We start from the raw sequence: 72,089 nt of genomic DNA, 5'->3' as shown, positions 1-72,089 counted from the left end.
TTGATATGCACCAAATCCAATAAGCCCGACATCATTCTCCGACGAGTAAAAAGTGGGCAGTTGGCCCTGCAAGTTTCAGCAATGTGCACGAGTAGGGTAAGTGCAAAGCTCAGCGAAGTAGTCCTTCATGAGCATTTCATGGCAGGAAGCTCAGTTCCGGGGAATGCAAAGACAAACCACTGTGTATCCCTTCGAAAGCTTTTTCCTACTAGTGTGCCGCTCTCTCTTCTTTGTCTCCTCAATATTCTTCATGGCGAGCATCAAGATGATGTCCTCTTTCTCATCGTCAGCAATCAAATCTTCTATGTTCGAATCGTCCAACAATGACGAGTCCTCAGAAAAGAACCCCATGGACAAACTCATCTACAATGTTTGTGATTCATATGTTACAAACAATTTAATTGCAATTCTAACTACAAAAATAGACATGATAGATTAACAATATTGTGTCAATGTTGTGGTTTCTTTTCCATCGCCTTTTACTTTCCATGACCGTTTACACTACCATTTCGATGTTTGTATTACCATGTCGTGTCAAGGGTGCATTACATGATAAGGTATGTTCTCGTATGTCATGGCAGTGATGAAGTGGAAGCAACGGAGAAGGAGATGTGTCGTAGAAGAATGTATGCAAACATGAGAGGCATGATGACTTTGTTAAATAGGAAATAAAAAGAAGAAATGAAAGGCTCCTTTGTAGAATTAGAGCTGAAATATAAATGAGAGAAATGGAAAAGATACTTGTGTACATTCTTTAGAGTTGATCCTTTAAAAGTTATAATTAGACAATTTCTCCACTGTCCATATGCTAAAATATTATTTAGAGTGGATCGAACACATATATGTGAAATTTCAAAACACTGTATTGTAAATTTCAAAACAATATTTGGATATGTATGACATATCGGTTAACAATATTGTGTCCATGTGGTAGTTATGTTTGTGAATTTTCATTGTCCTTAACCATTTACACTACCATTTCTTTGTTGGCATGTATTGTGTAAAAAGTGGCATTTAATTATTAGGTATGTTCTTGTACGCCAAGGAAGTTATGAGGAGGCAACAAATAAGGAGAGACCTGAGGCACGGCGACTGCTAAGTGGGAAATGACAAGAGAAAGTTTAAAATTTCCTATATATATTAATTACGCAAGAGTATGTCTTTTTTCATATCTAGACATCATGGAGATTAGAGAAGACTGTCTTCTCTACACTTGTACTTACCTTCGAAAGAAAAATGAGAAATTGAATAATTTGAGCATGGGCCTCATCTATCATTAGTAGACATAGGATTGTAAAGCTCGTCCGGCCCAAAGTAATACTCCCCGAGTCAATTTATTTGGGCTGGAGGGAGTATGCGATTTTCTCCCTTGTAATGGTAGCCATTGATAAATGGGTCTCATGCATATAAAAGATCCCAATCTTAGTATATAGTGATTTGGCATGTTTTTAGACATGTTATGTTTCTGGGATTGAATTCTCCATTTGTTATTAATACGAGGGCCTTCATGGCACGGGTGTCCATGCATTAATCACTTGATATTTTTTCCTCCGCATTAGCTAAAATATCTACAACCTCCTGACCTCGCTCTCTCTCTCTCTCTGATCTCTCTCTTTCTCTCTCTCTCTCTCTCTCTCTCTCTCTCTCTCTCTCACTCACACACACACACACACACACACAAACACCGTAGTATCACTACGATTTTCACAAATGAAACCTTTAGAACACTTTATGGGATAGATGCTTCCTGGATCGAGTTGGTGACCTACCGGGCCATCACCCATGAAATGAAATAAAGAGGAGTGGTTGATACGTTGCAAACGTATCTATAATTTTTGATGCTCCATGCTTGTTTTACACCAATTTGTTTATGTTTTATTGACACTTCGTTGCACTTTTATACATTTTCCGGAACTAACCTATTGACAAGATGCCACAGTGCCAGTTTCTTGTTTTCTGCTGTTTTGTATTTCATAAAAGTTGTACAGGAAATATTCTCGGAATTGGACGAAACAAAAGCTGAAGTTCCTATTTTACTGTAACGAAGACGGAGTCCAGAGGAGAGACGGAGACGAGCCACGAGGCGACCACACCAGGCCATGGCGCGGCCCAAGCCCTGGCCGCGCCATGGGGTGGTGTGGGCCCCCCAGGCACCCACTGACCTCGTCCTTCCGCCTATTTATTCACCTGTTCGGGAAAAACCTAAATACCCGAGCCTACATCCATGAAAAGTTCCGTCGCGGCCGCCATCGCCGAACCTAGCTCAGGAGGGTTCTGAAGCTCTTCCCGGCACCCTGCCGGAGAGGAAGATCATCACCGGAGGCCTCTACATCGCCTTGCCCGCCTCCGAAGTGATGCGCGAGTAGTTCATCTCTGGAGTACGGGTCCATAGCAGTAGCTAGATGGTTGTCTTCTCCAATTTATGCTTCATGTTTAGATCTTGTGAGCTGCCTATCATGATCAAGATCATCTTTATGTAATGCTACATGTTGTGTTTGATGGGATCCGATGAATATTGAATACTATGTTGAGATCGATTATATACTTGTCATATGTTATTTGTGATCTTGCATGCTCTCTATTGCTAGTAGATGCTCTGGCCAAGTATATGCTTGTAACTCCAAGAGGGAGTATTTATGCTCGATAGTGGGTTCATGCCTCTAGTAATCTGGAAGAGTGACAATAACTTCTAAGATTGTAGATGTGCTGTTGCTACTAGGGAGAAAACAACAATGCTTTGTCTAAGGATAATTCTATTATTTACTTTACACATATTGCTTAATGCGATAATCTGTTGCTTGCAACTTAATACTGGAAGGAGTTCGGATGATAACCGGAAGGTGGATTATTAGTCATAGACGTAGTTGGATTACGGTCTATGTATTATGTTGTAATGCCCAAATGAATCTCATAGTAATCATCTTGTCATGTATGATCTTTATTCTGTCAATTACCCAGCTGTAATTTGTTCACCCAGCATGTTATTTATCTTAATGGAGAGACACCTCTAGTGAACTGTGGACCCCGGTCCTTTCTTTTACACTGATAAAATCATCGTGTTATGTTTACTTACTGCAAGCACTGTTCTTTTTAATTCCACTGCAAACAAACATCACTTTCCACACTATACAGTTAATCCTTTGTTTTCAGCAAAACCGGTGAGATTGACAACCTCACTGTAAGTTGGGGCAAAGTATTTTGGTTGTGTTGTGTGCAGGTTCTACGTTGTTGCTGACGCCGGTAGTGCATCCTGCCACAAGTCAGCTAGCAACACCTTCAGAAGTCACTCCTTTCTCCTACTGGTCGATTAAATCTTGGTTTCTTACTGAGGAAAAACTTGCTACTGTGCTCATCATACCTTCCTCTTGGGGTTCCCCAACGGTGTGCGACTGCACTCATCAAGCTACTTTTCTGGCGCCGTTGCCGGGAAGAAAGAGGATTTCTGCAAGGGGAGTCTCTCATCTCCAATCTATTTACTTTGTTATTGTTTTGCTTAGTTTATTTTATTTTGTCTTGTTTGCTTCATTATATCAAAAACACAAAAAAATTAGTTTCTATTATAGTTTTTTTGCTCTGTTTTAATTTTGCTAAAATGGGTACTCCTCAAAACACTAAGTTGTGTGACTTTACTAGCACAAACAACAATGATTTTATTTGTACACCTATTGCTCCACCTGCTCCTGAAGCAGCTTTCTATGAAATTAAACCTGCTTTGTTAAATCTTGTTATGAAAGTGCAATTTTCTGGTGTTAGTACTGAAGATGTTGTTTCTCAACTTAATAATTTTGTTGAACTTTGTGAGATGCAAAAGTATAAGTATGTAGATGGTGACATTATAAAACTAAAATTGTTTCCTTTCTCTTTGAGAGGGAGAGCTAAAGATTGGTTGCTATCTTTGCCTAGAAATAGTATTGATTCTTGGGTTAAATGCAAAGATGCTTTCATTGGAAAATATTATCCTCCTGCTAAGATTATATCCTTGAGAAGTGACATAATGAAATTTAGACAATTTGATAATGGACATGTTGCTCAAGCTTGGGAAAGAATGAAATCTTTGGTAAAGAATTGTCCCACTCATGGACTGACTACTTAGATGATCATCCAAACTTTTTATGCAGGACTGAATTTTCCTTCAAGAAACCTTCTGGATTCAGCCGCTGGAGGTACCTTTATGTTCATTACTTTGGGGGCTGCAACAAAACTCCTTGATGATATGATGATAAATTATTCTGAATGGCACACTGAGAGAGCTCCACAAGGTAAGAAGGTAAATTCTGTTGAAGAAACCTCCTCCTTGAGTGATAAGATTGATATAATTATATCTATGCTTGTTAATGGTAAAGCTCATGTTGATCCAAATAATGTTCCTTTAGCTTCTTTGGTTGCTCAAGAAGAGCATGTTGATGTGAACTTCATTAAAAACAATAATTTTAACAACAATGCTTATAGGAATAATGTTGGTAGTAACAATTATAGGCCATATCCTTCTAATAATGGTAATGGTAATGGTAATTCCTACAACAACAATAGAAGTGCACCCTCTGATCTTGCAGTCATGCTTAAGGACTTTATTAGTAAACAAACTGCTTTTAATAAATATGTTGAGGAAAAGTTTGGCAAAATTGATGTTCTTGCTTCTAAAGTTGATAGCCTTGCTCTTGATGTTGAATGTCCTAAATTAAGGTTATGCCTCATGATGTTAAAGAAAGTAAAACTTTGAATTCCATTCAAGTTAGAATTGATGACAATGTTAGGATGTTGGCGAAATTGCATGCTAGGTGGGAAAGAGAAGATGAAATTGCTAGAAATAATAATATGCCTAAAATTTGTACCATTACCACCACTAGTAATACTGAAGTCTCAAATGCTAGCAATCCTCCTACTATTAATGGTAAAATAATTGGTGTAGAAAAAGTCCCCACTCCTTCTACAAAATTGCCTAGAACCACTGAAACTGTTTCTCATAAGAATGCTGAAATTTTTCGAAGTATGGGAGACAATAGTTCTTTTACCTTTGATAATGATGACTTTGATTGCAATGCTTTATGTGATCTTGGTGCGAGCATTTCTGTTATGCCTAGAAAAATCTATGATATGCTTGATTTGCCACCATTGGAACAATGTTATTTGGATGTTCATCTTGCTGATATTGCTAAGAAGAAACCTTTGGGGAGAGTTAATAATGTTCTTATTATGGTTAATAATAACTTTGTCCCCATTGATTTTGTTGTTTTGGACATTGAATGCAATGTTTCTTGTTCAATTATTTTGGGAAGACCGTTTCTTAGAACTGTTGGTGCTGCTATTGATATGAGAGATGGGATTATTAAATATCAATTCCCACTCAAGAAAGGTATGAAACACTTCCCTAGAAAGGGAAAGAAGTCACATTTTGATTCTATTATTATAACAAGCTATTATGTTGATGCTTCTTTACTTGAAAATATTTGATGCTACCTCTTTTTCTGCGCCTAGCTGAAAGGCATTAAAGAAAAGCACTCTTAGGAGATAACCCATGTTTTATTTCTGTAATTTTTCTTTTGTTGAGTCTTGGAAGTTATTAATTCTTTAATAACCTCTCCTTATCATTTTTATTTCGTTTTTGTGCCAAGAATAACCTCTAGTAGGAAGAGAGTATGAGAGATCGAGATAGGCAATCAGAGGGGGGTGAATGATTGCGCAGAAGCAAATTAAAACTTTTCCCAAAAGTTAAAACCCTGAAATCCTATTCTGTTCATGATACTAAAACAGATGTGTCTTTAGATCGGCTGAACCAAAATTTATGAATAAGTACTCCAATTAAAGCTATGGAAATTATCTAATCAACGCAACAAGAATCAGCTCAATCGGAGTTACGAAACTAAAGATACGATCAAAACAGTAACCGCTGACAGAAAAACTGCGAAAATCAATCTAGATCTGATTTTGAGAATTAACAAGAAAGATAGATTAATCGCATCACAAACTTCCCTTGATCTCGTAAAAAACCTGCAGCAAAGTATTAGATAGATCTAACACAAAGAATTTTCGAAGATCAGAGAAGCCTCGAGATGACACCGCCAAAGATCACTTTATTGCAACGATGTCGATCGGTTTACAGAAGATGCATGCCGCATCCAAGAACTCTCCAAATTAATCTAGGCTAGACCTAATCTGAGTTCCTCTCTGAGACGTACTCAAAAAATAGGCTATACCCCTCTATTTAAAGAGCTAGGCAAACCCTAAACAGAGTCCTGACCAAAACAAAAAACGAACGACTGAAACTGAAACTCTTTGTCTCGCCCGTCCGCCAAACAACAGACAATGTTTGTGCCCAAACGACATGCACCTGGTGCCTCTCGCACACTGCTGCCTGCTCCTTCTCTTCCCTCACGTTGACAGTACATACGTACACACTTTGCATGCACACACTAGCTGCTCCATGCATGAGACAAAATGCAGTCACTAATCAAATGCTCAGCTTAGCATTAGCACCATGACAGCCGGCCACTGAATTTCGTCTGCATATTTTTCCTCATGACGCCTCACTCCTCGTGACGTCTTTGGAACCTCGATCAACAATACCATACATCTCCGGTATAAACCATACGATAAAAACGGTGCCCTCCCGGATCATCGTAGCCTCCACTTCCATTGTTCCTTCGCACGAACGTTCCGCATGACCTTGATCCCTCGACCTCAGCTTCTCCCAAGCTTTGTCCCTCGATCCCGTCATCGACCACGTTCCTTCAGCTCCGGCAACACCTGAAAGTGATTATGACAAATAACCAGTTCGAGCACAAGTCCACGACTTGACTCAGGGTAAGTTCCACACAACTCACGCCATATTTTCCGTATCCATATTATCCAAAGTATCCATATCAATGTCTAACTTAGCACTTGCCAATGTTGCACATCACACATGATTTCACAATCTCCCCCTTGATGAAAACATTGGCAACATCACATAAACACAAAACATTGATTGGCATACACATTCACTTAACTTTCATATTTTCAAGGTTTTGAAAAGAAAAGGTGAAAAATTGAAGATCAACAAAAGATCCAAAAATATGTGTAAGTGTAAAATGTGGTAATGTGTTGTGTATATGTGTTGGAAATCTCTCCCCCTTTGACAATGAAATTCATCAAAACCACAAAACAAACTCTTCCCCTAAAAAAATTCTATAAGCTAGAAAGGGAAAATATTTTTGTATTTTGTCATATTTTATTATTTTGTTGTAATGAGCATTATAAGACATCATGAAAATGACAATTTTACGCCCAAGTCATGTAAAGAATAGTTGTACTTGACATGTATTCAAGTATAATGTAATCCACACATGACCAAGAATCAAGTATTGTTACGATTTATTATAAGGCATGGTATCCCTTTATCAATTATGTCAATACTTGAAAACACAATCACTTTGAGAAAATTGTATTTAACAAATCAATTTATAAAAAGCATAACATTTATTTTCAAGAAATTTATATGCCAAGTCAGTTCAACCTTGTCAAGCCTATGTTCATAGTACAATGATTAACAATCAGAAGCTTAAGACAAAGGTTTCCATAATAACAACAACTTTGAAGTTCATACCAAAGTGCAATGGTAAGCAGTCTCGTGAAGTTGCAGTGCGGTATTGGCATATTTATTTGTAAACTTTGCTTGACACCACGTGTCATTTGCACATTTTGGAACTTGATACCATTAGAGACTTATCATTGATAGTAATTGAGTAACCAAGACCAACACAACTAACAAAGTTTAACCATGACAAGATTTAGTTCAAGTTATCATTCGTATTAGAAAGTCATGTGATAAACTACCTTATGCGAGCATACATATAAAATGACAATTTCCTCAAAGCATAAACATGATTGCAAAATGTCATTCCAGGATAAACTACAATGCTCATTACTTTGTTTTTGTTTTTCATTTATCAAAGATAAAAAACTGAAAAAGAAGCAACATGAAAATACCTAGAAACACACAAGTGAAAAAGTGTTTTACATATGTTACAAAAGACTCAACTCCCCCTCAAACCATCCCGTATGGTTTGATTACCCCAAGTTCACTTCGAAGAAAAGCAAACCGAGAAGAATCCAAAGGTTTAGTGAAAATGTCTGCCAATTGACGTTCAGTATCTATAAAATGTAGCACAACATTTCCTCTTTCAACATGATCTCTAAGAAAATGATATCTGATGTCTATATGTTTAGTTCGAGAATGTTGCACAGGGTTTTTAGCAATACATATAGCACTAGTGTTATCACAATAAAGTGGTACACTTTCTAAATTAACCCCATAATCTTTCATTGTAGCTATTATCCATAAAACTTGTGAGCAACAACAAGCAGCAGCTACATATTCACTTTCAGCAGTAGATTGTGCAACAAAACTTTGTTTCTTAGAAGACCAAAGTACTAAAGAATCACCCAAAAATAAGCATGTACCAGAAGTACTCTTTCTATCAATTCTACAACCTCCAAAATCAGCATCCGAAAATGCACGCAATGAAATACTTGAGGAAGCAGAAAGCCAAATGCCAAAAGATTGGGTGCCATGTAGATACCTGAAGATCCGCTTGACAGCTTGTAGATGTGATGCACGTGGGGAAGCTTGAAACCGTGCACACAAGCATACAGAAAATTGTATATCCGGTCTAGAAGCGGCAAGATAAAGAAGTGAACCAATCATACTCCTGTACATCTTTTGGTCAACAGGTTCACCATCCTCATCAAGATCAAGTGACGCGGTAGATCCCATTGGTGTCATAATGGGGTTGCAGTTTTCCATCCCAAAGCGTCGCAGAAGATCCTTTGTATACTTACTTTGATGTACAAAGGTGCCATCCTTTGTCTGCTTGATTTGTAGTCCCAAAAAGTAAGTAAGTTCACCCATCATGCTCATTTCAAATTCCATACTCATAGTTTCTGAAAATTCTGACACCAAAGCATGAGAAGCACACCCAAAGATAATATCATCAACATAAACTTGTACGAAAAGTTGATCATTGCCATGTTTGAGTACAAAGAGTGTTTTATCAACGTTTCCCATGGTAAACCCCTTTTCAAGTAAAAATGTTTTCAACCTATCATACCATGCACGTGGGGCTTGTTTTAACCCATACAAGGCTTTTGAAAGTTTATAAACATGGTTGGGAAACTTAGGATTCTCGAAACCAGGTGGTTGCTTAACATAAACCTCCTCATCAATAAAGCCATTAAGAAAAGCACTTTTAACATCCATTTGATAAAGTTTAAAACCCTTTGACACAGCAAATGCCAATAAAATTCTTATAGCTTCCAATCTAGCAACAGGAGCAAAAGTTTCATCAAAATCAAGACCTTCAATTTGAGTAAAACCTTGAGCAACCAACCTAGCCTTGTTGCGAACAATAACACCATCCTCACTTTGTTTGTTTTTGAAAACCCAACGATTTCCAATAAGAGTATGACCAGAAGGAGGTGAAACAAGAGTCCAAACTTTATTACGCTCAAAATTCTCTAATTCCTCATGCATGGCATTGATCCACGATTCATCAGTTAATGCATGAGATATATCTTTGGGCTCAAAAGAAGCAACAAATGCAGAATGAGCGTGAGAGTCAGAATCGATAAACCTTGACCGTGTGACTCGCTCATTTATTCTTCCAATAATTTGCTCAAGAGGATGCCTTTTCTGAATGATTCGGGATGCCGAAATATTTGACTCAGCAGCTTGCTCATCCCCATCATGTGTAGTCGAAGTAGTCTCCTGAGGGTGTCCAGCTGTAGCAGTAGTAGTGGTAGGTGTAGGAACAACTACAGATGGCGCAGGGACAGCAGGGGGCTTGCCATCCTCCTCCTCATCTTCATCATCTACAAAAATCCCCTCCCCTTGAACATATGTTCCTGCATCAGAAACACGAGGACTAGAACCAGAACTAGCCTCATCAAAAGTAACTTCGCTGGTTTCCATTAGTCGGTTAGTCTCATAAACATAAACACGGTAACCACGTGAATGAGCAGGATATCTAAGGAAAATGCCATCATATGATCTAGACTCAAACTTATCTAGATTGCCAGATTTAAGCACAAAGCATTTACAACCAAAAACTCTTAGGTGAGATACAACAGGTTTACGCCCAAATCGAAGTTCATATGGTGTTTTACCAATTTTAGATCTCAAGAACACACGATTTGAAACATAACAAGCAGTAGATATAGCTTCAGCCCAAAACTTTCTAGGAGTAGAAAATTCATCAAGCATAGTACGGGCCATCTCAACTAGAGTTCGATTCTTACGCTCAACTACACCATTTTGTTGTGGTACATAAGGTGAAGAAAATTGATGTTCAATGACAAGCTCATCACAAAAGTGATTAAAATATGAATTCTTAAATTCAGTTCCATTATCACTTCTGATTGTTTTCAAAGATCCTGGGTGCTCAACATTTAATCTATGTACAAGACTCTTAAAGTGACTAAAAGCCTCATCCTTAGATGCCATAAAATAAACCCAAGAATATCTAGAATAATCATCAACAATCACCAAAACATACCACTTACCACCAAAAGATTGTACCCTTGATGGACCAACTGTATCAAGGTGTAGAAGTTGTCCTGGAGCATTAGTCATGACACTGGTAATGCGTGCATGTGAACCTGCAACCATCTTACCATGTCTGCAAGGGGAGCATACAATATCTTTTTCTCTCTTAAGTTTAGGCAAACCATTTATAAGATTCATACCACTTATACGAGTGAGATGATCAAAGCCAATATGCCCAAGTCTACGATGCCAAAAGAATAAATCTGTAGATGTATTGGCAACTAGACACCTAAACTTAATATTTGAAGAAGCATGAAAATCAGCCTTAAAAACTCTGCCAAAATGTGATATCTCAAAGACAAGATCACCTGAAGCATCTAAAACTTTGCAAGCATTTTTCTTAAAAGAAACTTCAAGATCCTCATCAATCATTTGTGAAACCGACAACAAGTTGTATTTCAGATTTTCAACCAAAGCAACATCTTTGAACATAAAATTGTCGGTTACCTTTACTGTACCTTTCGCCACAACAGTAGAGGTAGAAGCATCTCCATAAGTTACACTTTCAGCTCGAGATGCACGTGTGAGAGAGGAGAACCAATTTTTATCACCGGTCATGTGACGAGAACAACCGGAGTCCACTAGCCATATGTTCTCCTTCCTCACGCGAAGTGCCTACAAACAACAAACACATGCCGAGGCCTCAGTACTGGGGTTAGATAAAAAACTTTTAGGTATCCAGTACTGAGACATGCGACGAGTAGGCAAAACACGAGTTTCTTTATACATTGGGACATATTTTACATGTCTCGTGCAAATAGCAACAGAAGGTGAAACATTCACCCTAGGCACAAACTTAGGAGCAACAGAATTATGATGACCATAATGTGCCTTGAAGGAATTAGATCTAGCTTGCTTTCTTTGTTTCTTAATAAGTCTAGCTAGTCTAAAACAGGAACCTACAACATGCCCAGATTTATTACAATAAGTGCAAATGTACCTACTTTCAGGTTTAGCATGTACTGTAGGAGGCACATTTGTACTAGTTGAAGCTTCATTGGGCATGACGCTAGCAGATTTAAAAATCACATTGGTTGGCTTGTTAGATGTTTCAAAAATTCCATTGCCAAGTGTTTTAACTATAGTGGGTGGATTAGCCTTAAAATGAGCATGTGAATTAAAACCAAGTCCTGTCTTGTTTTTACTCACTTTAGACTTATCTAAGATCATATTCAGATTTTTGTGCCCACTAGAGAACTTTTGCAAAGAAGCTTGCGGATAATTAACTTGATGAGACAAAGCAAGAAAGTTATCACAAGCAACATCGATGATTTGTTTTCCAGTTTTACAATTAGTACATGACAAAACCTCATGGATATGTAAAGCATTTTCGACATGAGAAACCCTAGCATTTGCATCTTTCAACTTTAATTCAAGAATATGACAATTATTACAAGGAACTAAATCTGTCAAATCAGAAGTATCCATGCTAGCATCATTAATTTCTTTACGTTTATGCACACCAAGTTTCTCATTGTTTTCTACTGCAGTTCTAAGCTTATCAAGAGTATCATCATGAATAGAACGCAAAGATGTAAGCTCAGAATAGATCGAATTACAAGATTTGCAAGAATCATCATCAGGAATCATAGATTTAAGTCTAGTAATTTCAGAATTCAGAGATGCAATTTTCAAGTCATATTTCTTAATTCTTTTAGTGGCGTGATCTAGTAAGGAACTCAATTTGCTGGCACTTTCAAGTAATTCATCATAAGAAAGTTCTACCTCATTGTTGTTGTCGCTGTCGTAGTCGTCGCAGGAGGTAGCGCTCTTGCTGCCAGGCATAAGACACATCCCACTAAGGTCACGCTTGGCTTTTGTTGCATCATCTTCATCGGAGTCAATGTCCACATCACTCAAGCATGGTTCACCATATTCATTGATGACAGAGAAAATACTGTGAGCCACTGCTCGAGCAAAGTCACCCTTCTTCTTATTCTTGAGGAAGGAGCGCTTATTCTTCTTGTCCTCCTTGGCAGAACGATCCCCATACTCTTCTTTTGCCATCTTGGCTAAATACTTGGGGCAGCTTTGGCGAAAGTGATTGGGATCACCACATTCAAAACACCTTGGACCGCTGTTCCCACCTCTCTTCCTCGAGCGAACATTTTGTAGGGCACGTGTAAAACGAGAGGTGAGGAGTGCCAATTCTTCTTCTGGGCATTGCTCTAGCTGTTCATCAGTTAGTTGAGACAAAGAAGACAGAGCATAGCAATGTGAAGAAGCACCGTCATTAGTGTTGCTAGGATTAGTAACAAGTGCAATTGATTTGGAACCAGTTCTCCTAGCAAGAATGTCTAATTCATGAGTTTTCAATTTTGAATATAAGATATCAAGCGTAAGCGTGCTCATGACAGTAGACTCTCTAATAGATGTAACTTTCATCTCCCAGATACACATATCTAAAGCACTCAAAAGCTGCCTAGAAGTCTCAGCATCAGTATAGGTAACACCTAATGCACGTAAATTGCTGAGAATCTTATTAAAGCGGGCAAAGAATTCATCCAAAGATTCACCCGTTTTCATCTCAAACCTCATGTATTCCTTTTTGAACATGTCCTGACGCACTTCTTTAAGGGAATTTGATCCTTCATGATAGCTACAAAGTGCGTTCCATACCTCATGAGCAGATGCAAGATGAGAGACGCGATTGGATGATGAAGTTCCTTGCCTTGTAGTTGTTCTCCACGTGGACCAGATTTGTTTGCGTGATTGCATCATCCGCGGGGAGCGCGTAGGGCTTGGCAACTTTCTCCCAGATGGCGTAGCTTTGCGCCATGATGTAGGCCTTCATCTTTGCCTTCCAGAACTGAAAATCAACACCATCGAAAACACAGGGTTTGGTAGAATACCTATCCATGTCTAGCAAGTTCTAATCAACCGGTTAAGATGAATTAGAAGAGCCTTGCTCTGATACCAATTGAGAGATCGAGATAGGCAATCAGAGGGGGGGGGGGGGGGTGAATGATTGCGCAGAAGCAAATTAAAACTTTTCCCTAAAGTTAAAACCCTGAAATCCTATTCTGTTCGTGATACTAAAACAGATGTATCTTTAGATCGGCTGAACCAAAATTTATGAATAAGTACTCCAATTAAATCTATGGAAATTATCTAATCAACGCAACAAGAATCAGCTCAATCGGAGTTACGAAACTAAAGATACGATCAAAACAGTAACCGCTGACAGAAAAACTGCGAAAATCAATCTAGATCTGATTTCGAGAATTAACAAGAAAGATAGATTAATCGCATCACAAACTTCCCTTGATCTCGTAAAAAAACCTGCAGCAAAGTATTAGATAGATCTAACACAAAGAATTTTCGAAGATCAGAGAAGCCTCGAGATGACACCGCCAAAGATCACTTTATTGCAACGATGTCGATCGGTTTACAGAAGATGCATGCCACATCCAAGAACTCTCCAAATTAATCTAGGCTAGACCTAATCTGAGTTCCTCTCTGAGACGTACTCAAAAAAATAGGCTATACCCCTCTATTTAAAGAGCTAGGCAAACCCTAAACAGAGTCCTGACCAAAACAAAAAACGAACGACTGAAACTGAAACTCTTTGTCTCGCCCGTCCGCCAAACAACAGACAATGTATGTGCCCAAACGACATGCACCTGGTGCCTCTCGCACACTGCTGCCTGCTCCTTCTCTTCCCTCACGTTGACAGTACATACGTACACACTTTGCATGCACACACTAGCTGCTCCATGCATGAGACAAAATGCAGTCACTAATCAAATGCTCAGCTTAGCATTAGCACCATGACAGCCGGCCACTGAATTTCGTCTGCATATTTTTCCTCATGACGCCTCACTCCTCATGGCGTCTTTGGAACCTCGATCAACAATACCATACATCTCCGGTATAAACCATACGATAAAAACGGTGCCCTCCCGGATCATCGTAGCCTCCACTTCCATTGTTCCTTCGCACGAACGTTCCGCATGACCTTGATCCCTCGACCTCAGCTTCTCCCAAGCTTGTCCCTCGATCCCGTCATCGACCACGTTCCTTCAGCTCCGGCAACACCTGAAAGTGATTATGACAAATAACCAGTTCGAGCACAAGTCCACGACTTGACTCAGGGTAAGTTCCACACAACTCACGCCATATTTTCCGTATCCATATTATCCAAAGTATCCATATCAATGTCTAACTTAGCACTTGCCAATGTTGCACATCACACATGATTTCACAGAGTAAGATTTCGGGAAGTCGTTGTCCTGAAACAGATTCTGTACTGTCACCAAAAAAATTCGTATTCCCAGCCAGAACGAAATTTTGAGCTGCCAATTTTTGAGCATATGACCCAGGTTATTATATAACTTTCGTTAGTTGATCACTTTTCGATTTCAGCAACAGATTTTCGAAAAAATCGATCTTTACCTGCTGTTCTGTTTTGACAGATTTCTGCCACTATTTGCATTTGCCTCTTAATCTCTTTCTTTTTGAGTTCTTTTGAGAGAAAGAGATTTTTGAAGAAGTTGCTACAGTAGCTAATGTTTTAATGGATGTTTGATATATGTTAGAAATGAACCCAAGTGGATTTGTTATTTTAATTGCACTAATACTGCTAATAAGAATTGTGTGAAGTTTTGTATGAAGGAAATTTTCAAGTGTAGGGAGAGAAGAATGATGTAATAAGATGAAGTATGGACAAAAGCTCAAGCTTGGGGATGCCCATGCCACCCCAAGAAATATCCAAGAGGTACAAGTCATCCCCTCTTCATCAACAAAGCATCATGTCATCTTTCTAGACGCTATATTTTTATTGCTTCATATGCTATGTGCTGTTCTTGGAGCGTCTTTTTTTGTTTTTAGTTTTCTTTTGTCTTGTTTGCTGTAGAATATGGTTGGATCCCAGCATATTTGTTTTGGAGAATGACACACTCCGTTTTAATTGCATAGAATACTCTAGTTTTCACTCTTACTGATCTGCGAGTGTTCTCTTTTGCTAGTACTGCGTTTAGCTCTTGGTTTTCCACTCGTATTTTGTTCAGAGCTTGTTAGTTTTCTTTAGTTATGTATGATTAGCTCTCTGGTCTTTATTGATTTTTATCTATGAGAGTCGTTTCAAATAAGTTGATTGGTGTTGGAGACGAGTAAAATGTTTCATGTTTATAGTGATGCAAAAGGAAGCTTGTTTAGACTGTGGCATAAACTTTGGCATGTCATGTTGAATGTTATTTTAATCATATGCTTAGTATTTATTATTGTAGCATGACTTGTCTCAAATAGCCGAAAGTGCTTAATGTGCCATTGAAAGAATCATGTGGTGTTTCCATCATAAAAAGCATAATATTGTGGTATTCTCCTTTGATGCTTTATTGGGTTGACTTGGCACATGTTTACATCATGTTATGACTACAACCAGTCACCTAAAGCATCTATGATCATTTAGTTTTTGACTTGTAATATCACTTTATGCTTTGATTAATAATGTTTTGTTGCTATGCATGATTATGGCCATTATTGCTCTCTTAGTTGGTCGCTCCTAGTCTTTTGCTAGCCTTCGCTTGTACTGAGTATGAGCTCTACTCGTGCATCCAACCACCAAAAACCAAAGTTTGCCAATTGTGTCCACCATATCTACCTATATGTGGTATTTCACCGCCACTCCAAAGTGAATTGCTTGTGTGCTACCTTTAAACCTTCAAAGATTATTACATGTTTTGTGTTTTGTTTTAGCTCATGAGGAAGTGTTGAATGCTTTATCATCTTTTTCATGTTTATTATGGCTTCAAACTTTGACTAGCATTCACAATGTGCTAGTTCTTAATTTTGCAAAAGAGCAGGCGCGGGTGCCCACCCATTAAATATAAATTGAACAAATAATCTAAATCTCCTAACACTATGTACTTGAGAAATCATGAACCTAGCTTGTTCAAACAAAGGAGAAGAGGAACTTTATTGTTCTCTCTATGGGAGCCGCTCTTGAAGCCATTAAACATGAAAGGATGACAAATCATTTGATGCCATTCGTTGACATAGACATACATACCTCTCAAAATATATTTTCAACACCTCTATTGCATTCAAAATAAAAAGCTCTAGCACATGAGTAATCTTGCTTCCCTCTGCGCAGGGCCTTTCTTTTACATTTATGTTGAGTCTTCATCTTCTTGCTTTATGCACCAATTAAGAGAGCATAGTTGTCATTCTGAGTATAATGTGCATAGTCCCAAAATTTATTATTGATTGATTCATGATTATGTTATTGCTTGTTCTCAAATTACTTGTATCTAGTCACCCTTTGAACTTTAAAGGTATCCTAGCATTTATGTTTTGCTACTTCATAAAGGACAAGCTGAGTACCACTTTGCTATGTTTTCTCTATGCTAAAAAATAAACAGTTGCTTTCAGTGCACAATTATTCATGATCTTTTGTTTGAGTTACTTTTCATGTTGTAACATAGTTGCTAAGTTCTATTGTTAGAATTATGTCTATCATGCCTATGTTTAGAGTACTTTGATCCCAGCAGCTCACAATGCTTTTACAATAACTTGATCAAGATTGTGTTGGCTTCATGTCACCTCAAAAATTATTTTTGTTATCACTTACCTACTCGAGGACGAGCAGGAGTTAACCTTGGGGATGCTGATACGTTGCAAACATATCTATAATTGTTTATGCTCCATGCTTGTTTTACACCAATTTATTTATGTTTTATTTACACTTCGTTGCACTTTTATACACTTTCCGGAACTAACCTATTGACAAGATGCCACAGTGCCAGTTTCCTGTTTTCTGTTGTTTTGTATTTCAGAAAAGTTGTACAGGAAATATTCTCGGATTTGGACGAAACAAAAGCCGAAGTTCCTATTTTACTATAACGAAGAAGGAGTCCAGAGAAGAGACGGAGACGAGCCACGAGGCGGCCACACTAGGCCATGGCGCGGCCCAGGCCCTGGCCACGGCATGGGGTGGTGTGGGCCCCCTAGGCACCCACCGACCTCGCCCTTCCGCCTGTTTATTCACCTGTTCGAGAAAAACCTAAATACCCGAGCCTCCATCCACGAAAAGTTCCGTCGCGGCCGCCATCGTCGACCCTAGCTCGGGAGGGTTCTGAAGCTCTTCCCGGCACCCTGCCGGAGAGGGAGATCATCACCGGAGGCCTCTACATCGCCATGCCCGTCTCCGAAGTGATGCATGAGTAGTTCATCTCTGGAGTACGGGTCCATAGCAGTAGCTAGATGGTTGTTGATACGTCTCCAACGTATCTATAATTTCTGATGTTCCATGCTTGTTTTATGACAATACCTACATGTTTTGTTCACACTTTATATCGTTTTGATGCATTTTCCGGAACTAACCTATTAACGAGATGCCGAAGTGCCAGTTCCTGTTTTCTGTTGTTTTTGGTTCCAGAAAGGCTGTTCGGGCAATATTCTCGGAATTCGACGAAACAAATACCTAATATCTCATTATCCCCGGAAAGTTCCAGAACACCGAAGGAGAGTCGGAGGCGGGCAGCAGGGGGCCCACACCATAAGGCGGCGCGGGTGGCCCCCTGGTCGCGCCAGCCTATGGGGAGGGCGCCCTGGTGCCCTTCCGACTCCGACTCTTCGCCTATTTAACCCTTCGTGACCTAAAACTTCGACACGAATTGACGAAACTCCAGAAAGACTCCAGGGACGCCGCCGCCATCGCGAAACTCCGTTTCGGGGGACAGAAGTCTCTGTTCCGGCACGCCGCCGGGACGGGGAATTGCCCCCGGAGTCATCTCCATCGACACCACCGCCATCTTCATCGCCATTGCTGTCTCCCATGATGAGGAGGGAGTAGTTCTCCCCCGAGGCTGAGGGCTCTACCGTAGCTATGTGGTTCATCTCTCTCTTTGTGATCTAGTTGAATATCATCTATGTGCTACTCTAGTGATGTTATTAAAGTAGTCTATTCCTCCTCCATGATGTAATGTTGACAGTGTGTGCATCGTGTAGTACTTGGTGTAGGTTATGATTGTGATCTCTTGTAGATTATGAAGTTAACTATTACTATGATAGTGTTGATGCGATCTATTCCCCCTTTCATAGCCTGACGGTGACGGTGTGCATGCTATGTTAGTACTCGGTATAATTGCAATGGTCTATCATGCACTCTAAGGTTACTTAAATATGAACTCCGAATGTTGTGGAGCTTGTTAACTCCGGCTTGAGGGAGCTCTTGTAGCCCTACGCAATGAATGGTGTTTGTTATCCAACAAGAGAGTGTAGAGTAGTTTCAGTTATGTGATCAATGTTGAGAGTGTCCACTAGTGAAAGTAGGATCCCTAGGCCTTATTTCCGAACATCGAATCTCCGTTTATTTACTGTTCCACTGCATGTTTACTCGCTGCCATCTTTATTTCAGATTGCTATTACCACTCATATTCATCTATATTACTTGTATTTCACTATCTCTTCGCCGAACTAGTGCACCTATACATCTGACAAGTGTATTAGGTGTGTTGGGGACACAAGAGACTTCTTGTATCGTGATTGCAGGGTTGCTTGAGAGGGATATCTTTGACCTCTACCTCCCTGAGTTCGATAAACCTTGGGTGATTCACTTAAGGGAAACTTGCTGCTGTTCTACAAACCTCTGCTCTTGGAGGCCCAACACTGTCTACAGGAATAGAAGCGTGCGTAGACATCAAGCTATTTTCTGGCGCCGTTGCCGGGGAACGAAGAAAAGCTACACCACAGAGATTTCTACCTCCCACGTCAACCACGCGCCAGTTGTAGACAGCAAGCTATTTTCTGGCGCCGTTGCCGGGGAGGTAAGGTAAAAGGTATTCACATCCTCCGACTACTAAGCTATTTCCTAGCACTGTTGCCGGTGTGTGAGTGCTCGAAGCTATTTCCTTTAGATCCTGCAATTGCATCTTTTTGTTTCTTGTTTACACTAGTTAGGCATAATGGAAAACAACTGTGAGCTTTTTAATCTATTTCCTGAGTTAAGACATGGATTGTTTGATGCGAAAATTAAAAAACCTATGGAACCTTATTTGCATGCTAGTAGCAATGATATTAGTATGAACGCTTTGAACACCATTGTTGCTAATGCTATGGAAAATTCTAAGCTTGGGGAAGCTGGTTTTGATGAGCATGATATTTTTAGTCCCCCAAGCATGGAGGAGAAAATTTACTTTGATGATACTTTGCCTCCCATTTATGATGATTATAATGATAGTGGTATTTTGGTACCGCCTACTATGGAGGATAAAGTTTATTATGATTATACTATGCCTCCTATATTTGATGATGAGAATAATAATGATAGCTAATTTGTTGAATTTGCTCCCACTATTACTAATAAAATTGATTATGCTTATGTGGAGAGTAATGATACTTTTATGCATGTGAATAAGAATGCTTTATGTGATAGTTATATTGTTAAGTTTGTTCATGATGCCACTGAAAGTTATTATGAGAGAGGGAAACATGGTTATATGCATCTTAATAATATTAAGTTTCCCCTCTTTATGTTGAGAATCTTGAAGTTTCGCTTGTGTTACTTTTCTATGCTTGTTGCATTATGCCTACATGACTTGTTTATTTACAAGATTCCTTTTCATAGGAAGTGGGTTAGGCTTAAATTTGTTTCATACTTGCTTTTTGATGCTCTCTTTGCTTCAATTCTTATCTCTTATGAGTGCATCATTAAAACTACTGAGCCCATCTTAATGGCTATAAAGAAAGCACTTCTTGGGAGATAACCCATGTTTTTATTTTGCTACTGTTTTGTTGTGTCTTGGAAGTTGTTACTACTGTAGCAACCTCTCCTTATCTTTATTTTATTGCATTGTTGTGCCAAGTAAAGTCTTTGATAGTAAGGTTGATACTAGATTTGGATTACTGCGCAGAAACAGATTTCTGTCTGTCACGAAATTGAGTCGCCCCGTCTGTAGGTAACTCAGAAAAATATGCCAATTTACGTGCGTGATCCTCAGATATGTACGCAACTTTCATTCAATTTGAGCATTTTCATCAGAGCAAGTTTAGTGCCCCAGAAAAATTCGTCTTTACGGAATGTTCTGTTTTGACAGATTCTGCCTTTTATTTCGCATTGCCTGTTTTGCTATGTTTGATGGATTTCTTTGTTCCATTAACTTTCAGTAGCTTTGGGCAATGTCCAGAAGTGTTAAGAATGATTGTGTCACCTCTGAACATGTGAATTTTTGATTATGCACTAACCCTCTAATGAGTTTGTTTTGAGTTTGGTGTGGAGGAAGTTTTCAAGGATCAAGAGAGGAGGATGATACAATATGATCAAGAAGAGTGAAAACTCTAAGCTTGGGGATGCCCCCGTGGTTCATCCCTGCATATTTCAAGAAGACTCAAGCATCTAAGCTTGGGGATGCCCCCGTGGTTCATCCCTGCATATTTCAAGAAGACTCAAGCATCTAAGCTTGGGGATGCCCAAGGCATCCCCTTCTTCATCAACAACTTATCAGGTCACCTTTAGTGAAACTATATTTTTATTCCGTCACATCTTATGTGCTTTACTTGGAGCGTCTGTGTGCTTTTATTTTTGTTTTTGTTTGAATAAAATTGGATCCTAGCATTCTTTGTGTGGGAGAGAGACACGCTCCGCTGTTGCATATGAACACAGGTGTTCTTAGCTTTACTTTTAATGTTCTTGGCGAAGGTTGAAACTGCTTCGTTCATTGCTATTTGGTTGGAAACAGAAAATGCTTCATGTGGTAATTGGTATATTGTCTTGAATAATTTGATACTTGGCAATTGTTGTGCTCAAATAGATCATGTTTAAGCTCTCGCATCATGTACTTTGCACCCATTAATGAAGAACTACCATAGAGCTTGTTGAAATTTGGTTTGCATGATTGGTCTCTCTAAAGTCTAGATATTTTCTGGTTAAGGTGTTTGAACAACAAGGAAGACAGTGTAGAGTCTTATAATGCTTGCAATATGTTCTTATGTAAGTTTTGCTGTACCGGTTCATACTTGTGTTTGCTTCAAACAACCTTGCTAGCCAAAGCCTTGTACTGAGAGGGAATACTTCTCGTGCATCCAAATCCTTGAGCCAAAAACTATGCCATTTGTGTCCACCATAACTACCTACTATGTGGTATTTCTCTGCCATTCCAAAGTAAATTGCTTGCGTGCTACCTTTAAAAATTTCATTCCTTGTCCTTGCAATATATAGCTCATGGGAAAGTAGCTTAAAAACTATTGTGGTAAAGAATATGTCGCTTATGTATCTTATTTCTTATAAGTTGCTTGTTGAGCGGTAACCATGTTTCTGGGGACGCCATCAACTTTTGTTGAATATCATGTGGGTTGCTATGCATGTTCGTCTTGTCTGAAGTAAGGGTGATTTATCATGATCAAATGGTTTGAGTATGCATATTGTTAGAGAAGAACATTGGGCCGCTAACTAAAGCCATGATCCATGGTGGAAGTTTCAGTTTGGACAACAATCCTCAATCTCATATGAGAATATTATCTGTTGTTGAATGCTTATGCATTAAAGAGGCGTCCATTATCTGTTGTCTATGTTGTCCCGGTATGGATGTCTAAGTTGAGAATAATCAAAAGTGAGAAATCCAATGCGAACTTTCTCCTTAGACCTTTGTACAGGCGGCATAGAGGTACCCCTTTGTGACACTTGGTTGAAACATATGTTATGCAATGATAATCCATGTAAATCCAAGCTAATTAGGACAAGGTGCGGGCACTATTGGTGTACTATGCATGAGGCTTGCAACTTATAAGATGTCTTATGCATAACACATATGATTTATTACTACCGTTGACAAAATTGTTTCCATGTTTTCAAAATAAAAGCTCTAGCACAAAAATAGTAATCCATGCTTCCCTCTACGAAGGGCCATTCTTTTACTTTATGTTGAGTCAGTTTACCTACTTCTTTCTACCTTAGAAGCAAACACTTGTCTCAACTGTGTGCATTGATTCCTACATACTTGCTTATTTGCATTCATCATATTACTTTGTGTTGACAATTATCCATGAGATATACATGTTGAAGTTGAAAGCAATTGCTGAAACTTATATCTTCCTTTGTGTTGCTTCAATGCTTTTACTTTGAATCTATTGCTTTATGAGTTAACTCTTATGCAAGTCTTATTGATGCTTGTCTTGAAAGTACTATTTATGAAAAGTCTTTGCTATATGATTCAGTTGTTTAGTCATTGTCTTTACCATTGCTTTGGATCACTGCATTCATCTCATATGCTTTGCAATAGTATAATCAAGATTATGTAAGTAGCATGTCACTTCAGAAATTATTCTTGTTATCGTTTACCTACTCGAGGGCGAGTAGGAACTAAGCTTGGGGATGCTGATACGTCTCCAACGTATCTATAATTTCTGATGTTCCATGCTTGTTTTATGACAATACCTACATGTTTTGTTCACACTTTATATCGTTTTGATGCATTTTCCGGAACTAACCTATTAACGAGATGCCGAAGTGCCAGTTCCTGTTTTCTGTTGTTTTTGGTTCCAGAAAGGCTGTTCGGGCAATATTCTCGGAATTCGACGAAACAAAGACCTAATATCTTATTTTCCCCGGAAAGTTCCAGAACACCGAAGGAGAGTCGGAAGCGGGCAGCAGGGGGCCCACACCATAAGGCGGCGCGGGTGGCCCCCTGGTCGCGCCAGCCTATGGGGAGGGCGCCCTAGTGCCCTTCCGACTCCGCCTCTTCGCCTATTTAACCCTTCGTGACCTAAAACTTCGACACGAATTGACGAAACTCCAGAAAGACTCCAGGGACGCCGCCGCCATCGCGAAACTCCGTTTCGGGGGACAGAAGTCTCTGTTCCGGCACGCTGCCGGGACGGGGAATTGCCCCCGGAGTCATCTCCATCGACACCACCGCCATCTTCATCGCCATTGCTGTCTCCCATGATGAGGAGGGAGTAGTTCTCCCTCGAGGCTGAGGGCTCTACCGTAGCTATGTGGTTCATCTCTCTCTTTGTGATCTAGTTGAATATCATCTATGTGCTACTCTAGTGATGTTATTAAAGTAGTCTATTCCTCCTCCATGATGTAATGTTGACAGTGTGTGCATCGTGTAGTACTTGGTGTAGGTTATGATTGTGATCTCTTGTAGATTATGAAGTTAACTATTACTATGATAGTGTTGATGCGATCTATTCCCCCTTTCATAGCCTGACGGTGACGGTGTGCATGCTATGTTAGTACTCGGTATAATTGCAATGGTCTATCATGCACTCTAAGGTTACTTAAATATGAACTCCGAATGTTGTGGAGCTTGTTAACTCCGGCTTGAGGGAGCTCTTGTAGCCCTACGCAATGAATGGTGTTTGTTATCCAATAAGAGAGTGTAGAGTAGTTTCAGTTATGTGATCAATGTTGAGAGTGTCCACTAGTGAAAGTAGGATCCCTAGGCCTTATTTCCGAACATCGAATCTCCGTTTATTTACTGTTCCACTGCATGTTTACTCGCTGCCATCTTTATTTCAGATTGCTATTACCACTCATATTCATCCATATTACTTGTATTTCACTATCTCTTCGCCGAACTAGTGCACCTATACATCTGACAAGTGTATTAGGTGTGTTGGGGACACAAGAGACTTCTTGTATCGTGATTGCAGGGTTGCTTGAGAGGGATATCTTTGACCTCTACCTCCCTGAGTTCGATAAACCTTGGGTGATTCACTTAAGGGAAACTTGCTGCTGTTCTACAAACCTCTGCTCTTGGAGGCCCAACACTGTCTACAGGAATAGAAGCGTGCGTAGACATCAAGCTATTTTCTGGCGCCGTTGCCGGGGAACGAAGAAAAGCTACACCACAGAGATTTCTACCTCCCACGTCAACCACGCGCCAGTTGTAGACAGCAGTTGTCTTCTCCAATTTATGCTTCATGTTTAGATCTTGGGAGCTGCCTATCATGATCAAGATCATCTTTATGTAATGCTACATGTTATGTTTGCTGGGATCCGATGAATATTGAATACTATGTTGAGATCGATTATATACTTGTCATATGTTATTTGTGATCTTGCATGCTCTCGGTGCTAGTAGATACTCTGGCCAAGTATATGCTTGTAACTCCAAGAGGGAGTATTTGTGCTCGATAGTGGGTTCATGCCTCTAGTAATCTGGAAGAGTGACAATAACTTCTAAGATTGTAGATGTGCTATTGCTACTAGGGAGAAAACAATAATGCTTTGCCTAAAGATAATTATATTGTTTACTTTACACATATTACTTAATGCGATAATCTGTTGCTTGCAACTTAATACTGGAAGGGGTTCGGATGATAACTGGAAGGTGGATTATGAGTCATAGAGTTGGATTACGGTCTATGTATTATGTTGTAATGCCCAAATGAATCTCATAGTAATCATCTTGTCAGGTATGGTCTTTATTCTATCAATTGCCCAGCTGTAATTTATTCACCCAGCATGTTATTTATCTTTATGGAGAGACACCTGTAGTGAACTGTGGATCCCGGTCCTTTCTTTTACACTGATAAAATCATCATGTTCTATTTACTTACTGCAAGCACTGTTCTTTTTAATTCTACTGCAAACAAACATCTCTTTCCACACTATACAGTTAATCCTTTGTTTTCAGCAAAACCGGTGAGATTGACAACCTCACTGTAAGTTGGGACAAAGTATTTTGGTTGTGTTGTGTGCAGGTTCCACGTTGTTGCTGGCGCCAGTAGTGCGTCCTGCCACAAATCAGCTAGCAACACCTTCAGAAATCACTCCTTTCTCCTACTGGTCGATTAAACCTTGTTTTTCTTACTGAGGGAAAACTTGCTACTGTGCTCATCATACCTTCCTCTTGGGGTTCCCCAACGGTGTGCGACTGCACTCATCAGTGGTGCATGAATCGGACACGTATGTGTGAAGATCCCATGTGATGCAATCACTAGATCGATAGTGAATAAGAATCAGGGAAGGTCTCGCTCACATGCCATTAAGTAATTGTATGCATGGTCAACTTAATTATTAGGTACATCCTCCATTTGCAAGTAAATTAACTTTGTTTAGATATAGATGTAACAACACTCCAAAATGTGTCTAGATATAGATGTAACAACATCTAGATACAGATGTAACAACACTCTAAATGCTAAGTCATTTGTTTTCGAACGGGGGGAGTACATTGGGCAAAGCATGTATTGTCGACTGAGTTGGTCAAGCGAGGTCCCCAAACATCATTCAGGTAGGGCATACATGTAAATAAACGATGTTGTGCATCCACCATCTTGCAATGTTCACGATTCATGACGTTGTTGTGCATGCATGTATTAGTCGCTTTGTAGTGTTGGTGAACTCTAAAATGAGCGGGGTACTTTCAAGTTTCAAGTTTCAAATGTATCAGGCTATAACAATTTTCAGGGTGTTCTTTTCCAATGGAGGGCTAAGACTACTGACTTTTGCATCCTCGCATAGTTTCTAAGTGCCAGAGGTGGAAGTCTTGGAACACTCTGGAAATTGTGGTAAGTTATTTACAAGTTCATCTTCATCCCAGTCTTTATGTGTACAACTCGAATTGTGGTCAACTATTAAGAGCATTGCTACCCGCTACCTAATACTACCATACTTGTGTTCGGTCTGATGAAATTACAGTTGTATATAAACTGTCACATACACTGCAGGACACTCTACCTACAGTCATCATACCTAGAAAAAATTACAACCACTAGTAGAAAAAGAGGCTTCCATCCGCCCCCATTAGTCCCCAAAATATACGAACCGCGACTAATGGGGTCTTTAGTCGCGGTTCGGGAGGCGAACCGCGACCAAAGGCCTGGGCCTAGCGCGCTCGGTGGCCAGCTGGGGGACGGGAGGAGCTTTAGTCGCGGTTGGCCAGGCCAACCGCGACTAAAGGCCCACCCCTATATATATCATTCAGCACACTCACTTAGCCATTTGGTGCCACTTCTCTTCACAATCTTCGCAAGTGGATGGTGGGTTTGCTTTTGGTTCCTCTTATGCACACAAGGTGTTCGATGAAATGCCCGAGAGAATGAAAGAAACATGATATGAAGTGTCCGAGCCACACTTGAGCTTTCTCATTTATTTTTCCTCCTCGATCGCGGTTAGCAACTTGAACCTTTCATGTGTCATTGATAAAATATGCATGTGTGTAGTTCATTGTTTAATTTCTATTATTTCTAGCTAGTTAGTTTAACAAATGCATGATGGTTAATTATATACTTTATATAATAATAATGCAGATGAATCGGCAATGGATGTACGGTAACCGACTATCCGGCGAGTTCACTACGGGTTTGAAAGATTTCCTCGTAGTGGCTAATGCGAACAAGCAGGGGGGTTTTGTTATCTGTCCATGTGTTGGCTGTAAGAATTAGAAGGGTTACTCTTCCTCAAGAGAAGTTCACCTGCACCTGCTTCGGCACGGTTTCATGCCAAGCTATAATTGTTGGACCAAGCATGGAGAAAGAGGGGTTATAATGGAAGAAGATGAAGAAGGGGATGATATCATCGATGACAACTATCCTGATCATTTCGGTGATACTTTCATGGAGGATGCTGAAGGTGGGGAAGGTGAAGGGGAAGGTGAAGGGGAAGGTGAAGAAGAGGCACGTGATGAGCCCGCTGATGATCTTGGTCGGACCATTGCTGATGCACGGAGACGCTGCGAAACTGAAAAGGAGAGGGAGAATTTGGATCGCATGTTAGAGGATCACAAAAAGTCGCTGTACCCAGGATGCGATAATGGTCTGAAAAAGCTGGGCTGCACACTGGATTTGCTGAAATGGAAGGCACGGGAAGGTGTAGCTGACTCAGGATTTGAAAACTTGCTGAAAATGTTGAAGAATATGTTTCCAAAGAATAACGAGTTGCCCGCCAGTACGTACGAAGCAAAGAAGGTTGTCTGCCCTCTAGGTTTAGAGGTTCTGAAGATACATGCATGCATTAAAGACTGCATCCTCTACCGCGGTGAATACGAGAATTTGAAAGAATGTCCGGTATGCACTGCATTGCGTTATAAGATCAGAGACGATGACCCTGGTGACGATGTTGAGGGCGAGAAACCCAGGAAGAGGGTTCCCGCCAAGGTGATGTGGTATGCTCCTATAATACCACGGTTGAAACGTCTGTTCAGGAACAAAGAGCATGCCAAGTTGTTGCGATGGCACAAAGAGGACCGTAAGTCGGACGGGGAGTTGAGATACCCCGCAGATGGAACGCAATGGAGAAAGATCGACATAGAGTTCAAAGATTTTGCAGCTGACACAAGGAACATAAGATTTGGTCTAAGTACAGATGGCATGAATCCTTTTGGCGAGCAGAGCTCCAGCCATAGCACCTGGCCCGTGACTCTATGCATCTACAACCTTCCTCCTTGGTTGTGCATGAAGCGGAAGTTCATTATGATGCCAGTGCTCATCCAAGGTCCGAAGCAACCTGGCAACGACATCGATGTGTACCTAAGGCCATTAGTTGATGAACTTTTACAGTTGTGGGGCAGACCTGGTGTACGTGTGTGGGATGAGCACAAAGAAGAGGAATTTGACCTACGAGCGTTGCTTTTCGTAACCATCAACGATTGGCCTGCTCTTAGTAACCTTTCGGGACAGACAAATAAGGGATACAATGCATGCACGCACTGCTTACATGAGACTGGAAGTATATATTTGGGTAATTGTAAGAAGAACGTGTACCTGGGGCATCATCGATTTCTTCCCCGAAATCATAACGTAAGAAAGAAAGGCAAGCATTACAACGGCAAGGCAGATCACCGGCCGAAGCCTGCGGAACGTACTGGTGCTAAGGTATTTGATATGGTCAAGGATTTGAAAGTCATCTTTGGAAAGGGTCCTGGCGGACAATCAGTTCCGCAGGGAGTTGACGGGCACGCACCCATGTGGAAGAAGAAATCTATATTTTAGGAGCTAGAATATTGGAAAGTCCTAGATGTCCGCTCTGCAATCGACGTGATGCATGTTACGAAGAATATTTGCGTGAACCTGCTAAGCTTCTTGGGCGTGTATGGGAAGACAAATGATACAAAGGAAGCACGGCAGGACCAGCAACGTTCGAAAGACCCTGATGACCGGCATCCGGAATGGTTTCAAGGTCGTGCCAGCTACGCTCTTACCAAAGAAGAGAAGGTCGTCTTTTTTGAATGCCTGAGCAGTATGAAGGTCCCGTCTGGCTTCTCGTCGAATATAAAGGAAATAATAAACATGGCGGACAAAAAGTTCCAAAACCTGAAGTCTCACGACTGCCACGTGATTATGACGCAATTGCTTCCGATTGCTTTGAGGGGGCTTCTACCGGAAAATGTTCGAGTAGCCATTGTGAAGCTATGTGCATTCCTCAATGCAATCTCTCAGAAGGTAATCAATCCAGAAGATCTACCACGGTTACAGAACGATGTGGTCCAATGTCTTGTCAGTTTCGAGTTGGTGTTCCCACCATCCTTCTTCAATATTATGACGCACCTCCTGGTTCACCTAGTCAAAGAGATTTCCATTCTCGGTCCTGTATTTCTACACAATATGTTCCCCTTTGAGAGGTTCATGGGAGTATTAAAGAAATATGTTCGTAACCGTGCTAGGCCAGAAGGAAGCATCGCCAAGGGCTATGGAAATGAGGAGGTAATTGAGTTTTGAGTTGACTATGTTCCTGACCTTAAGCCGATTGGTCTTCCTCGATCGCGGCACGAGGGGAGACTAAGTGGAAAAGGCACGATCGGAAGGAAATCAACGATATGTATGGACGGCCATTCTATGACTGAAGCACACCACACAGTTCTGACCAATTCCAGCTTGGTGGCTCCGTACTTCGAGGAACACAAGAATATTTTACGCTCGGACAACCCGGGGAAGCCTGAATCCTGGATTAGAAAGGCCCACATGGAGACTTTCGGTAGTTGGTTCAGAAAACATTTAATGAATGACAATGATGTTGGAGATCAGCTGTACATGTTGGCCAAGACACCATCTTCGACTATAACGACTTTCCAAGGGTACGAGATAAATGAGAATACATTTTACATGATCGCCCAAGATAAAAAGAGCACCAACCAAAATAGTGGTGTCCGCTTTGATGCAGCAACCGAGAATGGGCAAAAGGTCACATATTATGGTTACATAGAGGAGATATGGGAACTTGACTATGGACCCTCCTTTAAGGTCCCTTTGTTCCGGTGCAAATGGTTCAAGCTAACAGGAGGTGGGGTAAAGGTGGACGAGCAATACGGAATGACAATGGTGGATTTCAACAATCTTGGTTACCTTGACGAACCATTCGTCCTAGCCAAAGATGTCGCTCAGGTTTTCTATGTGAAGGACATGAGTAGCAAATCGAGGAAACGGAAAGATAAGAAAACGATCAGTACATCATGCGATGATCCAAAGCGCCACATTGTTCTTTCAGGGAAAAGAAACATCGTGGGAGTGGAGGACAAGACAGACATGTCAGAAGATTATAATATGTTTGGTGAAATTCCGCCCTTCAAAGTGAACATTGACCCAAGCATTAAGTTAAATGATGAGGATGCTCCATGGATACGGCACAATCGTAAGCAAGCAGGGACACAAGGGAAGAAATGATGTGTAATAATTTATTGTACCAAACTTTGTTGAATGGATCATGTGAATTATATTATCTGTGATGTGTTTGGTGTCCATTTTCGAATGATTCGATTGATTCGAGATACCACTGATGATACATGAAATTTGGAGTGATTTAGTCATACTCCTGCCTAGGCGTATAATATGCATACTCGTAGTCTTCATAGTCGCCGTCGTTGTACTGGTAGTCGCCGCCTTCTAAGTTGCCGCCGTCGTCGTCGCTGCCGTCGTCGCTGTCGTCGGGCGGCGCTCGTGGCTTGAACTGAGGGTAGCGCAGGCGGGGGATATCGCCGGCCGTGATGTAGTCCATGACGCTCTGTAGAGTCCGGCCGTACCACCATAGCCGACGGCCGGCCTCGTGGAAGTTCCCAGGAGGCAGACCGTCCTCCTCATACCTGGCGAGCGCCCTCACACGCCGATTGATGAAGAAGGCGTCCCAAGTATGCTGGTTATCGGGATGCCAGCGGGGATTCATCCGCTGCTCCGGCGTGAGGTCGAGGTAGTAGTGGTTCGTGATGGCCGCCCGACGCGCAGTACCCTGAGGGACGGGAGGGACCGGCACGCCTCCGGCGCTTAGGCTCCAGCCGGCGGGGACGCGGTAGCTCGGTGGGCAAGGGTAGTTCGAGGCGCAAAGCTCCTCCACCTGCTGGTAGGTTAGAGTGGGTACGGTGGAAGCCATGAGAGAGTGATGAGAGATTGTAGAGATGTGATAATGCTGGCCAAGCCGGGCTACATATATATAGTGAGAAATGGTGGGAAAAATGGGAGCGGGAAGACAGGAGGCGGGAAGAAAGATGCGGGAAGAAAGACGCGGGAAGACAGGGAAGAAATGGCGGGAAGAAGAGGAATCCAGAGCTGGTCATCTAACCTTTAGTCCCGGCTGGTGGGTGCAACCGGGACTAAAGGTGGTTTTGTATCATCTAACAAAACTGTCGGTGGGATAAGGACGTCTGGGTAAGCTTTAGTCCCGGCAGGTGGGTGCAACCGGGACTAAAGGTGGTTTTTGTGTCATCTAAGAAAACTGTCGGTGGGATAAGGATGTTTGGGTAAGCTTTAGTAGCGCACGACGAGATAAAGCATGTAGCGCACGATGCCCTGTCGGAGGAACAAGACAAAGTAGAAGCGGCGCCGTGCCTATAAAAGGAGCATCGATACGCCTTGGCAAGCAGACCAACAAGCCAACCTAGCAGGTAGGGAGAGTTTCATCCCCATGGATGGAGTAAAGGGTTGGAAAATCTCCCGTGGCGCAGCTTCTCGAAGATGTCATCGGTGCACACGCCCTACGACATCTTCGGAAGTTGCTCCTCGGGAAAATTTTCCTGCAAGCCCGTGAAAGACTCCATCTCCTCTAACAGTGTTGGGTAAAGGGTTGGAAAATCTCCCGTGGCGCAACTTCTCGAAGATGTCGTCGGTGCACACGCCCTACGGCATCTTCGGAAGTTGCTCCTCGGGAAAATTTTCCTGCAAACCCGTGAAAGACTCCATCTCCTCTAACAGTGTTGGGTAAAGGGTTGGAAAATCTCTCGTGGCGCAGCTTCTCGAAGATGTCGTTGGTGCACACGCCCTACGGCATCTTCGGAAGTTGCGCCTACAGAGACGGGAAGAATATATTATTTGTATTTTTAACATTTTGAAATGAATTAGTTTTATTTTTCTGAATTTTTGATATATTATTTGTATTTTTAACATTTTGAAATGAATTAGTTTTATTTTTCTGTATTTTTTATATATTATTTGTATTTTTAGTATTTTGAAATGAATTAGTTTTATTTTTCTGAATTTTTTGATATATTATTTCTATTTTAACATTTTGAAATGAATTAGTTTTATTTTTCTAAATTTTTTGATATATTATTTGTATTTTTAACATTTTAAAATCAAAATAATTTAAAAAAAGACCTTTAGTCGCGGTTGGCCACACCAACCGCGACTAAAGGGTCTTTCCGCGGGAAAACAAAAATCCGGCGAAAAAACCCTTTAGTCGCGGTTGGTGTCACCAACCGCGACTAAAGGCTGGTCGCTATATATTCGCGCGAGGCGCCTGGCGCGGTTCAGTTTCTTCTTCCTCGCTCTCGACGCCCGCCCGCGCTCATCCTGCTCGATCAGACGCCCGACGCCGCCATCGTCGACGCCGCCAACGACGCCGCCGCACCGCCTCGCCGTCTCTCGCCGCGCCGCCTCGCCGTGTCGTACGTACGTCGCTCGCCGCGCCCGCCTCGCCGTTCCAGCGCGCGCTGCACCGCCGTACGTCGGTGCGCGCGCCGCGCGCGCGTGACGCCTCGCCGTGTGTACCCCCAACGACCGCCGCCGCACGCGCCGCCGCCGCCACACGCGCCATGCCGGGCCGGAGAGATCGAGGCCGGGGCCAGCCGGCCGCGCGCGCGCGGGAGATCAAGGCCGGGGCGCCACTGAGAGATAGAGGGGAGGAAGGAGAGAGGGAGGAAGGAGGCCCCGGCCGGAATTTTTTTCTTTTTTGGTGTGTTTTTTTTGTTCTTTTTAATTTTAACTACTTAACCATAAAAATAACTTAATTACAAGGATCATTTTTATAAGGATCATTTTTGCAAAAGGAAAATATGTGCAATAAAATTAATTCCATGTGAAAATATATACTCAAATCATCATATTTGAATTTGAATAATTTCAACTAGTTCAAATAATCGGGGCGATAATGTATATTGTATTGAATTAGTTCAAATAATTTCAACTAGTTCAAATAATTACAAAGTTTGGAATTTGGAAGTTTGGCATGTTAAGTAAAAAAAAATAACTTAGTTAACAAAAACGGTAAAATGAATTAGTTTAATTTGAAATGAATTAGTTTTTTTACTTAACAAAAAATTTAAACTTAATCGGTACCCCGCGCGTATACGGAGGGGGCGGGGGCGGCGAGGCGCCGCCCCCCTCGCCGCCCTTTCGTATACGCGCGGGGTTAATTTTTTTGTTTTTTTTGGCGAGAGAGAGAGAGAGAGAGAAACATGCACACCGACCCCGCGCGTATACGGAGGGGGTGGCGAGGGCCACCGCCCTTTCGCCACCGCCACCGCCCTTTCACCACCGCCCTTTCGCCACCGCCCCCCTTTCGCCACCGCCACCGCCCCCTTCTTTACTTAATTAATTAGTTTTTACTACATGTTTTCAGGAGTGACATATGGCGGACGATAGAGCCGACCCGATTAGGGAAAACTATAATGCGGAAGCTGAGGCACATCTTTTCGGCATCATAAACGGCGACATTCGTTATGTGCCGGCCGAAGAAGATGAAGAAGAGGATGTCTCTTCTTATCTGAACCTTGACGGTGAAGGTGAAGGAACGGACACTGTCGATGGAGGTCAACCGTCGACAAACGACGATGGAGATAAGCAATTAGCAACCACCTCCGGCGAGGTATATATATACATTGAGCCTCTGGTGATACAAATTTACCGATTTGAATAAATATGTGTATTAACTCGACTCTCTTTCTTATTTTAGCCCTCGTCCGGATCGTCGAAAAAATCGGTGAAGACAAAGCGTGGCAAAACCAAGACGCTGAAACAAGGAGTATCATATAACATCGATGTTATCAGTGCAACCGGCAGGCCGCTGGAGCCCGAAGCGCATTATACCAAGTTCATCAACCAATGCGGAGTCGTTGTTAGAGACAACGTCCCGATCACCGCCCAGGAATGGCATGAGCCAGTGAAGGCACGTGTTGGTTTCAGTTTCGTCAGCAAGAGAACGAAAAAGGATTGCTGGAGAAAGCTTATGGAGCATTTCATTCTACCTCCGGAATACAACAAATACGATGAAGAGGGTAACGAGGTGGAGGGTGGACGTCAGAGGAGGAGGCTAGTCAAAGAGCTCGCTCTTCAGAAGATGGCCGAAGCATTCCGGACCTACAAGAAAAATTTAGCGGCTAAATATGTCGATAAGGGGAAGACTCCGGATTTCAATGGACAATATGAGAAGCTGAAAAATGATTGGCCCGAATTTGTGAGGCAAAAGCAAACGGAGCATTTCAAGGCCATATCGGAAAAAAATAAGGCAAATGCGGCTAAGAAAACGTACAATCATATTATGGGGCCAGGAGGATACCGCCTTTCGGAGCCTAAGTGGCAGAAGATGGAGGACGACCTGAGGCAGCGAGGAATCCCTCTAGGTACAGAGGGATGGGACCCAAGGGCCAAAAGCTGGTGGTACGGGCATGGGGGATCGCTAGACCGTGTGAGGGAGTGTGTTCACCGACAGACAAAGTTTAAACCCACCGAAGCCCTTATTGACGCAATGACCAAAGCTCAAGAGGGGAAGATCAGGTTCAACAGAGAGAACGACGCGCTGACATTTGCCCTCGGGAATCCTGAACACGGAGGACGTGTACGAGGCAAAGGCGCCATTCCGTGGAAAGTAGGGTTTCCCCAGGAAAATGACCCGTACAGTTACAGAAGCCGTAAGAGAAAGACGGATCGGGATGCAGATCTTGTGGGGCACTTGGCATCGGAACTCTATCAGATGAAGAAAATTGTGACTGAACTAGTAAAAGAAAGATCATCGTCACGGCCGCATGAAGATCATCCAGCGGATGTCGGAAGCCAGCAGCGGAGAAGCAGCGTGGCTTCCACGGAGGCCCCGCCGGCTGATGCTAATGCACCCTTGCTGGCCCCGGCTGGTACTAATGCACCGACGATCGATATTACTGCACCGAAGCCTCCTCGCTACCCCGTGGACGATGTAAAGGAGATGAAAGAATGTGATCTGCATTATCCAATGGGGAACATTTCTATGAAGGTAGCTGTAACATCCTGAAATTCATGCATTTTCAAATTCATGCATTGCATCATTGCACCATGCCAAAGTTTCGGTTTTAAAAGAGTTTTAATTATTATCATGCATAAAATCAATTTCTATATCAAATTTGCTAATAGTCTATTAGTTCGAACGTATAAACTATATGCTTCCGTGTGTCTTGTGGGACTGGAACGGTGCTCCATAATATCCAAACACTGTACTAGATTTTTACAAAAAAGTTCCATAATTTTTTTTTGCGTCAGTTCAGAGATCTAAAGTTAAACCAGGAATTAGAACAGAAAAGAAGAAAAGGAATAAAAAAAATGACCGGCCAGGCTAGGCAGCCAGCCATCCTGACATGCTAAACAATCACGCGCGCATACGCGCGTACGCCGCACGCGGCCGGCCGTGCTGGCCAGCGCAGACACGCACATGCGTGCACGTGCGGAGCGACGCTGCTTCTCTTCTTTGTTTTTGTTTCCGACAGCTGGACCCCACCAGGTCTCCTGCTACCTCAGTCGAATACGTTTTCGTGTACGGGACGAACTCCCCGCAGAACGCCCGCAGAACTCCCACGAAAATCTCCGATTTCGGCTCAGATTTAAACCCCTTTTGCACGAAACTTTGCCTATAAATACCCCATATTCTTCTCAATATCTTGACACCAAAAGCCCCAATTTTTACGCCGCCAGGCTGCGCGAAATTTCTCGCCGGAGTTCGACGCCGCCGCCGCCATTGGAGCTCATAACCGGAGGTTTCCCGTCGCCCCGAGCCCCTCTCTTTTACACCATATTGTTCCTCTTACTCAACCACGTCGCCTCCCCTATGTTCCCCGATCTGCAGGGCACTAGGACGCGGAGAAAGCATCGCCGGAGTTCGTCGCTGCCCGAGCCGCTCCAGCCGTCCGTCACCGCTGTTCGAGGAAGACGCAAATACCTCCGAGCACACCACCTTGACAGCCACGTCCAGCCGCACCTCATTCGCCAACCCGCCGCAGTCGTAAACCATCCGGAGAGGCCAAGAAGCATCACGTCCGAGCCGTCCTACCACCACCTCGCGTCGTCTGTGCCATTGTAAGCCAGAGCTTTCACTTTAGATTAGATTAGCAAATTCTCCGTACGCCGTTAGATCGGAATCTGAGGAACTCTGTTAGCTCAAATAACTGAACCAGGCCTCACGATCGATCACATCGACCACGTGCAGGATGTGCTAGCTTCTTCACCCATAATTTTTTTAAAATTCGTAACAATAAATCTAGAGCTCCGTTTTAGACGATTCTTTTTCCATTGAGTTCGTAATTAAGTTCCCTGCAACTTTCGTGTAGAAAGTTTCTCTATCCGAGAAACTTTTTCTGACAACTTTTCGGACAAAATTATTAAAAGACCGCGAAAGGATTAAGCTTGTAAAAATCATAAATATATTTTCGTAACTCGGTTTTGAACAAATAATATATCGTTGGATTCAGAAAAATGAGAGGAACAGTTTGGTACTGTTAGTTTGTACTTTTACGAAGTTTGCGAATTTTGCAACTTAAAATGGTGTATATAGTATTTTAAGTATATTTCAAATTCTGTAAACTATTCTAATATGAATCCAACGCCAAATTGCAGATACTTAAATTGCCTATCCACCAGTATGCCTGCGAGAGATATTAGAAACTATTTTATACATATATATTTTGTTCATGGTTAAATGGCTATTTGAAACCTTTATTGCCTAAAGTAATTGTTTATAAAAATGTTTGATATCAAATTTCTTTCCAGAGCATGCATGCATAATTTCATTATGTGTTTTACCTGTTTGCGTTGTTTGGTGTTTGATTGTGAATTATCTTGCTTGCGTTAGATTGCCCGGATTGCAACGAGTGCGATTGCGACGCCTGTCTGAACACCAATCAAGGCAAGTGTCACACACTGTTTTGTCCTATTATTTTTGTATGCACATTGTAGTTATTTTCAGTAGCTATGTATGTGTAGGAGTTTTCAAATTATATATTGCTATGCCAATAAACCTATCTAGGATAGCCATATGATTTCCATGCCTTATTCTTTGTCGCCACCGTACTGTAGAATGCTTAGCCCTGCTATTTTAGATGCGTGGATTGGGAATCATGATGTGATTTGCTTCGTTGGAAATATTGTTTTGATGTAATAAAACAACCTAAGTTAAATGAATCATCTGGGTGGAAGTGGTTTGCTTGGTTTATGTTGAGTGGTTACACCGGAGTCATGTCTATGGCGGTCGTGTGTATCACACTTGTGGTTGGCCACCCAGAAACAAAGAGATTTGACAGGTTTCTATTTTAGTAGCTTCCAGTACAACCACATGTCATATGGGCTCTGTCTTGACTAATTAAGTTATAGGACCATGGCCAGTCGTGTATCAGCAGGTAGTGAATTGTAGGTTGGGTATGATCCGAAGCGTGGTTCATGGTTCTATTTCCTAAAGGTCTCGTCTTAGCTTTCACCCGACCATTTGAGCAAATTGAGCATCATGGTAAAAGGGGTTGGCTAGGTCATGTGGGCAAAGTGTACATCCTCTCGAGAGTGTCAAACTAAGTACTTAGCCGTGTCCCCGATTATGGACGTTATGAGCAACTAGAGTCTGGAACTGTTTGGATGATCTCATCATTCCAATTTCTTAAATAAAACTTGATGGGTAACATGGGTTGATTCTGTGATGATAGTTAGTGAGTTTTGAAGAAAATAAAATTGTTTCCAAAGTAGGAGAAATAAAGATTGCTTTTCTGCAAATGTGCCTGAACTCCACCTGCCAATTAAGCACGTAGTTAGGCGCCATTTATATATCCACCAAATAGTGACATTTGCCAATACAATTCCAAATGTATTGACCCTGCGTGGCTGCAACGTTTTATGTTGCAGGTTACTCCGAGGACGAGTAAGGTATCGTTTTAGGTCGCGAGCTTCCACTCAACATGTTCGCCAGTGGCGTGATGGAGCTCTTTGAATTTACTTGTTTTCCGCTTTGAACTCTGTTATTTGAGCTAGCCATGAGGCTATGCAAGTTGTAATAAATATATTATGGATCATACGTTGTAATAAGTGACGCATTTGCTATTCTGTTTATTCATCGAACTGTGTGTGCTAGCGAGTCGATCAAGGGACTAGCACATTATGCACAGAGATCCAATCCTTACCGGGTTGAATCGCTTCAGTAGCCATCGGCACTGCTTTACCCTGTACACCTGGAGCACTCCACCACAACAACCCCATTGAAGATGGTTATGCTCGTGTCACGGTGGAAGACATAGTCCAAGGGTTTGAGGACCTGGAGATTGACTATGCTACACCCGAAGGGGAGAAAAGACTTGGAGATGTCAAGCGTCAGTTCATTCTATGGAAAAAGAAGTTCATCAAGTTTCCAGGCGAGGCGCCAAGGCCAACAAGTCCACCCCCCTCCGGTGGTGGTGGTGGTGGCGGTGGTGGTGGTGGTGGTGGTGGTGGTGGTTCACCTACACCTCCTTCACGTCAGCCGACGCCGCCCCCCAATCCACCTCTGGTGGGTAAGCAGCCGCCGTCCCCCAGTCCGCCTCCGGCGGTTACGCCGCCCCCCAATAATCCACCTCCGGCGAAGAAGCAGAAGCAGTCCTGGACTATTAACCCGGACCCTTATGTACCTAAGACCACAAAGGTACCAGAGCCATCACTGAAGCCTCTCCTCCCAAGGCCTTGGGAACGTAGTGTCGAGGAAACGGACGCGGCCGCGGCTGCTCACCATGAGAAATGGAAGGCGGAAATGAAGGCGAAAAGAGAGCCTGAGCCCAAGCCAGTATTTTCTGAGAAGGAAAAGAAGTGGGCTAAGTCATTTTTTAGCACACCGTCCCAAGCCGAGAAGAATATGCCTGACGACTATGGACGTGAACTTCGTAGGCAAGCACTCATATTGAAGAAGAAGAAAGACTTGGCGGAGAAGGAGAAGAAAGCCTTGGAGGAGGAGAAAGAAGAAAGTAAAAAAAGCGGGAAACAAGTTGCCCAGCTCGGGGAACAAAATAAACAATCGATCCCCCCGCTCATAGTGAAATCCGCCGGTCCGGATGCTGAACTAATGGCCCCGCTATCATAGAAGCTGCGGCAGCACGGGGAATGACTGTAACGGGTGCCAGAGAAAAAGCGGCCGAGTTCGGTATGACTCTTCGTGCAATGTTAGGCCTTGAGGAGGCGCCAATGAGTGATGTAACAATTATATATGTGCCGAATGGGCCTCTCGTCGAGCCTGCACAGGAAGAGGATCTACCAGCACAAATGCGAAATCTGCTACGTTGGTACAAGGGTTACATAAAAAATAACGCCGGCAAAGAATATATTTATGCGGAAGTTAGACATGAGCATCACTTCAAACATTACTATGTAACAGTTCATATGAGTGAATTGTTCCAGCTGTTCAATCTGCGCGAGCTCGACAAATCTATCATCAGTTGCTACGTTCTGTAAGTGATTTATTTCTACCTCATCTCGTTCATTACCTGCACTATATATATTCTCCTAACTATATTGTTGTGTACGCTATTATGCAGAATGAAGATTGGGGAATGCCAAAAAAGGAACATCCATGATGTTGGGTTCATTGACCCACATATCGTTAATGGATATGTGTTAGAAAGACACCCCCGCGATGTGGAGCAAGACCTGTGGGATTTTCTTACAAAGCAGCAACTCAAAAATCAAATTATATTCCCTTACCATTTTGGGTGAGTGTTTCTGTCTTGAGCACATTCTCTTTGGTTTACTTCATGCATGGTATGTCTAATCGATGAGTTATGCATGACTGTGCATGTATCGTGTCCGCAAGTTCCACTGGATTCTGCTCATAATTGAATTTCACACCTCCAGAGTTCTCATCATGGACTCTCTGAATATGGATCTAAAGCTTTGGGCCGACATGAGAAATATGCTGCAAAGGTAATTATTTTCAATCATTTGCGCTCTATATCGATCGGCCTCTTTCGTTCATTTCCTAATATGAAGTAACTAATAACTCCCTTGTTCATTTAATTTTCTTTGCCCTGTAGGGTTTGGAGACGGTTCTCAGATCAAACGGTCGGTGAATTCAAAAAAGAGCTAGAATTTAGAAGGTTACTGTCTGGGGATATTCAGCCACCGGGGACCAATCTATGTGGATACTATGTTTGTGAGTTCATCCGGAGATACACCTCTGAGCGAAAGCCGTCGGATAACAACGTCAAGAGGAATAACTTCCGGAAGACGCTTAGTCCAGAAGCTCGCTTCCGACCAATTCAAGAGGAACTAGCAGGATTTTTGATGAGTGAAGTCCTCCATCCTAAAGGAGAACACTACTACGAGGACGTAGAACTTCTGATGCCGTAAATTGTGTATGGAAACTTGTTCGAAATTGTATATGGTCATCGGAGATTGAATATATATTGATTATTCCTCTTGAATTCTTTTTGGTTCTAATTTCAAACTTGTTTGAAATTGTACATTCATATGCATGTATATAGTAGCGTAGAATATGTGTACTGAAACTTCTTCAAAATTAAAATAAAACACAAAATAAAATATAAAAGAAATAAAACAATACAAATTAAAAATAAACCAGATTTGGGGGGGGGGGGGGGGCTAAACCCTAAACCTGCGGAGGCCTTTAGTCGCGGTTGGCCAGGCGAACCGCGACTAAAGGTCCTCCGCCCCGACGGACGGCTGGCGCCCACGTGGACGGACCTTTAGTCGCGGTTCGTAAGCAACCGCGACTAAAGGGGGGGGGGGGGTCTTTAGTCCCGTATATTTAATCCCGGTTGCGCAACCGGGATTAATGGCAGTTGCGAACTGGGATTAAAGACCCTTTTTCTACCAGTGAACCTTAATTTATGCTGCTGCTGGCCCTCGCGCCGGCGGCCAGCGTCGTCAACTGAGTACACGTCCGAGGACTTGACGTCTGAGGAGTGAGTTGTACAGTGATGGTGTGCCTACTACGGCCGCCACCTCGTCCACGAGGCGAGCTTACAACATGGGGGAGCCACGAATCCGGCATTGGCAGGACAGGGTTGCTAGCATTTGGTTTCCTCCAGTTTCTCACCTCAACATTTAGAATACTAGTACAACCGAATAATAATATGGATGAGAATAACCTTGCTAGCTAGCTATCTTGACATACAGTCAAGTAGAAAATGAAATCAGTTGGGGATATATATAGAAGCTTTCATCCATACATAAATGCATGGTAATGCACACATATAAGCATGAGCACGAAGGAAAGTGAGGGGCATAGAGCATGATAAAATCTAACCTACATGAGTACATCACAAAACCTTTCCCTAGAAAGACAATGATGATTAGTTTCGAGAAATTAGTCATCGTAAGGTGAAGTTAGAGGCAGAGAATAGCATGGAAGCCGAGTTTTAAGGACTAGTGCTGGTGATTCGAGGCTTTACGTCGATGGTGAACTTGCTTGGTGTTTCGGGCTTCATGGCAGCGGTATGCGAGTGGGCGTGTCAACATAGGAGAAATTCAATGTCCTACCTTTCAGGATAAAATCTAAGGCATGGCCTTAACTGGTTGTGTCTGGCAATAGCCTTATTGAAGGCATTTTTTTGAGTGTGGGGACATTCTTCAGGGTAAAAACCTAAGATCTATGGTTGGGTGACGAGGACGCTTGTGGAGTGTTTCCTTCTGGGAGGCGTCGCATGTTGTCGTGGTGGTGTTTGTGTTGCTGCTGTAAGAACTAGAGCACTATAGCGAGAATTTTTCTTTTTTAGCTTCTTTTTCTTTATCAGTTGTGTATATCCATACTACTATTAGTGTACTCGTTGCCGCAGAGGCTAAGTGTAATTGATATTGCCATATCACCTTTAGAAAAGAAATGACTGATGTTAAATCAATTGAGCATGTGTCTCATTTATTGTTCGACGATCAGTAGTCCAAAAATGAAAAGGTGATCTCGAGCTTCAGTGCGCCTAAAATTTGAAAAATAAAATTGGTTCCAGAAACATCTGACATGGATGTGTGTACGTGTAATATTATGTATTTCCTCTGTCCCAACAAAGTTGTTGTAAATTTATCAAAATTTAGATGTATCTATATACTAGATATATGGAAAATTGCTACAGGACACCGTTTTTTTACGTCGTTTGCTAAAACACATCGCTCGATTGTGTCTTTGTCAGGTACCATTACAATTTTGTGTCACATTTGCCAGAAAATACCACCTGCCAAAAAAAAAAGTTTTGCACCTTTACTTCAAAATCAGTCATAATATGGTCATCCCCGCCAAAAGTGCAAAATTTTCCCTTTTTGAACAGGTGGTGTGTTCTGGCAAATGTGTCACAAAATTGTAATGGTTCCTGGCAAAGACACAAACAGATGGTGTGTTTTGGCAAACGCTAGAAAATAACGGTATTCTGTAGCAAATTTTCCCGATATATATATTATATAGATACATCTAAATAGAGAGTGAATTTTTGCAGCCCGAGCTACATGTAGCTCCTTTTTTTTTGCAAAATTTCAAAATAGGATTTTAAAGTTTCCAAAAATCTGACAAAAAATCTAGATGTAGACAATGATGGGATCTACCAATCTGTAAAATTTGAACTCGAGATACCTCATATTCTGGGCTGCAGAAAAGTACAAAATCTGACAGATTTTGAGATTTTGAAATTTCACATTGTTCACTAATATTGATATCAGGATTTGTCATTTTTGCACAGCTCCGAATATAAGGTATTTCCAGTCGAAATTTTCCACGTTTGTAGATCACAGTATTATCTGCATGTAGATTTAATTCCAGATTTTTTTTAAAACTTTAAAATGTTGTTTTCAATTTTTTCAAAAAACGAGCTACGTGTAGCTCGAGCTGCACTTGTGGTTTCCGCATATAAATATTGATAAATCTAAGACAAGTTTTATGAAACCGAGTAAGTAATACCTAATTCATATATGAGTACACAAAAAATACAAGCAACACCGTGGATATCCTTTTTTGCTTTTAGAATCCCCACATATTTATCCTTTTAATGTACCTGACATGTAAAACGATTTAATGAAATTTACACTATTATATACATGTAAATTCACTAGTACAAAAAGGGCTTTAGTCCCGGTTGCTAAAGCCCACCCCCTTTAGTCCTGGTTGCTTACGAACCGGGACTAAAGGTCCATCCACGTGGGTTGCGTGCGCCGGGGAAAAAATGCCTCCAGGTGAAATTTTTTTATTTTATTTTTTCTAATTTTTTCCACTCTGTTTTTTTCTATTTTTTCATAATTTCTATTATTTTAGTTATTTGCATAGTTTAGTCTCTAACTACACTTATCTCTAGTCAAATTACTTACTCGTGGTCAAACTTTTCGCTCGGTCACCCATCCTCCCACTAGTCTAGCACTAGCACGCTTAACTTCTGAGTTCCATCCCGTCCCGCATCCAAGTGCTTCGCGCGCATGTATGTGATACTAATATCATATCAATCCTATTAACATGTTAGTCGATGTCACATTTCTTTATTGTTTGAATTTTAAATAATTCTTTTAATAAACAAAAGTAATGATGTAATAATAATCTTAAATAAATAAACATTAACTTTTTAATTTGCATTAGTTTTTAATTTTTTAATTTTTTAAATATATATATTTTTGGCAAACCTAAAACCTAAAAATTTGAAAATCTAAAAGTTGGGTAAAAGTAATAGTAATCTTTATGCAGGATGCAATTATTAATTTTAATTTTTTGAAAAAAAATACAAAATCCGTAATTTATAGCAAAAACTAAAATCTTCCTGCTTTCGTATTTTCATTTGAAATTTTAAGAATCTAAAAATTGGCTAACCGGGTAAACCCGGGTGAATTCGGATGTAACTTTTTCCCACGATCATTTTGATATATTATACGGCTTTTTCCGACGTCGTATGCAAAAGTTAATGCCATTTTACCTTTTTCTAAACTTTTTTTGCAAAAAAAGTCAAAATTCAAATTTGTTAATTTTCCCTAATAGTAGATTCCGTAACATACAGAAATCTCAAAAGATTTTATTTTTTGAAATTTTTATCATTTTCTTTTATATTTTACGAAGCAAAAAAAGGCGATCCACGGGGTGGGGGGGTGAAGGGTGTGTGGGGAGTGAAAAACCCGAAAAAACCTTTAGTCCCGGTTGGGGACACCAACCGAGACTAAAGGGTAGACCTTTAGTCCCGGTTGAAGACACCAACCGAGACTAAAGATCTACCCTTTAGTCCCGACCGGACCATTAGTCCCGGTTGGTGTTACTAACCGGGACTAACGACCCCATTAGTCCCGGATCAAAGTATTTGGAGACTAATGGGTTGGGATGGAAGACCTCTTTTCTACTAGTGATTATTTTCAAAATTACTGGTATCATTTAATGTAAATTTAAATTATTACTAGTCAAAAACGGGGGCTCACTGGAGTCTGTGCTCCAAATGTCTGCACTCTTATCACGTTAACTCTAGCAGTAGACTGATGGGTTCCCTAAAATATGGATTGAGAGTGCCTTGACAAAGGCAAGGCACTAATGAACAGTATGGTGCCTTGTCCCCATTTTCTAAACGTTGGATCAAGAATAGTTGGTCAGATGAACAGGACCAGTCTGCTGTTACATCATGCATCTACAGTACATCGCTACAGTAATTTGTGCACACTACATATGCTACAGGCCCATCTACTGTGCGCCTGCTGTAGTATTTAATCTGGGCTGTCTATTTTTGATCTAACGGTTAAATGAGCAAGGCACGACACTGTTCATTCGTGCCTTGCCTTCGTTGAGGCACTGGATCTCTGTCCCTAAAATATATCCATCGTAATATATTATGTTATGTGACATCCCATTTCCAACCATATCACCGTCCTCTATAATTTGGCTTGTTTTACGACCTGCTAGAGCAACTTTAGCAGATACCCATCCCGGGATGCATCAAGATTTTTTCCGGTTTTGACCCCAAAAAAACGATCCGACCAAATCCCCATCCCGACCCACATCGCAAAATGGGATGCATCAATATCCCATTGCGGCCCGTTTGTTCTGTATATAAACGGGAGTGGGAGAGGGATGGGGTACTCCTTCGCCCACCGTCGTTGCCAGTGCTGCGTCGATTGCCACCGGATGCCGCCGCCAAAATCAAATCGCCACCGCGAGCCGCCTCCTCTCCCCCCTGCTCATCCCGCAATGGTCGGGCTCAATTCGGCGCGTGGCGGCCGGACAATTGTGCCGAGCGGCCGCGGCTCCTGGTCAGCGACGGAGACCGTCGCGAAGCGGGCGGCGCACCTCTTGGACCAAGCTAGGCAGCGCGGCACGCTGTCCCGCCGCAACCCGCGCTCGCCCTCTTGGCTCGGCCTTCTGCCGAGCACGAATGACGGCGGGACGGGGCCGTCGTACGCTCTGCGCGTTCGCGTGCCACCGCCGCTCGAGCTCGACTCGAGCCAAGACGAGGAGGACAATGACGCTGCTCGGAAGGCGTGTCACCTCGCGATGGCGTGAAGGAACTCCCGGACCACCGTAGTCACGGACGTCTGGGAGAAGGCGAAGCACGCACGCGACACCGACAAGGAGGAGGCGCGCAACATCCGCCGCACTAAACGCGCCTCCATCCGCTCGGAGATGGCGCTCCAAGGCTACGTCATCGTCGACTACATCGACTCGTCGGACTTCTCCGGTGAGGACACCGTCGACTCCGACTCCGACGCTACGGATGCGTGAAGCTCCGCCGCGCCGATGCCCAAGAAGACTCCAAGTCCTACTGATATAGCTGAATCCTGGGCTAGCTTTAGTGTAGTTTGTAGGAACTAGTAGTTCCTATTTTGCCGAAAGTTGTAAATTATGTCGGATGATAACGGCAGAACTCGATTTCCTAGTTTAAACATCTCGCACCAAAAATTTGAAATCGCGTTTAGGGGTCAGGATATGGGATATGTTCTGCCGACTTTATTTTGCTCGCGAAAAAGACCGATGCAGTTAACCCTATCCACACAGATTTAGAGTTCCGGATGGGGTATCGCATGGGTGCCCATCATCTTGATAGTTTTTACTGCTCACATAGTCCACATTAACTGCAAGCTAAAATATCTTCAGCTAACCGCATCTCCATCAAACACACCGTAGTATTAGAGCATCTCCAATAGCCGCGCTATATTTCGGCGTTGTAAACGTCGCTGCGACCGCGCTGTATAGTTATACCGCGCGCTAAGATGTGTTTTCCCCATTGGACGCGCTAAACTGCAGCGCGAGCGCGCGCGCAAAACTTGGTCCTCCAACGGACGCTCCAAAATACAGCGCGCAGCGCCGGTGAAAATAACAATCACACACAACTATGCATCAACAAGATCAAACAAGCTTCACAAAATCACGAATAAATGTACCATTTATTATTACAACACAAGAATACAACAAGTACATTAAATTGTTCACAACAAATACAACAAGTTTATGGATCGACAATACAACATAGTTTTCAAACAATACAACATAGTTTTCAAACAATACAACAAATATGCAACAAGTAGGCACTATTGTTGTCCATGCCAATTCCACCATTCTTCCATGAGATCTTTTTGGAGCTCATCATGTGTTTCGTTGGAACGAATGGAATGATACGAGGCAATAAACCGGGCAATCCTATGTGCGGACCTCCTCACTTGCACAGGAACCCCCATCAACTCGTAGTGGGTATGATCCACATTTTACCCACGATCATCCTCTATAATCATGTTATGCATGATGACACAAGCAGTCATGATATACCAAAGGCACTCTTGGTCCCAAAATCTAGCCCCCCCTTCCCACAATGGCAAATTGGGCTTGCAAAATCCCAAATGCTATCTCTACATCTTTCCTAGCCGCCGCTTGTGCATTGTGAAATTGGGTTTGTTTCTTACCTCGTGGTTGAATAACCGGCTTCACAAATGTTTGCCACCTTGGATAGATGCCGTCGGCGAGGAAGTAGCCATAGTTGTACTTGTGGCCATTTGCTTCAAACTCCACGAATGGACCTTCCTGTATTGCAAGTCTTGTCATTAGTGGTGACCGTTGAAGAACATTGATGTCATTGCAAGACCCGGACATTCCAAAAAATGCATGCCATATCCAAGTCTCATGATCGGCATCCGCTTCAAGGACTATAGTGGCATCCTTCTTGTACCCTTTGAATTGTTCATGCCATGCCACTAGACAATTCTTCCAACTCCAATGCATACAATCAATTGAGCCAAGCATACCTGGAAATCCTCGGTCGGCGTTGAACTCCAAAAGTCTTGCCGTGTCTTGAGAATTGGGGGCTCTCAAGTATGTGGATCTGAAAACATTTACAATTGCCACGGCAAAGCGCTTGACACACATGATAGAAGTGCTCTCACCCATGGCCAAATGGTCATCAACTAGATCCGCCGGTATACGTATGCCAACATACACAAGGCGGCGGTCACCTTCTGATATGTGCTATGACCAAGTTCTCCGGCGGCATTTCTTCGTTGCTCAAAGAATCGATCATACTTGGTCACCTCCGTTGCGATGTGCTTAAACAAGTTGATGCTCATCCGAAAACGCCGCCGAAAATAGTTTTCGGGAAATATCGGATTTTCATTGAAATACGATTGCACCAACTTCTCGTGTCCTTCAATCCTTTCTCTCCATAACTTCTGTTTACCGAACACCGATCTACCTATTTTTGGCTTCTTAATGGCGCGGTATGCTAATAGTATGGATATGTTCTCTTCTTCCTCTATGTCGTACTCGTCGTCCGATGAATCGTATGATGAGCTCTACAAATATACATATGAATTACTACTACTAGCTTTTAGCAAAAAATTCGAGAAAATAATGTTGGCGGCCGGTGGAGGCGCATACCTTGCGAGCAAACCGGCGAGCATCTTGGTCGCGCCATGTTGAAAGTAGGCTCGACGACGACATGGACGCCGCTGGAGCGCGCCGCTAGCAAGAGGAGGAAGGCGAGGTGCCGTCGGAAGCGCCGGCCTTGTGCCCCTCGGTGGCGGCGGCGGCGGCTCGGTACAACGCGGCGGAGCGCTCGAAACTGCCGGGAGGAGGCGCGGGGGAGGCGGATCTACGGCGCGGCGGCGAACTCGAGCGGGGGCGGCGGCGAAATCGACCGACGCCGGCGAAATCACGCGGCAGCGGCGCGGGTGGGGAAATAGAGGGCGCGGGGTGAATTTTCCTGCTGTTGGAGCTTCGCGCGCGTGCGAAAAGATGCCGCGCGCTGCAGCCGACACGTTACATATGGCGCCCCGGATAAGGCAAAACACAGCGCGCACCAAAAAAATTACAGCACCGTCACGGATAGCGCACCTGCTGGAGAAGCAAATTCATCTCCGCGCGCTGCATACCGACGGTTATTATAGCGCGGGCGCGCCCGCGCCTGTTGTAGATGCTCTTATGCTTTCCACAAAGGAAATAGAACACTTCTTGCTTTATGGATAAATGCTTCCTGGATCGAGTTGGTGACCTACCCAATCGGCCATCCACCCGTGAGATGAAATTAAGAGGAGTGGTGCTTGAATTGGACACGTATGTGTGAAGATCACATGCGATGCAATCTTCCTTTAGATCGATGCTGAAGATGAAACATGGAAGGTCGCTCACATGAAATTAATTAAGCATGTGCACAGTGAACTTAATCATCTAGGTACATCGGGCGGAAGCAGCGTAGTGTCAATTGGGTTGGTCGAGTGAGGTCCCAAACTTAACTAACTGTTTGGGCAGGGCATGTAGAAAAGAAATGTTGCGTCTACAGTGACTTGTTGCATCTTGTCAATTCTCATGTACTTGAAGAATTCTTGACACTTTTTTTGTGTGAATGGATGAGCGGAAATACTTTTGTACACCCACGCATGAGCGTGGGTATTTCCGTCACCGTCCAGTTATTTCTCGAGATTCGTGCTCACCATGGTACATGGAAATAGTCTTTTCTCTCATCTTTTTATCCGAATCTCAAACCACAATGGACGGAGATGCACGAAACTGAAAATGAATATAATCGGCTGCGACAAGTTTTCAAAGTTATGCATATCAAAGACGAGCCTTCGTGCCTCTATGAATTACTGCAACATTTTCAAGTTCTCGGGGTGACATTTAGAGAACTATTCTCAAAATAATTTACGATCAGGTCATCACCACCACGGTGTTTTCCGTACACAAACTCAAATTGCGTGCTTATTATTGCCGAAAGATAGGGTCATTCCCCGTCGAAAGAAAACTAATCTATTTTCAGCATCTGCTTCACCGTGGTTGAAAACTAGCGAGAAAAGTATACAACTTTTATAATCAAACGGTAGAATAGACAAAAGCGATTGGAGCAAACGAGATTTTTTTTTCTTACAATCAATATCATATATATATTTATAGTTGCAAATAGTACATGGTGGTAGAGATACATAAGCTGTCTCTAGCGGTTACAAAATAAAGCCTATAAGTACCAAGCAAATCTTCAAGGTCTCTCATCAAATTCTTTCTTCTTGTATGACACAATATTGTACCTTTTTGAAGGCGGCTGGATCGTAGATATCAAACCACAATCATGTAAATACCAACAAAGGCTCTCCAATAATTTAATTTGAGCTGCGATAACGACGCTACATGCACGTTATGCATCGATTAAAGTCATTAATCAATATCAGCCAAGAGTACCAACACCAACATGTAAGGAAAAAAGCAAATCGATCGAACAGTGTGATCAACGTTGCTGGGGAGCCGAGTGACGTGGGGTACCACGACAATGCACATAGTACGAATCACCATTATCGGGATGTAGCAGCCGGAACAAATATTGCAAGGAGAATCGTCATCGCTTGAACCATGAGAAAAGATCAAAAAACAATCTGGTGAAGCAAAGGGCCCAGCCTACAGAAAAATTTAATCTTTCAACACCACCATTAACTTGGGAAATGAGATCTCGTCAAACGAAGAGCTAAAATCACTTATTGCATACGATGTCATCTCCATTAAGGTAGATGCTAAAAGAAAGACGACTGCCAAAACCCTAACATAATCTATTAAAAACACTACTTTAATTTAAAACTCCACACATAGTTCGGGTTTTCCATCCCTCCCGACGCCGGCAAGGCCGACCAAAGGAGGGGAAAACAACCTATGAAGGAGGTGGAGGTAGAGGAGCAGCTAGGTTTTAGAAAGATGACGGTTGTCTTTTAGAGATGCTAGATCAAACTAGATTTTTTTCTTTTTTGAGAAAAGCAAACGAGATTTCTATAATGCGCCCTAGTGCCAAATGGGGCATACGATGAGGGACAAAATCACAGAAGAGAGATATAGGCTACTATACCTGGGCATGGGAAGCCTGGCCCTGTAGGCCTAATCCAGCCTAACCCAAAAATTCTGGGCCTAGCCCAACCCGACCATGCTTCCGGGGCAAGCCTGGGCCTGATTTTTTGGCTCGGCGGCCTGGGCCAGTCCGGGCCGAACATGGGCCTTGATTTTCTGCAATTTAGTGAAGAAGCCCGGTCCGACGGGCTTTCACTCTGATGGGTCAGGCTTGGGCCTTTGTGGCCGGATGGTCGGTCCTACCCAGGCCTGGGTCTAGATTTGCTGCTTCGGGCTTTGGTCGGCCCGGCCCAGCCCAAGAAATGCCGAGGTATAGATATAGCCCAACCTACAATAAAACTGAAGTTGGGCCTAAACCAAGATTGGGGCTCCATACAAAGGCCCAAATTAGCCAAACGTTATCCCCCGGCTTTATCCACATCTGTTGTTAATTCTCCAAAAAAAAACAAGTCCACTTCAGTCGTCCCACGGCCCCAATCCCCGAGCGAGCATGGCAGCCGCAGTGACGGCGGCTCCGCCGCCGGGCATCGCCACCACGCTCTCCACCCTCCTCCGCCGCAGCACGAACTGTATCCATTCCCTGCGGGCCTCTCATAGGAGATGCATCTACTCAGACGTGGTTGCGGAGCCTGCGCCGGCGCCGCCGCCGCCAAGCCGGAGGGGAGGCCACGCCGGGACGCGCCTGGAGGAGGCCGTGCCGGCCGGGGAGGGTAGGTCACGGGTGGACGCGTGGATCTCCGCGCGGCTGGGCGGCGGGGGCGTCAGCCGCGCGCGCGTGCAGGCCAGCATCCGCGCCGGCCTCGTCGCCGTCAATGGCCGCCCCGTCTCTAAGGTGTTGCCATTTCCCCACTTCCTACATAGCAAGTGTAAATCTTTCTGTCATTGCGACCATCGAATTAGGAACCTTCTTAAGCGTTGTACACTTGTTAGTTAGCTTGAACAAGAACGCTCCTGTACCAAAAAGAAGTGCGAACTTAACTCATGCCAAACATCTGAAGATATCATAGGTTGGTACTGATTCATAACAGACGGACACATATGACATCATGATTAGTGCTAGTTCCGGTGCAAATGCCGAATGTTAGTAAGTAAGCCTCTCCTCATTTGCTACTATTCTTATGCTGGTTTGCTCTGTGATGATGTGCTTTGTAGGTTTCGCATACGGTGAAGGGAGGGGACACGGTCAGCTGCACTGTGTCGGACCTAACACCGCTGAGGGCAGAAGCGGAGGACATTCGGCTGGACATTGTTTACGAGGATGAGCACCTTCTTGTCGTTAACAAACCGGCTCATATGGTATGCACCATCTTTTTGCAGTGATATGGGATAGTAAGATTTGCCTTGTTCTTAGGGATGTCCCGCGTAAGGTACTTTTATGTACATTAGTTTGAGCATCCTCTTTTCTACGTAGCTGGACCTTGCATGAGACATATGAGCCTAATGAGGTTATCTAGTTGAACAAAATGATTAAAAACATCCAGTGGATAACCACACATGTAGCTGACAAGAAGTCTCTGGCTGTCTGTAAATTCAGTGTGTAATGAGGCATCTCTTGTTCTACTTCAAATTTTGAGGCTTGTTAAATCAATATTCGATTTAGATATTGGTTGTATTGTCCTATCAACAACCTTTTCCCCCAAATATTTTTTCATGCTAATAGTATTTAGTTTCTTATACTCTTACTTCAAGTTTTCTACTGACAGTGGCGATAATTATTCTGGCATTCGATGTGTTTTTACTTTTAGGTTGTTCACCCAGCACCAGGGAATGCAAATGGCACCTTAGTCAATGCTATTCTTCACCACTGCAAGATTTCAACTTTTACCTGTTTAGCACGTAACTCCATTGATGATGAGTGCCCTGAATCTTCGGACGATGATGTGGACGTATTTGATGTTGACCAATTTACTATTGGTGACGTAAGTTCAGAGGTTCGTGAAGCTATTGTGCGCCCTGGTATCGTGCATAGGCTTGATAAAGGGACAAGCGGACTGCTTGTTGTAGCTAAGGTACTGCCCAGTTTGTCCTATCCCACAAAACACTAATATCTTCCCTTGCCACTTGATCTCTATTGATGGAATTGCAAATATTTACCAGATTAACTTTGATCTCTCTTATTTTGTACAAGTTAGTTTACAGACTCACTTTGGAATCACCTTGTTGACAGGATGAGCATTCTCATGCCCAATTAGCAGAACAATTCAAGCTACATACAATAAGCAGGGTATACCTCAGTCTTACTTGTGGTTTACCTAGTCCATATTCTGCGAGAATTGAAGTGCCTATATCCCGTGATCCAAACAACCGGATACGTATGGTTGCTGCTCCTGGATCAGGCCACAGATATGCAAAGGATGCTGCTAGTAGGTGATTCATGCTTTTGACTTGTGCCTTTTCTTTTGTGGTTGAATATATGATGCTGCTTCTCCAAAGCTGTTTGTATTAAACAAATTGCTTGGTAACTCATATATACTAAAAATAACGTTTCTAATAAATACTCCGCAGTTTCTGTTTAAACGCCAAGTTCTTCTAGATGAAATGATCTGTTGTCCCTAAAGCCAAGTTCTTCTAGATGAAACAGCCTGTGTCATTTTTGTATGTGCGCGAATGAACAAATTGTTCATGTTGCTTACATAATTGTGCTGACTAGTGTAAATATGGAATAACTTAATTCCTTGCCTGTGACTACTTTGACCTGGACACTCCCAGTTCCAGACATCACTCCTTACTACTTGGAGCGTACCATTAGTTGTGCTGGCATAGAATTACAAAGTTAATACTTGTTGGTTTCTGTAAACACCCTTATTTATGTTGCAATAATTGTTTATGCAACTTTAAATGTTTCATGCTTGGTTGCTTAGGTAGTTTGTCAAGACCAGAAATTTATTTCTCTGTTATTTCAAGAAATTCTACAGGTATAAAGTAAGAGAGGTATTTTGTGGTGGTGGATCTGCACTTGTAGAGTGGAGATTGGAGACAGGGCGCACTCACCAGGTGATTATGTTATGATTGTCTCGTATTCTAAGAAGGGGCTTCACAATTGCAATATTTGCCGTGGCTTAGAAAGTATTCTAAGCAACAGTTGGAATTTTGAAGTGTATACTGTGTACATCTCACCGTTGGGAAATGATACTCAGATACAACCACTTTTATCTTGCTAATGAACCTGCACCTATTGCTTTCAGATCCGAGCACATGCAAAATATCTAGGGAACCCCCTACTTGGTGATGAAACATATGGAGGTACGAAAAGCATGGCATTGTCACTTCTGAGACCCAAAACTCCTTCAAAATACCATGGTGATCTTTCAAGTCTGATATCAAAGATAGACAGGCCATGTCTCCATGCTGCATTGCTTGGGTAGGTATTATCCAAGTTTGAGCATCTTACTAACATTTTTTTGTCTCATTTCCTTTTTAGGACATTTTTCTTGCATTTGACTTTGGTCATTGTTTCTTTTCAGATTCAAGCATCCTCATTCTGGAAAGGCACTTGAATTCTCGTGTTCCCCTCCAGATGATTTTACTGAGGTACTTGATGAACTGCGTCGTGTTACACCGACAAGTGATGGCCAAGATAGTGATGGTGTTGCTCAATTTTGTGATTAACGCGAATGGAGAATACACAAAATGCTGCTCAGGATATGATATGTTTTGCCTGAATGTATCCAGACTCATGCCATCTTGGAGTGAGTGACCAAACTGACGGACAGGTTGTCAAGCTTTTCAGCATGTTCAACGAGAGATTGGGACTACACAAGGAGGCCACAAGGGAGAAGCTTCAGGAATTTTGACAAGACTTGGAAACGTAGTTTTAGGCTTTTAGCACTCTTTTTTCCATGCTTAAGGAACCTAAGAAAATACATATTTAACGTTGAAAGCATTTTAGCATAATTAGATGTGTGTAATGTACAGAGATATAAAATACACTAAATCACAATGTTGTGCGTGAAATGGAAATTTTTGATTTACATCAAGATGCTGCTTGGTGGATTTCAAGTGTGGTACCACACTAGGCTGAATGAGGGGGGAAAAGGAACTTTAGGTATCTCAGAGCAAGAATTAAGCTATTCCCAAATTTGAATTTATGCAATCTTAATCTTATGAATGTGCCAGTTATGCCAAATGCATGTTTCTAACATTAGATCTATGTGTATTACTTGGGCAACTATGTATACAAAAATATAGAAACCAAAAAAAAAGAGAAAAGAAACTTTTGTGTTCCAAAAATAACAATAACTTCTACCCGGGGCGAGTGTCACCTTTATAGTGCGTGGATATGTTTCTACATTCGCACACCCTAAAAGCTCATGACTATAGAGGAGGGGTGGATCTCGAACAAAAGTGAACTTACACGTAAATTCACTTTGGAGAACATGCTCCCTAGAGCTAGTTTTTTTTTTATATTTTTTTTGTTTTGAAACTGACATTTTGAATTTTCAAAAAACCCAAAGAAACCTTGACGTTGACAATGAAGTATTCTACGAGCGCTGCAAAATCTCAACGTGAAATCATTTGTATTTTGGTCTACACAAAAATGATAAATACTGACAATTCTAAAAGATTTTCGAGTTTTGAATCGTTCAGAACATTAGATCTAGAAATGTTGCGTTTTTACATAGCCCGGAATACATAATATTTTGTATTCGTTTTTTTTTCGCAAATGGGCAGAAGTCATCAATGTCTACATTTAATATTTTTTTCAGAATATTTTGAAACTTCAAAATGTCGATTTAGAAAAATTCAAAAGAACTCCATGAAGAATATCCTCCAAAGTGACGCACTCACCTACTACACCGATTTAATGCCACAATTTTTAAAGAAATAATGTATTGTAGTTTGAGATTTTTAGCATAAGTTATCGGGCCCAACAAAGATAATGTATAATGGAAATACCAATTAGAATACTTTTCCTAGTGATGAAATGAATGACAATATTAAGATGGTCTACGGAATTTAGTAGTGTATCTATATTTGATTCCACATTAGACGAGAATCGGTTTAGTATACATCAACTACAATACCTAAATTGTGAGTAAAATAAATAATCTATATTTTCCATAATTTATAGATAACAAATTAAACATGAATCGTGAATGTTTCTTTCAAACTTTGGAAACAAATGATTCAATGACTTTTCCATTTAAAATAAATAGATTTATCAATTATTCATTTATCCGTGGAATTTGGTTGATATACATTCTCTCATTAATTCATTATGAGTTAATTGTCAATTTTTAGGATAAAAAATATAATTTCTCATACATATCATATCTTCAATATTTTGACCTCTTTTAGATATCAAGTACTAATAAACAAGTTTTGCACCTGTATACATGTGCACCACTATCAAATCTTTGAGCTATGTTTACTCGTAGAGATTATATTTAGTATGCCTTGTTTATAGTAAATTTTTTTACTTATTTGTAACTTATTTTGTCAATATAAAATTATAGCGAGTATATTTTTTATTGTACATACAACGTAGTTAGTCACTTATGATGCGTCATTAAATATAAACATATAATATTCTATGTAACAATTCATACAATCATCATCACTATTAGCATTTTCCTTAAATTTAAATCATATTACGCGGATTTTTTTTTGCAAAATTTAATTAAATTTTCTTGTAATAAAAGCATTCATTTCGCTGAATCTCCTTATGTAAAAAAAATAAACTGTAGATAACGATTAATATATATCACTCGCTATGTTAGTGTACTTTCATGTATTGAGATCCACTTTTAGATTGTTAAATATCTAGGTCGAGAGATGTAAGTGCACCTAACAAAAAAAAAATAGACTATATCTTCCTTAAAATAAAGACTAGTACTCCCTCCGTGCCAGACTATAATTGGTTGTTATTAGCATCTTATCTTAAGAGAAAGAGGGAGTACATCATCACAGAAAGAAGCACGTATATTTTCATTAAACCTTGCTCGATAAACAAAATGGTTTTTACAACTTTATGAAAGACGCCGCAACAAGATAGCTCTCCCGCCTCTCCCACCTTGTAAGCGGTGTCAGGCATTAGTTATATTGTTCAAGTGTTCGTCTTCGCTGCATACTGTTTCAACAGTTATTGATCGACAGAGGAGAACGATTAGTTCATAAGTGAAGATTGACGGTCTAGATCGGAGCCTATTAAGGAATAGTGATTCCCGGCAAAAATATGCTTCCCATATCGTTTTTAGATTTAGTTTATTACTGCTGCAATAGTGTTGTAGTTATAGTAATCATGTTGCTGTAGATTTTCGGCTCGAAAGGTTTATAAACCGAGCCTGGTATGAATCAGAAGTAACAAAGGAGAATCAATCAAACTCTAGCGTAGCATAGGGTTTTCCTTCTTCATGGTTCCTCAATTCTGAAAATTCCCAATACAAAGGTATCAGACTGTAGACCTTGTACAGTATCGTTTTCGCAGATGCCAATCAAATCTGAATGGAGGAAGATTCACGCTCTCTCTTTAAATCCCATCACACGAAGGTTGGCTCTCTCTTAAAACCCCATCACCCTCCCAGATTCATGGTGGCAATGAGAAAAGTTTCACGAGCCGCAGCATTTCTGACAACGGTGTAGTGTTCAATATTTCAGTACGAACACCTACACCAATTGGAGACAACTTAGTTGATCTTGAGCATCAAAAGCACATATCACATAACTACATGGTATACTGTTGAATGATGAACAAAAGGACCTAGTCATCTACACAAGCACCATTCGGAAGCACTCCTTTTCCCAATAGAAATAAGTAATACCGCGCAAGTAGAATTTACGATGCCAATCCAACATTTAACAGAACATGAAACGAGCATGAACCTATTTGATCACTCTGCAGTCTGCTAGCTCAAACATTTCAGAATACATGCCGTAAGACATTTCCACAGTTGGATGCATGTAATCTAGAGAAAATACACTAAAACACAAATGGAAATTTTGACCGCGATCAAAAGACCTGTTTCTTGTTGGATTTCAAGTGGTTGGTGCCTTCGTGCACATTGACATTTGACAACAAAGAGCTCTCGTGCTGAATCCCATATAAACAAAGCAAAACATCTAAAATTTGAGTCATACAGCAAGGGGCAGACCTCCCCTTCGCATATCATCAGATAGCAGTTCTTTACACAAAGCAGACAAGTGCCTAACAATGTGTGTCACAAGGAACATTCAGCAAGGGACAAGACACATCACTTCTGCTTCTTAGATTTCTTGGGCGGGTTTTTAGCGAGCGCCTCGCCCTCGTCGTCAGACAAGCCCTCGACAGACTCATCCGGGACGTCGTTCGGGGCGTTGTGCCTGGTGATGTAGTCCTTGAGGATGACCATGCTCTTCTCCCTCATCGCCGCCAGCTGCTCCGACGGTGTACCGGACTCGGAGCTGACCGCGAAGGACTCTCCTCCGAGAACCAGGGTGGCCTTCGCTCTCGGATGAGGAGTCTCCGCGGCGGCGGAGCTCGTCTGGTCCATTGGTTCTCCAATCTCCACTAGGCGCGCCTGCCAGGAAAATTCAGTGCAGAGATCAGGAACCTCTGATAGGAGATCTACGGGTTATGGTAACTTGGCAAACTTGACATGTAGCTGAACTCTTTGCCAGTGCAAAGCAATGTCTGCTGATGGCAATTGGAGGCAATTTTGAGCCTAATCAGGCCCTTACAGAGAACCGACTAAGTAGAATTCAGACTAACCAAGTACTTATTGGGATTAGAATGTAAGCGTTGACATTGTAATGATGCGGCTCTGCCCCTACACACTGCAAGCAAATTCAGTCTTTCTCCAAAGCTCAGAAACGCGTCGCATACATACAGAGGCATAGATGTTTCCGAAATCGTAACCAGTAATTGTGATAACTAAAGCCTGATGTCTATCCTACTCATCTAGATGAACCAAATCGACCAAAAGTTAGTTATCTTGACTTTGATGTGTCAAGTTAGTTAACCTTGTTGACAGGATGAGCATTCTCATGCTGAATTGGCAGAGCAATTCAAGCTGCATACAATAAGTAGGGTATATATCAGTCTTACTTGTGGTGTACCTAGTCCAAATTCTGCCAGAATTGAAGTTCCTATATCTCGTGATCCTAACAACCGGATACGTATGGTTGCTGCTCCTGGTTCAGGCCACAGATATGCAAAGCATGCTGCTAGTAGGTGATTCATGCTTTTGACTTGTGCCTTCTCTTTTGTGGTTCGATGCTGCTTCTCCAAAGCTGTTCGGCTTAAATAGAGCTACTTGGTAAAGCATATATACTAAAAATACCATATTTGAATAAATACTTTGCAGTTTCTATTCAAATGCGATGTTCTGCTAGATGAAATGATCTGTTGTCGCTAAAGGCAAGTTCTTCTATATGAACCAGCCTGTGTTGTTGTTGTATATGCATGGTGAACAAATTCTTCATATTCCTAGATAATTATGCTGACTAGTGTAAATAAGGATTAACTTAATTCCTTGTGTTTGACTGCTTTGACCTGGACACTCTCCATGCTTCCTAGCTTAGATGGTTTGCCAGTATCATGAATTTATTTCTCTTCTATTTCAAGAAATTCTACAGGTATAAAGTAAGAGAGGTTTTTTTGTGGTGGTGGATCTGCACTGGTAGAGTGGAGATTGGAGACAGGGCGTACTCACCAGGTGATATAAAAAATGTTACATGATAATCTCGTAGTTTTGGGAGGAGCATCGCAATTACAATATTTGTTTGAATTGGTTGTGACTTAAAAAGCATTCTAAGAAACAGTTGGAATTCGAATTGTATAGAGTGTACATCTCAATGTTGGAAAAATAATACTCCAAATAGAATCACTTATTTTATCTTCTAATGAACCTGCACCTTTTGCTTTCAGATCCGAGCACATGCAAAATATGTAGGGAATCCCCTACTTGGTGATGAAACATATGGAGGTACCAAAAGCATGGCATTGTCACTTTTGAGACCCAGAACTCCTTCGAAATATCATGGCGATGTTTCAAATCTGGTATCGAAGATAGACAGGCCATGTCTCCATGCTGCATTGCTTGGGTAGGTATTATCCAAGTTTGAGCATCTTACTAATTTTTTTGTCTCATTTCCTTTTAAGTACAATTTTCTTTTATTTGACTTTGGTCATTGTTTATTTTTTAGATTTAAGCATCCTCATTCAGGAAAGGCACTTGAATTTTCGTGCCCCCCTCCGAATGATTTTACCGAGGTACTTGATGAACTGCGTCGTGTTACACCGACAAGCGATGGCCAAGATAGTGATGGTTTTGATCAATTGTATGATTAATGCAAATGGAGATTACGCAAAATGCTGCTCAGGATATGGTATGCTTGACCTGATTGTCTTTAGATTCATGCCATCTCGGAGTGCGTGACCAAACTGACTGACAGCTCTTCAAGCTTTTCAGCATGTTCGAAGAGAGATTAGGATACACCAAGGAAGCCACGAGGGAGAAGCTTCAGGAATTTTGATATGACTTGGGAACATAGTTTTAGTACATTTTTGTCCTATGTTTAAGGAACCTAAAAAACTACATGGTTAATGAAGCCTGTTGAAAGCATTTGAGCACAATTAGATGTGTGTAATGTAGAGATGTAAAATACACTGAATCACAATGTTCTGTGTGACCTGGAAGTTGTGATTTATACCAAGACGCTGCACTCAGAAAAAGACTACAACATGCACGTATCCAGGCGCATGATAAAATGTTCCAAAGCGGTAACTGAGAAATATTGAAAGAAAACCGGACCATGCACTCGTGTTTCTGAATAGCTAGCAAGGAAATCCAATGGTAGTTCAGATAGTTGCTGAAATCATGAAAATATTTACGCATACATGCACAAACAAACTGATTAGTGAAGATACATCCTAGGCGAAAAGTCCTTTCAGCTACTGAGCTCCATGTAGCTCGTTTACAAAAAAAAAAGTCGAGACTCTAGTGCAAGCACTAAACACAAGCAGCCATGAGCTGTCGGCAATCGGCATCCGTCTGCGATAAGTCAGACAAAGAAATTTTTAGCATAAGTTATCCGAACCAACAAAGTTAATGTACAATGGAAATACCAATTAGAATGCTTTTTTTAGTGATGAAATGAATGACAATATTAAGATGGTCTACGGAATTTAGTAGTGTATCTATATTTGATTCCACATGAGACGAGAATCGGTTTACTATACATCAACTACAATACCTAAAGTATGAGTAAAATCCATAATCTATATTTTTTACCATAATTTATACAGAACAAATTAAACATGAATCGTGAATGTTTCTTTCAAACTTTGGAAACAAATGATTCATTGACTTTTCCATTTAAAATAAATAGATTTATCAATTATTCATTTAATTTCTCCATTGAATTGGGTTGATATACATTCTCTCATTCTAAGTTAATTGTCAATATTTACGATGAAAAAAATGATTTCTCATGCATATCATATCTTGAATATTTTGAACTCTTTTAAATATCAAATGTTAATAAAAAAGTTCTGCACCTGTATGCAAGTGCATCAGTATCAAAGCTTTGTGTTCCATTTGCTAATATAGATTATCTATGCCTTGTTTATATTTATAGTAAACTTTTTTACTGATTTGTAACTTATTTTGTCAATATAAAATTTTAACGAGTATATTTTTATTGTACATAGAACATAGTTAGTCACTTACGATGTGTCATTAAATACTAACATATAATATTCTATGTAACAATTCATACATTCATCATCACTATTAGCATTTTCCTTAAATTTAAATCATATTACGTGGAAATATTTTGCAAAATTTAATTATATTTTCTTGTAATAAAAGCATTCATTTCGCTGAATCTCCTGATGTAAAAATAAATTGTAGATAATGATTAATATATATCACTCACTATGTTAGTGTACTTGCATGCATTGAGAATTTGAGATCCACTTTTAGATTGTTAAATATCTAGGTGGAGAGATGTAAGTGCACCTAACAAAAAAAAGACTATTTCTTCCTTAAAATAAAGACTAGTACTCCCTCCGCCAAACTATAATTGGTTGTTATTAGCATCTTATATTAAGAGAAAGATGGAGTACATCATCACAGAAAGAAGCACGTCTATTTTCCTTAAACCTTGCTCGATAAACAAAATGGTTTATACAACTTTATGAAAGACGCCGCAACGAGATAGCTCTCCCGCCTCTCCCACCTTGTCAGCACTTTCAGGCATTACGGCCTGATACTCTGAAGTTATATTGTTCAAATGTTCGTCTTCCCTGCATACTGTTATTGATTGACGGAGGAGGACGATGAGTTCATAAGTCAAGATTGACGGTCTAGATCGGAGCCTAATAAGGAATAGCGATTCCCGGCAAAAATATGCCTCCCATATCGTTTTTAGATTTAGTTTGTTACTGTTGAAATAGTGTTGTAGTTATAGTAATCATGTTGCTGTAGACTTTCAGCACGAAAGGTTTATAAACCGAGTCTGGCATGAATGAGAAGTAACAAAGGAGAATCAATCAAACTCTACCGTAGCATAGGGTTTTCCTTCTTCATGGTTCCTCAATTCTGAAAATTCCCAATTGCCTCTTGATTCCACACCAATCCATCTAACAAATAATTGGTGCGTTACAAAGGTATCAGACGTCCAGAGCCAATGACGGTGACGCTCTTGGGCGCCATTCTCCTCCTTGGAGGCGTCTTCGTTGAGCCTCGACGCTGCCCCTTCATGGTCGGATGTCTCTAGGTGAAAACCTTGGCCCTTGTTGGGCCGAGCAACGGCGTCACCTTGGTGTCGCTCCCCTTCTTGGAGGCGTTGCTTTTGAGACCTCGGCGTTCTCTTGCTTCTCGTTCCATGGTCACTTGCGCCCGGCGGTTGCTCGTGTGTAGTCGGCTGGTGAGGATTCCGGTGACGGTCTGCCGGCGACACCCTTCACTCTTCATTTGCTCGAGACGAAGACCTCAAGTTTTCAAGTTTATCTTAGTTGGTGGTAGTCGTTTGCTGTTATTTTTGGGTGCCGTTTTCCGCTCGGATATGTGCTTGTATTGTAAGCTGGTAACCCCAGCGGTGTCGGTGTCTGTGTTGGAGTTGTGTTGTCTTCCTGGCCGGTTGATGGCTTTGTTAATTCAAAGTCGGGCTCTTTAAGCCTACTGTTTAAAAACAAAGGTATCATACTGTAGACCTTCCTTGTATCGTTTTCACAAAGGCCAATCAAATCTGAATGGAGGAAGGTTGTCTCTCTCTCTCTCTCATCACACGAAGGTTGGCTCTCTTAAAATCCCATCACACCCTCCGAGATTCATGGTGGCAATGAGAAAAGTTTCACCAGCCACGGCATTTCTGACAATGGTGTAGTGTTCAATATTTCAGTACGAACACCTACACCAATTGGAGACAACTTAGTTGATCTTGAGCATCAAAAGCACATATGACATAAGTACATGATAATATGAAGAAAAAAATAATCAAGGGATGGATCTAAAGTCTACAGGTAGCATCAAGTATGTACTGGTGAATGGTGAACAGAAGGACCTAGTCATCTACACAAGCGCCATTGGGAAGCACTCCTTAGGGCATCTCCAGCGGGACGACGCATTTCGGACGCGTCACGTCCCTTTGCGTCGGCCGAAATGGTCGAAATCGTCCGCGCGTCCGTTTGCGGCGGGGGTGGCTCCAGCGGAACGACGCATAAATTTTTTTTCCCATTCATAAAGTCATAGTTTACATTAATAAAAAACATAAAAAGGCCATAAAAAACCTAGGTAGGTCGTCGTCGCTGACGAGGTCGATGAACTCCGGCGTCGGCCATGGAAGCTGGTACGCCGGCGGTGGAGGAGGTAGGACAGGCTGCGGCAACTGCGGCCAGGCCGTCGCCTGCGCAGCTGTGGTGAAGGTGGCCAGGGATCCTAGGCCGGAGCAGCAGCCGGAGCGCGGTCGCTGGAACGCGTCGGCGTGGCCGGAGGAGTCGCCGGCCTACCCTGCAGCAGCGCGGACTCGCGGAGCTGGATTGCGAGCCCGTCCCACAAAGCGATCTCGTTGAGCTCGTCGCGCTCGCTGTTGGCCAGTGCCATGGCAATGGCCTCCTCCTCGGTAATGTCCGGCGGCTGGGTCTCCGGATCCCACGCCGGCCCGCCATCGTCGTGGTCGTACTCTGCGCGCTCCACCTGCTCGTCCTCCTCCTCGTCCTCGTCCTCGTCCGCGTCCTCCTGGTCGTTCTCCTCTTCTTCCGCGGCGATCTCGCGGTCGAAGTACTCGACGTCGCCGAGGTAGCCAGCGCGGCGGCGCGCGTCGAACTCCCACGTTCCGAAGGAGATCCAGTTGTAGGAGTTGAGCGCGTACGCCGGATCTTCTTGGAGATCCGGCGGAAAGATGGCTCGGCGGCGGCGCACCTCGTCCCGGCGCTCTCGGCCTTCGCGCGGCACTGGGGGTACCGGCACGCGCCTGGAGTTGAGGTACCAGCCTCCTCCAGGCAGGTTTACGTCTGGCCATGGCACCGGCCGTTTTTCCTCCGAAAGGCGGCACGCGAAGTCGATGCGGACGTACCGCCCGATCCGTGGCTTCTTGCCGGACCGCGAGCCGCTAGCCTCGTGGTCGTTCTTGGTCTTGCGGAAGGATCAGCATTTCTTCCCCATGGCGTCGGTGGGGTGGATTGTATTGGCTTTGGCAATGGTGTGGTCGGGGAAATGGGCGCCGGCAGCGGCCCTTTAAGAGGCTCGGAAGCCATATCACCTTTAATGTCCTGCCACTGCGACGCCGTCCAGCTGCGCACGCTCGCGGAAGCCGAGGCACGCCATTAACGCGGCCCTGGAAAGGCTGCAGCGCGCCGCCCGTAAGTAATTCCGCGGAAGACGAAGCAGCTGTGCCCCTGCCAGGCGGGCCCGTGCAAGGGCCGGGCGGACAACCGCTGCGTCCGCGGAGACACAAACCTGGCGCATATTTGGGCCACGTTTGCATCGCCGCGGACGCTCCGGTCACTATGCGTCGCCCCGCTGGAGGTGGTAGCAGACGCATTTTTGGGGACCCCGCTGGAGATGCCCTTATCCCAATAGATATCAGTAGGTTAATGCTCGTTTCATCTAACAGAACATGAAACATGAAACGAGCATGAACCTATTTGATCACTCTGCAGTCTGCTAGCTCAAACATTTCAGAATACATGCCGTAAGACATTTCCACAGTTGGATGCATGTAATCTAGAGAAAATACACTAAAACACAAATGGAAATTTTGACCGCGATCAAAAGACCTGTTTCTTGTTGGATTTCAAGTGGTTGGTGCCTTCGTGCACATTGACATTTGACAACAAAGAGCTCTCGTGCTGAATCCCATATAAACAAAGCAAAACATCTAAAATTTGAGTCATACAGCAAGGGGCAGACCTCCCCTTCGCATATCATCAGATAGCAGTTCTTTACACAAAGCAGACAAGTGCCTAACAATGTGTGTCACAAGGAACATTCAGCAAGGGACAAGACACATCACTTCTGCTTCTTAGATTTCTTCGGCGGATTCTTAGCGAGAGCCTCGCCCTCGTCGTCAGACAAGCCCTCGATGGACTCATCCGGGACGTCGTTCGGGGCGTTGTTCCTGGTGATGTAGTCCTTGAGGATGACCATGCTCCTCTCCCTCGTCGCCGCCAGCTGCTCCGACAGTGTACCGGACTCGGAGCTGACCGCGAAGGACTCTGCTCCGAGAACCAGGGTGGCCTTCGCTCTTGGATGATGAGGAGTTGCCGCGGCGGCGGAGCTCGTCTGGTCCATTGCTCTCCACTAGGCGCGCCTGCCAGGGGGAATTTAGTGCAGAGGTTAGGAACCACTGATGGGAGATATACGGGTTCGGCTTTATGGTAACTTCGCAAACATGACATGTAGCTGAACTCTTTGCCAGTGCACTGCCACTCTGCTGATGGCAATTGGATGCAATTTTGAGCCTAATCAGGTCCTTACAGAGAATCGATCTAAGTAGAATTCAGACTAAACAAGTACTAGTGGGGATTAGAATGTAGGCAGTGGCATTTTACAGATGCAACCAAATTCAGTCTTCCTCCGTAGCTCAGAAACGAGTTGCATTATACATACAGAGGCAAAGATGTTTCAACAATCGTATCCCGTACTTGTGAATTGTGATTACTAAAGCCTGCAGTCTATCCATCTAGATGAACCAAATCGACCAAAAGTTGTAGCGATTGATGCTGCACGAAGCAGCGATTCGGGCATCGCAAAGGGAGGTTGAGTGGGAACTTACGCGCGGGGGCGGAGAGTCGGCGGCTTGGAACCTGTGCCGCCGGGCGGCGCGGCGATGGGGACGCAGAGTGTGCGGCGGCGCTTCGACGGCCGGTGGGTCTTGCCGTGGTTTAGGGCAGCACGCGCGGTCCGCTTTCGAGACAGCTTGGGCGTGAGCGCGACCCGCCGTGGCCTAGAAATCGTAGTGGGCCGCATAAGTTGGGCCTAGAAATATTACCCTAAACAACGAATGAGAGAAAAGGGCTTTAAAAAAAACGTCAGGACTTTGATTTTGTGCTATAAACATTTTTTTTGAACTGTATAAACTTTTTTTTACTACTCCTTCCGTAAAAAAAAGATGCTCATTTATCTATACACCAAATCATGTTTAGATACATCCAAATTTAAAAATATCTTTTTCGGACGGAGGGAATATTAATAATTTATTGTCGCGAAATATAGATGAAAATGGGATTTTTTTTGACAAATAGAAAAAATGCAGGTGAAAAAGTCTGAATTATTATATTCCACCCTAGTGTCAAACTCAAGTTTATCTACCTTGGGATTTGGAACAATATTCCATGCAAATGCATCTCTCTTGCTCCGGTTGAGTCTGGCGTCCACTCTTTAAAAGCAATGGAAATTTTGTTCCCCCACCAAACGGGAATGCACAAAGATAAAGATGGTACCTGATTTGCTGCAAGACTTGTTATAGGAATAAGAAAAGGAGTCAACACACTACAAAAATACTATCATTCAACGAACTGTTGTCAACATTGGCGTCCACGTCAGCAACATGCCTCTGTCTCTGTCTAACAAAAGTTAAAGATACTAGGGAATAGGGACTGCAAATGCAACGGACGGGCGCCGTTTTTCCTGCAATTCAAATTTTCGTTGGTGTGATTCTTGCCGTTTATTATATGCTAGCTTTCATCTTAAGTGGGTCATGCATGGCTAATTGGCTGGCACATGCATTAGATGCTAAAATGTTCATATTAAACTCAGCAAAGAAACAAAAGTGACAAGGTTAATGGAGGGCGAATGTCATAGTTATATAAGTGCCGACATCACATTCCTTTCTATTTTTGTCATGAACATAAGCTATACCTATGTAGGAGTATGCTACCTAATAATTCATCTGTGCATGCACGGCATTTTACCTTTTGTTCTTCTAGTGGCGTTATAATTAGGCAAATCATGGCATTATAGAACGATTATAGTAGTTAGTTCATTTTCATGTTGTCCTGTTTATAAATGCCAAAGTGAGAAAACGCTTGGTCGCCTTAGGTAAGATAATGTTGAAATAGTTAGCAATTTATGTATTAATTAAATCCAACTAAATATTGAACAAGTTCTAAGTTTAACTACCATAGTAACCTAGACACGCGGCATAAAATTAGTCATTAGCAGCACATCTATCTTAATTACATTGTGATATACTACACGATAGTTTCTAGTTCAATCATAGAAAAAACATTTAGCCACTTTATTTTTTTACACAAGTAACGACTTCATTAACAAAAAAAAAACAGGTTGGCTAAATGGCATATCGCGCTAAAATTACTTGAAAATTGGTTAAAACAATTTTCCGGTGTGTAAATTCATTTCCATATCCACATTTTCCTAAAATTACTTAAAATTTGGTTAACACCATTTTCTGGTATGTAAACTCAGGTGTTTCCATCGGTCTGGAGTCCAGATCTTGTGACGCCCCCTCCCACCCGAGACCGCAGTTCGGGCCGCCTACCACCCGCGGCGTTTCTTTTTGGACAATCGTTGATGTTTAGAGGCCGTCTGCCATGGTTTTCGGGGCCGAGCGGCCCAAAACACGACATGTGACGCGAAAATGCGATACTGTCATGGAAAAAAGACATTCGCTGACGGATTTCTCAAACGTCAGCCCTATTTCATCATTCATACTCCAAGTTCTTGTAGTAGTAACATCTTACCGCTGGCAAGGTACCACTAGCGGGCTGGGGTACACGACTGGTAGTCAAATTCAGCACGCGACTAGTAAGATATTCTTTACTAGTGATAGATTAGTAACATGTACATGTTACCACTCTATGTTACTCCCCACTATGACTAGCCTAAGATACTAGCCGTATAGTTAGTCTAATGCAATAGCCAACTCTAGCACGTGATGTTAGACACTTTGTAACGGTTAAAGGGGATCATGTAATAGTAAATTAGTGCATTTTTATAGCTAACAAATTTACATAGAGAAAAAGGACCCCACGGACTGCAGGGCCCGATGTTAATCTAGGACGCCCATCGTGAGATATTATGGTATTTTAATTTTAAACACTTAGCCACGGTATGAAAAATACGATTTTGATACAAAGTATATCTGGGCATGGACAGCGTGGCCCGGATGGCTGGACGCGACATGGCCCAAAAATCCCATGGCAGGCTTACATATCGGGTCGGGCTTGGGATTGCACAAATGGGATTTAGGCTAAGATCTTGCTCGAGCCTGGTTTGTAAGTCTAATGGTTGGACCATGCCAGGCTTAGGCCTAGGTATTCAACTTTAGGATTTTTAGGCCCGGCCCGAGAAATGTGCACGGATAGTTTTGTTTAGCTAACCATTAATTCCGATAGCTAAATGAGAAAGTTTAGCAAGAGACCACCATCCCCGCCAAGGAGCTAGAGTGGGGAGTGTTAAATGAAAACTAATGGTTACAACTCACACACTCTAGAATAGTGTTATTAGTTCCACATAAACAGTATGTATACAATCTACTACACTCGAGCAAGATCCTGAGGACAATATGGATGAGCATACACATAGACTTGCACTTGCTACAATACATCAAGCGGCATGCATTAATTTCTTGACTAGGCTTATCCTTTTTCTTTCATTGAGATTGTGATGAATACAAATGTAAAAAAACATACTAGTAAACAAGGCAATATAGAAGTTTTATTTTAATGTTAAATATGATATTTATTATTAAAAATGAAAATATAACACAATAAAGCAAGGTTGTATTAATAAGAAAACAGACGGTTTGTAACATGATGAGTCACAACAAAGTAAAAAGGTTTACTATAAATCCTCGAGAAGTATTGAATTGAACCAAATCGAGGTGTGCACATAAGTTGGACCAAATTAATTACTATTATATTAGAAAAAGTACTAGATCTAAAAATACAAGGCTACAAAAATCGGGAGACACATATAGGTGGGTGTGTGCTCTATAGAATTGGCATTCTCACAAAGCTTGATGCTCCCGTCCAATCAGTACAATTGCGTGATTAACAGTGAGCTTATTAGATAAATATAGCTCCCCAGCATTTGTCATTGTGAAACTATGTCATGTTCTCATGCGAGTGAGTAACTGAAATCTGCTAGCAATCAGGTGTACTAGGAAACTGATATTGACTTCAGTACTCATGTAAGGCCAAGAACTCCACCGAAGCACACTTCAAATTGCCACTAACCACACCAGAGCGATATACTTCACTAGAACCAACTGGGCAATCGGAAACAAGCAAAGAATTCTCTTCGTCACTCCAAGGAATTTTTCCTCCCTAAATGCGGATCCAACAATCTTATGGTATTTATTTACTTAACAGATCAACATCATCAACGCCTTCTTCCTCTGTTTGTTATTTAGCCCTTTAGACAAGTCTAAACCTACCTTCAAAATTACTTGACTATTGCTCAGTAGACAATGATCAAATACACTTGAATTTTTGAATGATTAAACGGGTATATTCATGTATGTTCCAATAATTTTGCATTTAGCTCCAAAGCCTCCAGGATGATAGGACATTGCCGAAGACCTTTGTAGTCAAGCTAAACTGTTTTGCACCGATTGTCCTTCAGTTTCCTTGAAAATGCAGTTTGTTCGCACTACTTGAAAGGGAGTTCATCCAAGCTAGTAGTATGTGTTCTCTTGGATGCGTATCTAGATCTAATGAATCTCGAGTATCTTTATCTTAAACATTAAAAGTTATGTGATCGGCTGCTCGTCTCCTTGCATCCCTCTCCAGCGTTCATCTTGCTGCCGGCCATGGCCATACAGGAACCACTCAAACGGGGCTCTGGTACCACTTGTCAAACATGCAGATCAAACTCGAACACGAAGAGAGAGTGAACATGGAAGATTTTGGGTGCTGCGCTCAACTTGTAACTTTTCTAGTTTTTTCGGCGATTTACACAAAAATAACCCAAAAGTGAAAGAAAAGCACAGACTGACCCTCTGGCCAAACTATTTCACCCATCTAACCTTTTTGTGTGGCGTCCCTCCCATCGGCGCCACACCTCACTGTGTGGCGCCCATGCGAGCGGCGCCACTCTCCCATCCGACGTGGCGCGGCCGACGCTGATGTGTGCTCGAGTCTGACGTGGCAGGATGTGTGGCGCCGCTCCCATGGGCGCCACAGATTGAAAGTGTGGCGCCGATGGCAAGGGCGCCACACATCCTGTTATAATTGTCCAAGACATCCAGGGGCTCCGGACGCTTAGGGACTTAGCCGTTTTGGCGACCATGTTTGTGTGGCGCCGATGCCACGGGCGCCACACAGTGCAGTGTGGCGCCGGCGCCACGGGCGCCACATAAACAGGGTCGCTAAAACGGCTAAGTCCCTAAGCGTCCGGAGCCCCTGGATGTTTTCAACATATATGTTGATATAAGTTGCCATGTGTGGCGCCGATGCCATGGGCGCCACACTATGCAATGTGGCGCCTATGCCATGGGCGCCACACAGTGACTTGTGCTAAACCATGAAAATTTCTACCATATGTCAACAGTTTTGAATACACTATTTCTACTCATATCAACGGCAATTTCACACACACATCATACACATAACAACATCATAGCTAACATCGTACCACATAGTTGCATACAATTTAAGATAGAATTGAAACAACATGTAGCAATGACGACATGGTCCCAAATGACATAGAGTTCACAATACGTATCAACGAAGATAGAGTTCACAACACGTAGCAAATCCATCTAAGATCGACGTCCCCTCCTCACGGGTTGCTTCCGGGCGGCCTTCCTTTTCGTCCGCTGCCGTGGCTCTTCTTCCTGCTGCACCTGCTGCTCCTCCTCCTCTGAAAATGACGCCTCATTGTTCCTCATCCTCCTCAAAGCTGATCTCCGCGGCGGCTACTCATCGGACTCGATCACAGCCTTCTTTCCTCGGTTGACATAATCTTCCGGAGTGTATCGGTTTGGAGCATTGCCCCTCGGCTTCAACTGGTACGCAGACCGTGTGGCTTGCTTCTTGCCTCGACTAATACTTTGACTCAGAATGGTGTCGTCAGGAATCTTCACAAACATGAACATATGAGATTACAAAAGTTGAAATTACTAAGCACATGTTTGACGGTAAGAAATTACTAAGCACATGTCCAAATCTCCGGTTCTTCAGAAGAGGATGTAGCAATTTCGCCTTGGCGGCAACCTAGCAAGTTGGCTAACCGCCGCATCTTCCGTGCAGTGTTCTGCGTCATGAAAGTAATGGTTACAAAGCCACCCGAACATAATAGCTTACATTCAAAGTTAGTGATCATACCTTAATGAAATGCCGCATCGGTCCGACAGGCTTTTCATCTCTATGACTCTGATCCCAAATAACCTCGCAATCGTCAGCTGTTTTTTGGATCTCGGTCCACTGTGACAAACATATTATACACAATTTGAGCAAGCACATGCCAATATACATGATGTAGTAGCTAATGAGAGAATATATTACCACGAAGTTCAGCGAGGAAGCAATAGAAGTCGATCTCCCTTTCCGAGCAGCCCTGTCGTACTGGCTTTGCGCAACCTCATCGAACGCGATGGGGTCCTCCAAGATGTCTTCATCGTACGCGTGGTTCACTAACTCGATACGCGTGCTTTCATGAAACCATTGGAGATAGTTGTTGAAAGCGGCCGCGTCGTACGGGACAACCTCGACATGTCCGCCAAGCCGTACCGCCTCCAAACAGTGTTGGAACGCTGTCACGTGAATCCTATGATGTTCAGGCCAATTCGTGATCTTCCTCTGGCGCTGCCTATCAAGCCTATGATCAAGAAGTTTCAATCGCATGGTTTAAGAAGTTTCAATCGCATGGTGTATCGCTTCCTATGATCAAGAAGTTTCAATCGCATGGTTTAAGAAGTTTACCTATGGAGCGCGTGGTCCGTGTCTTGCCACTGAGGTGGGCACTCCTGATACAACCCAAACTGTCTCATCACTCTGTGCGGCTGGTGATATTCAACAAGCCACATGCATATGAGTGGGCACCGCATACGCCAAAAACCAGCCTCCTCCAAGCACTTGTGGTTGAGGTCAGTCATCGCCGAGCCAATACGGTAATAGGTACCATATGGCTCCCAATCCACCTGCAGCATACAAATATTTCAAAATTTACAACATGGCAATGAAACTTATGAAATAGGATAGCAAAAGAGTGATGGCTTGAAATCGGTTACCTGCTCAGAGGTAAGAGTGTCCAACTCCTCAGTGTACTGCTTGTACATGATCATTGGATCGCTCGTCATCTCCGAGACATTTTCCCAAAGGTATGCCCAAGTGGGCTCCCGATTAGGGTTGTTCCGGTAATGAGGCCACGACCTCTCATTGAGTATCCTGGGCCTCCCAACTGATAGGCGGTCCCAGCTCCATACGGAAAGTAGGAGCAAGCATCCACCAATACCACCCTTTCCAGTCCTGCGACAAGCTTCGTCCAACTGCGAAAATAAGACATTTGGTTAGTACTTTGT

General features: G+C 42.4%; 3 protein-coding genes and 1 long non-coding RNA gene across 4 annotated transcripts; 2 read left to right on the top strand and 2 right to left on the bottom strand.

The window, feature by feature from the left end:
* Positions 1 to 35,516: 35,516 nt before the first annotated feature.
* LOC127312605 (uncharacterized) lies at positions 35,517 to 36,831 on the top strand. Its single transcript, XR_007858448.2, has 3 exons — positions 35,517 to 35,670; positions 35,760 to 35,989; positions 36,762 to 36,831. It is a non-coding gene; the product is annotated as an uncharacterized lncRNA (long non-coding RNA).
* A 13,805-nt stretch (positions 36,832 to 50,636) lies between these two features.
* LOC127314643 (RNA pseudouridine synthase 2, chloroplastic) lies at positions 50,637 to 54,162 on the top strand. The gene is made up of 7 exons (XM_051345148.2): positions 50,637 to 51,012; positions 51,333 to 51,476; positions 51,926 to 52,189; positions 52,348 to 52,547; positions 53,096 to 53,174; positions 53,366 to 53,541; positions 53,645 to 54,162. Exons 1-7 carry the CDS (start codon positions 50,671 to 50,673, stop codon positions 53,787 to 53,789), a joined length of 1,350 nt encoding a protein of 449 aa, XP_051201108.1. The 5' UTR covers positions 50,637 to 50,670; the 3' UTR covers positions 53,790 to 54,162.
* Positions 54,163 to 57,125: 2,963 nt separating this feature from the next.
* On the bottom strand, positions 57,126 to 57,649 carry LOC127314646 (uncharacterized). Its single transcript, XM_051345151.1, has one exon. The coding sequence runs from the start codon at positions 57,647 to 57,649 to the stop codon at positions 57,371 to 57,373; it is 279 nt and encodes a 92-aa protein (XP_051201111.1). The 3' UTR covers positions 57,126 to 57,370.
* A 6,718-nt stretch (positions 57,650 to 64,367) lies between these two features.
* Positions 64,368 to 65,539, bottom strand: LOC127314644 (uncharacterized). Its single transcript, XM_051345150.2, has 2 exons — positions 65,379 to 65,539; positions 64,368 to 64,913 (listed from the first exon to the last, which is right to left on the bottom strand). Exon 2 carries the CDS (start codon positions 64,892 to 64,894, stop codon positions 64,613 to 64,615), a length of 282 nt encoding a protein of 93 aa, XP_051201110.1. The 5' UTR covers positions 64,895 to 64,913; positions 65,379 to 65,539; the 3' UTR covers positions 64,368 to 64,612.
* Between the last annotated feature and the right edge of the window lie 6,550 nt (positions 65,540 to 72,089).

The sequence above is a fragment of the Lolium perenne genome, chromosome 7 (assembly GCF_019359855.2).
Source record: "Lolium perenne isolate Kyuss_39 chromosome 7, Kyuss_2.0, whole genome shotgun sequence".
Taxonomy (NCBI): domain Eukaryota; kingdom Viridiplantae; phylum Streptophyta; class Magnoliopsida; order Poales; family Poaceae; genus Lolium; species Lolium perenne.
This window is presented reverse-complemented; position numbering and strand designations above follow the sequence as displayed.

Coding starts and splice junctions, on each gene's coding strand:
- LOC127314643 (XM_051345148.2), top strand. CDS start 50,671: ATGGCAGCCGCAGTGACGGCGGCTCCGCCGCCGGGCATCGCCACCACG. Junction 51,013..51,332: donor ATGGCCGCCCCGTCTCTAAG/GTGTTGCCATTT, acceptor TGTGCTTTGTAG/GTTTCGCATACGGTGAAGGG. Junction 53,175..53,365: donor AGACAGGGCGCACTCACCAG/GTGATTATGTTA, acceptor TATTGCTTTCAG/ATCCGAGCACATGCAAAATA.
- LOC127314646 (XM_051345151.1), bottom strand. CDS start 57,649: ATGGACCAGACGAGCTCCGCCGCCGCGGAGACTCCTCATCCGAGAGCG.
- LOC127314644 (XM_051345150.2), bottom strand. CDS start 64,894: ATGGACCAGACGAGCTCCGCCGCCGCGGCAACTCCTCATCATCCAAGA.